The sequence below is a fragment of the Euprymna scolopes genome, chromosome 23, assembly GCF_053919585.1.
Source record: "Euprymna scolopes isolate OS-2025 chromosome 23, ASM5391958v1, whole genome shotgun sequence".
Lineage (NCBI taxonomy): Eukaryota > Metazoa > Mollusca > Cephalopoda > Sepiida > Sepiolidae > Euprymna > Euprymna scolopes.
This window is the reverse complement of record NC_136504.1, coordinates 119,278,302-119,350,390: the sequence shown is the minus strand read 5'-3', so window position 1 is coordinate 119,350,390 and position 72,089 is coordinate 119,278,302.

The window sequence follows — 72,089 nt, the reverse complement described above, 5'->3', positions numbered from 1 at the left end:
ATTAATATAAATAATATAACATATAAAAAGTATATAAATAAAGTATAATGATCAATAGAAAAAATATAAAATGTAATAATTATTATACTTAATATAACTAATATAATAATTAATATAAATAATATGAAATATAATGATTAATATTAATAATAGAAAATATAATAATAAATATAAATAATATCAAATATAACAATTATTATAAATAATATAATGATTAATATAAATAATATGAAATATAATAATTAATATAAATAAGGTAATAATTAATATGAATAATATAATAATTAATATAAATAATATAAAATAAAAATTAATATAATAATATAAATTATAACCATTAATATTAATAATATAAAATATAATAATTAATACAAATATTATAAAATATAATAATAATTATAAATAATATAAAATATAATAATAAATATAAATAATATTAAATATAACAATTAATATAAATAATATAATAATTAATATAAATAATATAATATATAATATTTAATATAAATGAGATAATAATTAATATGAATAATAAAATAATTAATATAAATAATATAAAATAGATAATTAATATAATAATATAAACTAAAACAATTAATATAAATAATATAATAATTAATATAAATAATATAAAATAGATAATTAATATAATAATATAAACTAAAACAATTAATATAAATGATATAATAATTAATATAAATAATATAAAATATAATAATTAATATAAATTATATAAATATAATAATTAATATAAATAATATATATATAATAAATAATATAAATAATATAATAATTAATATAAATAATATAAAATATAATAAGGTATATAAACAATATACAATATAATAATTAATATAAATAATATAATACTTAATAGATATAATATAAAATATAATAATTATATATAAATAATATAATAATTAATATAAATAATATAAAATATAAAAATTAATATAAATAATATAAAATATAAAAATTTATATAAAATATAAAATATAGTAATTAATATGAATAATATAAAATTTATATAATTCATATAAATAATATAAACTATAAATAATTAATATAAATTATATAAAATATGATGCTTAATATAAATAATATAAAATATAATAAATAATATAAAATCTATATAATTGATATAAATAATGTAAAATATAAATAATTGATATAAATATATAAAATATAAATAATTGATGCAAATAATATAAAAATTATAAATAATGTCAATAATATAAAATATAATAATTTATATGAATAATATAAAATATAATAATTTATATAAATAATATAAAATATAATAATTTATATAAATAATATAAAATATTATAATTTTAATAAATAATATACATTATATAAAAATTTATATAAATAATATAAAATATAAATATTTATATAAATGAAATAAAATATAATAATTAATATTAATAATAGAAATTTAATCATTCATATGAATAATATAAAATCTATATAATCAATATAAATATTATAAAATCTATATAATTTATATAAATAATGTAAAATTTAAATAATTAATATAAATAATATAAAATCTTAATAATTAATATATATATATATATATATATATATATATTATTTTAGGCGACTTTCTATTAAAAAAAGCGGTTCTCCGAGACGGAGACATAAACCTTAATATCGTTTAGAAAACATCAGCAAAACCACGTAAACAGGTGAACGATAAAACTAAGCAGTAAAATCGTTTAAGGAATCATAGCGTAGGCGATTAGGCCGCTGGAATTAAATACATAAGGTCCAATGTTTTAATCCTACTAACAGTCAAGCTGCGCTGATGAGGAATAGGGTTCCGAAGAACGCGTGGAAGAGTGAATGAGGTCAGGAGGGGGGGTTTCTCCTCGCACCACCCCCCTGACCTCATTCACTCTTCCACTCTTTCATCCCATCTTCATCTCTTTCATTAAATAAAATAAATATATTTTTTTAACCGTTAGTGCGAATCTGTTCTGTTGATAAAACTGAACTTCCGGTTCGATTTTTCACAGCCACGAATTGACGAAAGATTTCATTTTCTCGATAAGTAAAAAACAACAACAAAAAAAACATAATTCATTTATTTGTTTATCTTCCAAATTTTTTAATTTACACATTTTTCTTTATTATATAAGGCAAAAAAAAAGTTTGTCGCTTGCTTTTTGAGTTTTTTTCTTTTTTTTTTTTCGATATAAGATTGGTTGGTAAAGTACAGTTTTTTTTTTGTCCGCGCTATTTTTTAAATCGTATTTCCAGGTTTAATTACAGTTTAATAATATGTTTTTTTATTCAATTGTAAGGTTAAAATACACCCTCCCCTCCCCATGTTAAGAATGGTTTTTTAAATAATAACGTTATTATAATATAATAATAGAATAATAACGTTATTTAGAAAGCCATTCTTAACATAAATATATATATAAATATATATATATATATATATATATATATATATATATATATATATATATATATATATACATCAATAACTGCGACGGGATCCCCAGTAATTACTGCCTTCCATAGTTGTCGTCTTACCACATTTTCGCCAACTAATTTTCTGACTGGTTTTGGGTAGGATTGAAACCGCTATCTTTAAACAATGCTCACCTAGGACTGTACAGATACAACGTCTCTATCCACTGTGCCACGAGCACTGAAGGGCGATCAAGGTGGGATTTTTGTGTCTTATAAATGCACGTTTATTTGTTATCTTATCTTCCATTGTCCGTACCGAATGGTATATATTGTTAAATTAATTGGAATTTAATATATTTTTTAATTAATTGGAATTTAATATATATTGTTCAATTAATTGGAATTTAATATATTCTTTAATTAATTGGAATTTAATATATTCTTTAATTAATTGGAATTTAATATATTCTTTAATTAATTGGAATTTAATATATTCTTTAATTAATTGGAATTTAATATATTCTTTAATTAATTGGAATTTAATATATTCTTTAATTAATTGGAATTTAATATATTCTTTAATTAATTGGAATTTAATATATTCTTTAATTAATTGGAATTTAATATATATTGTTTAATTAATTGGACTTTAATATATTGTTTAATTAATTGGAATTTAATATATTGTTTAATTAATTGGAATTTTTATTGAGATGAGTAAATTGTATTATTTATTCATTCATTTATTGCGGACTATTGTCTTTATCTTTTTTTAGTTGTTGTTTCATGACGTTTCGGCCAACTATTCCTCCAGCCTTCGTCAGGTGGTTAACCACGACGGGATAGGAATGTTAAGTCTCTTAACTGCACCTTCAGTTTATAGAAGAGGAAGATAACAGTATGCAAAGAAATAGATAATATCCAATATTTTATGTCACCGTATGAATAAAATGTTATGAAATATTTGAAAATTGATAGGGTCTCGGTTCACGTCGGATATCGATAGAATGAAATTATTTGGATTCTTCCGACTACTGTTCTCATGTTGAATGTGATTTTCACAACCTTTCACAATATATGTATCCTCCGAACCTTCTTCAGGTATATCATGTCGAACTCGGGAATCCTTCTGCCTAACACGTGAACCCTTTATTAAATTTATGGAAATAGCATGTTTTCGGTCCATAAATCATGATTGAATAAATATCCTAAGTAATTTTTGCTCGAAGCAGAAAATTTTTAATAAATTGGAAGAAATGAGGTAGGTTTTAATTATGCACATATTAAAGCAGTCCAACCCTAACCCTAAAAAATGTCAACAGTTTTCCTGAAATTTCTTTTTAACTTTTCTTGTAAAAAAAAATGGAACAAAAACATTCAAAAGTTTTCCTTAGAATAAACATAAAAAAATTACAACAACAAAAAAAGTTATTTTTGTTTCCTAGCATTTTTAAATTTAGTCTGTGTTGGACATATTCCAGCGATTTACGTCAGATGGCAGTCGAGACCGAGCCGATCACAAAAAAAAAAAATCCAGGGTGCAAGGTGTAAGAATATAGCAATAGTGTACAATAAGAGGGGAGGGGCGAATGAACTGGAATTGGATGACCTGGTCCTATGACGCAAGTCGGTTTATGGGTCAGACGTTGAATGGAGCAAAGTTTGGATGAACTTAAAACCTGACCGACAAAAATGAAACCCGGGAATAAGATGACGTAATTCGGCCGCAAGTAAGACCAAATGCAAACATCAACAGGGTCAGAATGTGGGTCGATTACGTAAATTGATTAACGGGAAAATTCATAAAAAGCGATCATAAACAAGTCAAGACAGTCAGAGAGAGAGAGAGGAGCAGAGAGAAGGACAGACGACGCTCAACTGCCTGTCACGGTCGCAACCACACCCTTCCCGCCACACTCTCCTTCACCGCCGTATTGATGTGTATATGTTGTTATTAAATAAATCAAATTGTTTTATAACAAAGCGTCTCGTTATTCATAGATAAATGAACAGTGGTGAATCCATTCACTAGACGAGTTACAACAACATATGCATATATACACAAACGAACTATCTCTCTATCTATCGAGATATTCAAAAATCTCGGATAGTTAGAATATATACGGTGCTAACAAAATAGACGTCACGGCCATATCACCCAGTATATAACAATAGGCATCAATTAATACATATTCCCAAAATTTCCATTTTTTTAGTATTTAAGAGTTTCAATAATAATAAAACTGACAAAACTTTCCATTTTAAGATTCAAATATTTCAGATTTGCATTCAATTTGATCACTGGATTCAATTCATTAAAAGTCCCTGAATTTTACTTTCTTCTTAAAACCCTTCAGTTTAAGCCTTGCATTAGAATAAGGATTCAAGATATAACGTTTAATATTGTAAGATCTTTATCTCAGATTACATAAAGTATTCTCTCTTAGAAATTAATTTTACCCGTCCTGGAACGGATATTCAGCTAGTTTTTTATGTAAAAATCTAAATGAAAATACTTACAATGTTGACATTTTTTACCAATGTAAATTTCAGGGCATTCACATTGCAAAGCTCCTTCGACCATCTTGCATTTGCCACCGTTTTGGCAAAAATTTGGAGGGCATACTGAAAGAGTCAGAATTCCGAGTTGAAAGTTTATTTTAATGTTTTCTTAAGTTTACAAAAATACTGAAATAGTACGAAAAGATTCATTATCATATTTGTCTTAATATTGAAAATTCGATTGTTCAAAATATTTACTATTAATAGGTGTACCCGGCATTGCCCGGTATTAAACGTAACATTAAATTCCTCTAAAAAATCAAGTACAAAAACGAATACTAAGACACGTGCATGTGAGTATTATGGGTTTTTTTTCCAAATAATTCATTTCTTATATATATTATTCCTTAATTGGAATTCATTTTTTGAGATGAGCATTATATATATATTAATTTATTTTTATTTCGGACTACTAGTCTCATCTTTATTAGTTGTTGTTTTCCATTTTTTTTTTATTGGATTGTTTATTCACAACGTTTCGGCCAACAAATTCCTCTGGCCAGAGGAATTGTTAGCCTAAACGTTGTCAATAAACAATCCAATAAAAAAAAAGGAAAACAACAACGACGAAACACGTGTCAGTGGATAATTAGATTTTAAGAATAATATATATATATATATATATATATATATATATATACAACGAATAAAAGATACTTACCGAACTGACACTTGTCGCCATAATAATTAGCAGCACATTTGCACAGTACTTTCTTCCGACCATTTTCTTTAACAACGCTGCATTCAGCATCGTTTCGACAATGATTTGGAGTGCATCCTAAAAATGGAATCAGCATAACGGGTTTATTGTTTAATATTAATGTTAAAAGTATTTTACATCTTGAATCTAAAAAATATATAGTCTACTGTGTATTTGCACTTTCACCAATTTTTACAAATACAAAGGTCGTATAGCTATCTATTTATCTATCTATATACATACATATATATATAATTTGTTCAAAATGGTGTTTTCAACATGTTTATAAGGTAAACATCTGATAGGTATGTGACTACAAATGCAGCAAAGATATAATTTTGCAGAATTGTTAGTCGCAATATGAAACAATATTGTAATGGCTACTTTTTGAAAAGTAATAAATTACCAACTGGGAAAACTTGATATTTGAAACTTGAAGAATTATTCTGTATATGTATATATATATATATATATATATATATATAGAGAGAGAGAGAGAGAGAGAAAGAGAGAGAGAGAGAGAGAGAGAGGGGGGGGGTGAGAGAGAAAGAGAGACTTATCGGGACAATATAAAGCTCAACAAGTATACTTGGAGTTTAAATAAGAGATCAATAGGAATAAATCCCACGCTAGACACCGCATCCCCACTATGTTACCAAGCATCTTCTCTACTCTTCTGACGGAAAGCATTAGGCTTTGAAATGCCTTGGCATAAAAAGTACTTCTATCCCCCAACTAATTCTCTGTATTCCCTAATTGAATAAATGAACCGATTTATATCCACCAATATATAGTTTTGTGACTTCATTCCCCATTCTTATTGTTCTCATACACACACACACACACACACACACATACACACACACACACACACACACATATATATATATATATATATATATATATATATATATCTTATTTTATATTTTGTTGTCCTGATTTTCGCAAAAATATTATACGCATGCTTGATTATAAAAACCGATACCGATCTAACTAATGACTAAATTCAGTTAATATGTGAATTTGTCTAGGTAAATAGCGACAAATATTTAATACCACACGCTTCAATGGGTTCTCTAAAAACCTCAACAATCCACGAATGGTAAATGGTGCCAGAAATCTGCTTCCGTAAGAAAAGGTTTAATTAAATATCAGATACATGGAAAAACATCAACCAATAAAAATGCACTAATTACTGCCAAAAGTAGAACTTATTTTGCAACTCAACAAGTGGAAGACTTGCGAATATGAGAGTGGTACCATATAAAAATGCACGCGTCCGTGTGTGTTTATCTGTGTGTCTGTGTGTCCGTGTACATTTCCCTTTGCAATAACTCTGTCAATTTTATGTCTACAGACTCGAAATTTGATATACAGGGTACTGAAACTTGGGAAAATCTTTGTAATCCGTTTTCGGACAGAAATTTGGCTGTTAAGGGGTGAAAGTTCAACGATTTGACCTTTGAGAACTCTACCAAACTCCTCCGACAATTTGGGGTCTAAACACTTGAAATTTTAGATATAGGGTCCTTGGACATGGATCTAACTTAATAACTTGATTTGAGCCCAAAGCAATAAATTTTAAGGGGTCACAGTAGGGGTCAAATTTACTAATATTGACCGCTTTTCTTTTTTTTTTTTGCTCAACATACACCTACAAACACCCGGGCTGAAATGCTAGTATATGTGTATGTGCATGTGCACATTCATACCAATTTCTAATTCTAGTAACTCTGATACATTTGACCCCTGATATGAAGTACCCTGGCTAGACAAGTGTTTTTCGTGAAAGTTTAGTGAGTGAAATCATAGATTGGAGCTCAGCCGAACACTTGCCATGAAAATAATGATAAAGCAAGGACAGGCTTGCAACGTCTCTTTTATGGGAAAGAGGTTGCAGGAAAGAGAAAAGAGCATCTCCTACTAAGTACGAAGTCTATTTTGAACTCTGTCAAGGAAGGATGTTGAGTCTAGCAGCTCCTGTCCAGATGTTCAACAGTACTCCATCATTGGCCGTACCTGGCTTTTATATAGGTAGAGAATTGCATCAGGTGTGAGATATCTTCTTGAGCGGTAGAAGGATCCTACCATTTTTCCAGCGACCTTGGCAACAGATTTGATGTACGTGTTCCATTCCAGATCAGGATAAAGGTCAAGCCCAAAAGCTTACCAAAACAAGGAGCCTCCCCAAGACGAGAACCATTCATTTCAACTGATGCCAGATGGGGATCAGACCGATGATGGTATAAATATAGGACCTTGGTTTTAGATGCATTAAAAGTAACCAGCCACCGCTTTCCCCATTGTACCACATGCTCAAGATCAGAGGAGAGAGTTTGAGAGAGCTTGGTAATTTACGGCTTTTGATGTGTTGCCATAGATGGTAGTGTCGTCATCATAAATGTCAATGTAATATATAGGAAGCGGATTGCTAATGTATATTAAATATATAGGGAACAGATTGCTAATTAATATAAATGAAATACATAGAGAACGGATTGCTAATATAAAGAGTGGATATAATGAGGTCAAATGGGGTTTTAAAAATATGAAAATTAGAATGAGAGTAACAACTAGTCCTTTACTTTTCCATGTTTAAGTTTAACCATATTAATTTTCATGCTCGCATTTTTCTATGTAATCCATGATTTTTCCAGGCTTCCAATAAATTCACTTGTTCTTTGTTCAATTTCCGTCTTTTTTCCCCCCATAAATACATATGTAATAGCAATGTACGGTACTCATCTGCTTTCAATAAAACTCTCCGAATTATCTCCCTTTAATGCTTTCATTAGTGAATTAGTAGCAACATTTGTCGCTGATGCTACGTGGTTGCTTTGGAAACCAGTTATAAAAAACATCGCTCAAATCCTTATATTTTTTTACAATTTTGAATATCAGAAAATTGATCATAACTTTGGTTTTACTGAACGAGAATTGAATTTTTTTTTTTCATAATATAGCTGAGAAGGTGGACTGTTATAATTGTTCAAATTTGGTTGAAAAATGAGTGAGCGGTGAAGCTTTAAAGCAGTTCTATATGATTAAAACTGCCACTTAACCATATATTCAAACACTACCGTGTTTGAATGATTAGCTGAGGCATTTACATTTCAGAGATAAAATACTTACTCCGTCGACAGTGTCGGCCAAAGAAATTTTTCGTACATTCGCATTCTTTTCGTGTTTTGCCTCCATTTTCAACCACCGTGCAGTTGCCATTATTCTTGCAAAAATGTTTAGGGCAATCTAAAATATCAAATATGCACAATTGTTTTAATTTGAGTTGAGAAACAAAGAAAATCATTTATTGTAATTCTTGACTGCTTGAATAAACATTTTTCGTAAAATTTATTCATAAATATAAAGAAACGAGCAAACCGCCCGGCATTGCCCAGTCGTAAAATACGCTTAAATATGATATTTTGATTAATGAAGATTTCGTATTTATTATTTTATATTGGACCCAATCTATAATAATGATTTCAAAAAACATGACTCGTGCGTCACCATCAAGAATCAAAACCAAAACGTTTAGCTTACAATTTACTTTTTCCTTTAACGTTAATGCATGAGCTATGAAAAGATTTTTGCTACAAGGCTAAAAATTAAAGCATGAACCAATAGCTATTACGTTACGCATGCATATTCGTAATACTGTCATTCGACTTTCAAAAATATCAAATATACACAATTAATTGTTTTAATTTGTGCTGAGAAATACTACTTGCAAAAACTTTTACTTTGAGTTAAAAAATGAAGAAAATCATTTATTGTAATCTTAAAAAGGATCCCTTGACTGCTCGAATAAACATTTTCGTAAAGTTTATTCATAAATATAAAGGAACTAGCAAACCGCCCGGCATTGCCCGGTCTTAAAATACGCTTAAATATGATACATGAACCAATAGCTATTACGTTACGCATGCGTATTCGTAGTGCTGTCATTCGACTTTCACCTGGCAAACCTCATTTCTTTAATTTTCAAACTTTTGCACAGATTTTTCCCGGCTAAAACTCAAATATAAAGTTTTCCATTGGTTCGAATATCGTATATATTAAGTTTTATGTCTGTAGACCAAAAACTGATAAAGAAGTTTGGTAGGCAACATTCTTTAAACAAATATATATATATATATATATATATATATATATATATATATATATATATACGCATACATAAATATATATAGAAAAAGGTTTGTGTTTACTATAACCTTTTTATACAAATATTATGCAAGTATAAATCATGTAGAATATCTGCATGAATATAATTACACGTAATAGTTAACTAAAGATGATCATTCCATAAGAAAACCGAAAAAACTAATAGGGAATTAATTAAAATGAATGTTTAAAAGAATATGCAAATTAGCTAGATCTTTTGCAGATGAATGAAATTCCATGACCCATATATAACAAAGTTGTGTTTTCTTTTTAAATAAAATGAAAAAAGGGTTTATCATTGTGAATATCAATACGCCAAAACAATTATAGGGGTATAGATGAGCTAGCGATGTCAATGCAATTTTGGGTGTAAATTAGTGATTTTTTTAAACCAACGCATTTCAGGTGCAATCCTTATTACGTACTTACATGTCATGTCGAAATTAGCATACATTCTAAAAGTTACGAAAACTGTTCCAATAAAAAGTTCTGGATTTATTTTTCACAAAAAAAAAAAGTCCACAATTACATTATAAGATTATGTTTTTAAAAATGGCAGACCCTTAATTTAAGTCAATTCAAGTCAAGGGAAACAATTCAGTTTGTCATACTTATCATCATATCATATGAATCCGAAGATTCTATTGTTGACATTGGTTTCCCCGATATTTTTCTTGAAAGAATTCTTTTTATAAAGAAATCAGATACTTATAGGACGGACACAAGAAAGTTGCCAACATTCGAAGTGAAATTGATTTTTGTGGAACGGACTGGATTCGAACTTGGGACATTCAGATCGTCAGTACTTGACGACTCGATTACCGTCACCTCCCAGTTTTTCATACTGAATTGGTTGCATAACTCTTGCGCATTAAAGCAAACGATAAAACTTGATCATTTGAAAGATTCTATTTTTACTTGATCCTTTTTGGTGTGTTTTTCTGGAATTTATACTAATTAAGTATTTATACTAATTAAGAATTTATACTAATTAAGTATTTATACTAATTAAGAATTTATACTAATTAAGTATTTATACTAATTAAGTATTTATACTAATTAAGAATTTATACTAATTAAGTATTTATACTAATTAAGAATTTATACTAATTAAGTATTTATACTAATTAAGAATTTATACTAATTAAGTATTTATACTAATTAAGTATTTATACTAATTAAGAATTTATACTAATTAAGTATTTATACTAATTAAGAATTTATACTAATTAAGAATTTATACTAATTAAGAATTTATACTAATTAAGAATTAATACTAATTAAGTATTTATACTAATTAAGAATTTATACTAATTAAGTATTTATACTAATTAAGATTTTATACTAATTAAGTATTTATACTAATTAAGTATTTATACTAATTAAGTATTTATACTAATTAAGAATTTATACTAATTAAGTATTTATACTAATTAAGAATTTATACTAATTAAGTATTTATACTAATTAAGAATTTATACTAATTAAGTATTTATACTAATTAAGAATTTATACTAATTAAGTATTTATACTAATTAAGTATTTATACTAATTAAGAATTTATACTAATTATTTATACTAATTAAGAATTTATACTAATTAAGAATTTATACTAATTAAGTATTTATACTAATTAAGAATTTATACTTATTAAGTATTTATACTAATTAAGAATTTACACTAATTAAGAATTTATACTAATTAAGTATTTATACTAATTAAGAATTTATACTAATTAAGAATTTATACTAATTAAGTATTTATACTAATTAAGTATTTATACTAATGAGGAATTTATACTAATTAAGTATTTATACTAATTAAGAATTTATACTAATTAAGAATTTATACTAATTAAGTATTTATACTAATTAAGTATTTATACTCATTAAATATTTATACTAATTAAGAATTTATACTAATTAAGTATTTATACTAATTAAGAATTTATACTAATTAAGTATTTATACTAATTAAGAATTTATACTAATTAAGAATTTATACTAATTAAGTATTTATACTAATTAAGAATTTATACTAATTAAGTATTTATACTAATTAAGAATTTATACTAATTAAGTATTTATACTAATTAAGTATTTATACTAATTAAGAAGTTATACTAATTAAGAATTTATACTAATCAAGTATACTAATTAAGAATTTATACTAATTAAGTATACTAATTAAGAATTTATACTAATTAAGTATTTATACTAATTAAGAATTTATACTAAATAAGTATTTATACTAATTAAGAATTTATACTAATTAAGTATTTATACTAATTAAGAATTTATACTAATTAAGTATTTATACTAATTAAGTATTTATACTAATTAAGTATTTATACTAATTAAGAATTTATACTAATAAGAATTTATACTAATTAAGTATTTATACTAATTAAGAATTTATACTAATTAAGTATTTATACTAATTAAGAATTTATACTAATTAAGTATTTATACTAATTAAGAATTTATACTAATTAAGTATTTATACTAATTAAGAATTTATACTAATTAAGTATTTATACTAATTAAGAATTTATACTAATTAAGAATTTATACTAATTAAGTATTTATACTAATTAAGTATTTATACTAATTAATTACGTAATCATGTTTTTCCATGAAATATATACGCCATAATTCACGTTGACACACTGGTTCAAGAAAAAACCACCGAAGTTAAGCAACGTTGAGCCTAGTCAGTACTCAAATGGGTGACTATTTGAGAATTCCAGGTGCTGTATGTGCTCTCCGCTTATATCGGCATTGCTTGCAGTCGTTCCTGTACCTCTCCTTACGTCTGGACTCAAGCAGTACCGATTCAGAAGAGGTGTGTTTGGAGATTGTGCAATCCTTGCGTCACAAATATACGTGCAGCTAGCCTTACAGGGGTGTCCATTGTCTCTTGAGACTGGAAAGAGGCATCAATTCTTCTTCTTCTTATTATTATTATTATTATTATTATTATTATCATTAGTATTAGTAGTAGTATTAGTAGTAGTAGTAGTAGTAGTAGGAGGAGGAGGAGGAGGAGGGGGAGGAGGGGGGAGGAGGAGCATTGTTATATTATTATTACTATTTTTCTTCTTATTATTTTTGATTCAATAAAAAATATCGTTCGATCGAGCCTCCGAACTTAGGAGATGAAAATATGAACGAATCTTTTAATAAAAGAGTTGTAGTAACACCCTACGAGGGGGGGAGTGGGCGCATGCTTCCACCGGGCAAAGACGGTTAACGGGTCCTGCTAGTTATTATAATATGTATGCGTGTATTTTACTGACAAAGTTTACTCATCAAACACGAGGGAAATACTGCCTCCTTTCCCTTGGAGTTTGGCCAGTAACACAATTACACGCACAGTTACCCTTACAGGGGGTATCCATTGTCTCTCGAGACTGAACAGAGGTATTACAGATAAGGGTTGTGTTTATCTGGTTCAGCATGAAAAGCATCACTATTTACTTGCAATCAAAAATATATTCAGGTCAGGCTGCGCGTTGTAAATGCGCCTTCAGGAATTTCCTGTTCTTTTTGATGAAGATCAAAGTGTAGTAGATTTTCTGACACTACGCTACATCGATTCAATCTTCAGTCAGTGAATGAGAAATCCTTCTGGACTGAGGCGAATTAATTTTTCGTCCTAATACAGAATGCCCTATAGGGAAAAACTGGATTTTCCCTATATTAGACACTGACCTTTCTGTTTAACATTTCTCATCGGGTTGGTTGGTTGGTTTTGTTTTACGGCATATCAACCTTTTTCAGGTTATTTAATGCCGAATCTAGTTATTTTGAGGAACGATTTTAATGGAGTATATATATATATATATATATATATATTTTTTTTTTTTTTTTTTTTTTTTTTTACAAAGGCATCACCACATTATCAAGGCCCAGAGGCCACTCAAGGATAAGGGTTAAAGAGTGTACAGTAGAAGTTGGTCAATATAGTAATCATTAGTAATGAAAATTTGGTAAATTTAATAACTTATATGGAACGGCTCATCAAGAACTTATTTACTTTAGACTTGAACAAAACCATATTGTAGTCAGCCGGAAAGCAGGAAAACGGAAGACAATTCCACAGGCGTGCAGTTCTAAGAAAGAAGCTTTGTTCATGGAATCTACGTTTAGGTTTAGGCACAGATAAAGAGTGGGGGAAATTATTGATAGTGTTTACAGCTAGACGAGTGTTTCTTGTGAAAGTTTGGCGAGGGGGGACCATAGATTGAAGCTCAGTTGAACACTTTCCATGAAAATAACGATACATCAGAGACAAACTCGCAACATCTCTTCTGTGAGATAGAGGTTGCAAGGAGGAGAAAAGGACATCTCCTACGAGGCTACGAAGTCTATTTTGAACTCTATCAAGGCAGGACAAGTTCTTTCTAGCAGCTCCTGCCCAGATGTGGCAACAGTATTCCATCCTTGGACGTACCTGGCTCTTATATAGATAGAGAATAGCATCAGCAGTGAGATATCTACTGGATCGATAGAAAGATCCCACCATTTTTCCAGCGGCCTTGGCAACAGATTTGATATACGTGTTCCATTTAAGATCAGGAGTAATGGTCAAGCCCAGAAGCTTGTCAAAACTTGAGGCCTCCTGAAGACGAGAGCCATTCATTTCAATTGATGACAAATGTGGATTAGAATGTTGATGATGTAAAGAGAGAAGCTTGGTTTTAGATGCATTAAAAGTAACCAGCCACTCCTTTCCCCATTGTACTACGTGCTCAAGATCAGAGGAGAGAGAATTGGAGAGAACTTGCTCGTTATATATATATATATATATATATATATATATATATATATATATATATATATATCATTCAACCACGGTAGTGGTTGAATATATGCTTAAGTCCGAAATTGAATAAATCGAGACACATTCAAACCCCTACCACTAATTCCGTTCGCAACCAAATTTCAAACAGCTTATATAGTTGGATAGAACACCTCATTAGCTACATTTTGAAACAAATTTTCGAAAATTGGTTCAGTAGAAAAAAAGTTACAACAAAATATGTGGGTTCACAAACAGGAGAGTAAGTACATAAGTGACTAACGCTTTTTTTTTTTTGCATAACTTTTTTTGTATATAAATATTTTTTACTGCGATTTTGCCAATATGACATGTTAGCGTAACGGTTAGAGTACCGGGGGTTGGTGGAAAGATTTTAGGTTCAATCCCGTGTATCGTTTTTTTTTTTTTTATAATTTAAACCGAACTTTTTTTTTAATAACTAATTTTTTTTTATTCTCCTTATGATTTTATAGCAAAAAATGGTGAATTTATCGATTAAAAATATTAGTGAATTCTATGATATACATATTCTTTGAATGAACTCAAATTTTTCGTTATCACATTTGATGAAAAATGTAGTCCCATTTTAGCAATGCGTCTGACCAATGATGCTTTTGAACCCGCGACCAGCACTGCAATGTCATCAGCAGCAGCCTGGGCATAAATATTCCTATTTTTAAACTCCTTTAAAAGAGGATTCAGCATACAGTTCCATAGTAAAGGTGATCAAATCCCACTTTAGGGGTTTCATTTAACTACTTCCCTTTTAACAGTTGCCCTCAGCAGTTCTACTTGAACTGTTCTGTGCCTCACCATATACTCAATCCATCGGATGAGTACTGGTGGCACATTGAGTTCTCGTAGCGACTTGAACATACTGCTGAAGGGTATGTTGTCAAAAGCTCCAACGATATCTAAAAAGACACCGAGTGCCATCTTCTTTTTTGTTAGTTTACGCTCTATACAGATCACGAATTCATGAACCGCAGTCTCGGTAGAGACCCTGACTCGGAACTACTGTAATTGAATGCTAAATATTGCATAAATGTGTGTTTGAGAGCTAATTTTTTTTTTGACAATCATTAATAAATATTATAAATTTATATATTAATACAATAGCAATGCCTGGAAAAATCATGGATTATATGGAAAAATGCGCGCATGAAAAGTAATATTCTTAAGATTTTATTAAACCTGGAAAAGTAAAGGACAAGAAATTCAACCTGGAAAAGTAAAGAACAAGATATTCTAGTAAAGTAAAAAATAAGAATTTTTTAGACTTAAAATATTGCAGCTAAAAATAAAATTTGAATATTGATAAATATTTTATTTATTATTTGCATATTTTGTTGTTTATTGTTGAGTTAGAAAGAATTAAATGATCCTAATTATGATATAATAAAATTATTAATTTTTATTTAAATTATAAAATTATTAATTCCATCTACTAACTAACTAACTAATGAATTAATTTTATTCAAACAATTTTCACTACATAAATATATGCAAATAATAGGGGGGAAATAAGTTCAATCCAGCGACTGACACCCTTTCTAACTCAACAATAAACAACAACATATGCAAATAATAAATAAAATATTTATCAATATTCAAATTATATTTTTAGCTGCAATATTTTAAGTCTAAAAAATTCTTATTTTTTACTTTACTAGAATATCTTGTTCTTTGCTTTTCCAGGTTGAATTTCTTGTCCTTTACTTTTCCAGGTTTAATAAAATCTTAAGAATATTACTTTTCATGCGCGCATTTTTCCATATAATGTATATATATATATATATATATATATATATATATATATATATATATATATATATATATATATATATATATATATTTTAAGTCAGATTCTATTTAACCCATAGTTGGGACCCTAATAGGTACTACCAGTCTGGGTCACAGTGGACTTGGGAGCAATGGCAATTAAAGGGTGGTTCCACACTCCCCAAGGCCCGCAAACTGGGGCCTCACCATCGGATATAGTTTAAGATCATATCCAGGACCTTTCATCGGGAGGCATCGTAATGTGTCATTTGAAAGTTAATCTAGCAATCATAAATGACTTATTTTTTTCTCTCAGAGAAATGTCATAATTACGCAGTTTGGTTACACATCAAGTCAGTCTTAAAATTGGGGGTGGGATTGCAACTACTCTGTAACAATAAGATATCGCGAAACTTCATTTAACTTGAAAATACTATTTAAAAAAATAGCACGGTAACATACGTATATAAGTACAAAAATAGCCGTGTGTTTTTAAAACACAACACAAAAACAAACAACAATATTATATTTTCATAATGTTTTTCTTAATTAAAAAAAGAACTTATGTTACCGTGCTTATGAACTTATGTTACCGTGCTTATGAACTTATGTTACCATGCTTATGAACTTATGTTACCATGCTTATGAACTTATGTTACCATGCTTATGAACTTATGTTACCGTGCTTATGAACTTATGTTACTGTGCTTATGAACTTATGTTACTGTGCTTATGAACTTATGTTACCGTGCTTATGAACTTATGTTACCGTGCTTATGAACTTATGTTACCGTGCTTATGAACTTATGTTACCGTGCTTATGAACTTATGTTACCGTGCTATTTTTAAATAGTATTTTCAAGTTAAATTAAAGTTTCACGATATCTTTTTTTATTAAATTGTTGGGTGAATGTACAGAATAGTAAATCCCCTCTCCCATCTTAAGAATGGCTTTCTAAATAATAACGTTATTGTTTCCGCACGGTAACATAAGTGCATAAGTACCTTATTTTAAAGTTCTTGTTTTATAAAGAAAAAAAATATGAAAAATATAAGTTCCTTGTTTGACGACTGAATGTTGCCTGTTTTATGTTGGTTTAAATAAACGCGATCAGAACGTTTTAATGTTTATATCAACTTAATCGTTTTTCAAGGAAAAAATATGTTTTTTAAAAACTCTTTTTAGTTAATTATTTTATTATTAATTTTCTTATAAATTAAAACCTTAAATATTTTAAAGTTTTTTTTTATTAAAAAAAGAAAACAAAATGAAAATAGGATCTCATTGCTGACTATTGACTATGTTTTTCTTTTTGTTTTTGTTGTTGTTGTTGTTTTTTTTTTGCCCTTTTGGAGTTTAGATAAATCAAAATATGAGGAATATACGGGGACATAGTTGACGGTACATCGCCTGTAAGAATGTAATTTGTTTGGCTATTGAAAATGACCCAATTCTTGTAAAACGAATTTTTAATAAAATTAAATTATTGTTAAAGCATTTAATTATTTTTTTTTATTATTAATTACTTAAATAATTATTTTTATAGAAAATATAATTATTTTTATAGTTTAATTTAAAAAAAGTTACGCAGTGTTTCCGTTCACAATTTTACTTCAATTCAAAAAAAGTTGCGGAAAAAAAATCCAATGTGCTTTTCTTCGGAAAAATGTTTCATTAAAATTATTATTTTGTTGTTGACCCTTCAAAGTGGCTTTAATACGAAAAATGTTTAATTTTAATTATTTATTTGTTTGAAAAAAAAAACCCAAAGAAAAACAACAATTTTACTTTATAGAAATCCAACGTTTCTTTCCTTAAAACCTTTTTTTATTAAAATTATATTTTCTTACGCAGGCTTTTAAATAAATGGCTTTACTATTATATATGGACATATTTTTATATAATAAATGTTTTGGTTTTCAAATATTTTTTCTGTTCGGAAAAAAATCGAGTCAGGTATTTCCTCGTATATTCTTATGTATCCGAGAACAGTATATTTCTATTATATTGTTTTTATATTTAGTATATCATTTCTATTATATTGTTTTTATATTTAATATATCATTTCTATTATATTGTTTTATTTTTTAATAAAATTCACGTAATAAAAAATCTGTATTTAATAAAAATCATTTAATAAAATTATTTTGGTTTTCTAATATTGTTTCAATTTAATTTTATGTTAATTTCAATATTGTTGCATTTTAATTTTTAAATCCTTTTATAATAATTACGTCTTTTTCAATAGCCAAACTAATGACATTTTTACAGGCGGTGTACAGTCAACTATGTCCCCATATATTCCTCATATTTTGGTTTATCTAAACAAGGAGGCCGTTGTCTTAGTGTTGTGTTTTAAGGCAGAAATACTAATTTGACGCCGATTCATCTCTTCGCCGAATCGGCCACACAGTAAACCGGTTACACTGGAGCGACCAAGCCAAAGCGGCGATGTCAAACTGGCTTTGCTAAAACGTACAAAACCCATAATAGCAGGGTGCTGAATTGGCGTGACGTATAAACAAAAATAGACGAATGAACGAAGGTTATATCTCTACTTATATATAAAAGACACTTTGTCTGTGTGAGTTTGTTTCCTATTTGTTGCCCATCATTCAATCCCTGGCAACGTCGGGTCTCCCTGCTAGTTAAAATTACGCCTTTGTATATCTAAAACAAACTTTTGAAAATCCATTCACACATAAAAATCAGTAAATATGGACTTTATAAAACCGATGGTCTATGTCTTTAATACTTTCGAGAATTTATATCTCTTTTTCAAAAAGGAGACAAACCAAAAAAAAAAAGATAATGAAATAAATAAATATAGAATGCCGCAACAATGTCGCTCGTTTGCCTGATTTTATTCCTAAGTCACGTCAATTCAACACCACGGTATTCTACATTGCTAACAATCTTCTTATAAAACTACACATTTTTTAATATATATTTGTACTTAAGAAGGACAAATAAATGAGAATCCTTACGAAATTTGCAATGTTTTCCAATGTAATGTCGATAACATTTGCATAATCGTCGCCTTAACTTTCCTTTAAATACCATAGTACAATCACCATGGTTGTGGCAATATTCCGGGGGACAGTCTAAAATAGTCAGTGTAATGAGTTGATATTTGAAATAATACTTTTAAAAAAATCTCTAAAATATATCAAGTATTTCTGTCCGTTTAAAAGTGAAATAATAAATATTGTCTCTATATAAATAGGGTTTGTGTATACGTTTACATATATAGATAAAAAAATGCGGTTACATCAGCCAGTTTTTGTCAGAAACAAGAAAACTAATAAAAAAAGCTAGAATGAATCAGACTAAAATATGTAGACAGGAATTCTCTCTCTCTCTCTTTCTCTCTCTCTCTCTCTCTCTCTCTTTCTGTGTGTGTCTCTCTCTGTCCGTCTCTCTCTGTGTATCTCTCTTTCTCTCTCTCTCTCTGTGTCTCTCTCTGTCTCTCTCTCTGTGTCTCTCTCTTTTTCTCTCTCTCTCTATCTCTTTCTCTCTCTTTCTCTCTCTCTCTCTCTTTACATTTTGTGTTTATTTTTACATTTTTTATACAACGCTTTTTAGACTATATATTGGGTTTTTAGACATGTATGGCTAAGTTCCCTCCCTCTTTTATAGTTGTCTATCTGGTACCAAAGGTACTTAAGTTTTTATGCATTTTTATTCTCATAGCATCTATATGCTAGTTAACATGTCGGGGGTTAGATCTTGTAATCTTATTATTAAATTTACTTATATATATTATTAATATTTAATATTATTTTATTATTTATATGTTTGATATATTCGTATAAACAGTAACCGTATTGTTCTACATTTTGCTATTGTGGAAGTGGTATTTCCATTTGAGAGCCATATATTTTACAGCTATCCTGTTTGTAAATCTCCGAAACAGCTACATGGTAAGCAGCTGAGGATCCCCGTTTTCTATCCCCCCCCCCCCAAAAAAAATAGTTAAGTTATTTTTTCATCCTTATATTGCTTTTTGTTTTATTTTGTTTTCGTGGTTTGGTTGTTTTTGTTTCACGGCATATCAACCCTTTTCAAGTTATTTAATGCCGAATCCCGTGACTTTGAAGGACAATTTTTTTATAGAGTATATTTGTGTGTTTGTAAGTCGGTTTCTATTTAACCCATAGTTGGGACCGTAACAGGTACTACCAGTCTGGGTCAGAGTGGACCTGGGAGCAATGGCAATTAAAGAGTGGTTCCACACTCTCCAAAGCCCGCAAGCTTGGGCCTCACCATCGAATATAGTTTAAGGTCATATCCAGAACCCTTATATGGTTGAATTCTCTATTATAATTGTAGACTTCTGGGAAGTCGGTTTATGCAAGTCATGAGTCTATTTCTATTAAACAATTTTAGTTAAGGCTTTCTTTATCCTTATATAGTTTTTTTTTTTTTTTGCAATTATAAACTTTCAGAAGTCGGATTATATAGGTGCTAAGTCTGCGATAGGTTAAATTTATTTTTTCCGGGAATTTGAACTGCATTTTTTTAAAATCATTTTTTATGCAAAGCTTCTTTAGACACTATAATATATATATATATATATATATATATATATATATATATATATATATATATATATATATATATGTGTGTGTGTGTGTGTGTGTGTGTGTGTGTGTGTGTGGTTACCTTTAATGCATCTAAAACCAAACTGCTATCTTTACATCATCAACGCTCTGATCTCCATCTGGCATCAATTGATATGGATGGCTCTAGGAGAAGCCCCATGCTTTGACAAACTTCTGGGTTTGTCCTTTACTCCTGATCTGAAATGGAACACCTACATGAAGTCTGTTGCCAAAGACGCTGGAAAGATGGTGGGATTCTTCTACCGCTCCAGAAGATATCTCACTACTGATGCAATTCTCTATCTATATAAAAGCCAAGTACGTCCAAGGATGGGATACTGCTGTCATATCTGGGCAGGAGCTGCCAAAAACAGCCTATCCTGCCTTGACAGAGTACAAAATAGACTTCGTGGCTTAGTGGAGGATGCCCTTTTCTCTACCCTGTAACCTCTCTCCCACAGAAGAGACGTTGCGAGCCTATCCTTGTTTTATCATTATTTCCATGGCAGATGCTCGTCTGAATTTCAATCTCTGGTCCCCCCCTCGCCAATCTTTCACGAAAAACACCCGTCTAGCTGAATCCACTGTGAAAAATTTCCACCACCCTTTATATGTGCCTAAATCAAGACGAAGATTCCATGAACAAAGTTTCTTTCTTAGAACTGCACGCCTGTGGAACTCTGTTCCGTCTGCCTGACTCCCACCTGACTACAACTTGGATATCTTTGTCCAACGTTAACAAATTCCTAATGAACCGCCCTCTTAAGTAAACACTTCATTAAATCTCCACACTAACGTACTGTACTTGCAATAACCCTTATCCCTGAGTGGCTCCCGGGCCTTCATAAGTGGTAACCACCGTGTAAAAAAAAGTAATATATATATATATATATATATATATATATATATATATATATATGCCTGTGTGTGTCTGGTCACGAATAGGCTCCTATATGGTTGACTATTTTAAAAAACTGATTACATATAATGATAGAAGATGTATCGAGACACAGGAATGGGTATGTTTGATCTGGCAGAATGGTGGTTCATTAAAATTGTGGGGTTGGCGTTCGCGCCTGGTCCACAAAGTATGGAAATAAATTTAAAAATTAAAAAAAAAAAACGTTTACAAGTGTTTTTGATATAGATGTACATAATAATACTTTGATAAGTATGTTTTAACTTAAATAGGGATGGTATAATAAAATTCTGGGGTCTGCGTTCGCGCCTGGCCTCCATAGAATGGAAATAGACGCAAACTTTAATAAAGACTTTTCATATCTATCTGCATAAGTATACTTTGATAATTATGTTTCAGTTTGAAAAAATATGCTATAATAAAATTATGGTGTGTTCGTTCGCGCCTGACCTCCATAGAATGGAAATATGTCACAAAGTTTAACAAGGTTTTTTAATATAGATCCATAGAATATTGTGATAAGTGTTTCAGTGTGAACAGGTATGGTATAATAAATTATGGGCTTTATCTATTTTATTTTTACTTTCATCATACGTTGCTTTGGGTTTTATACCCCCACATTCGAAGCTATCTCTTTACAACCCTTCCTTTTCATAACATATCATACTTTCATAAATCAGTCCACTTTCTGTAGGCTGTTTTTGAACCCAATCAACGATGAGTACTTTTTCTAATATATAGATATAGTTTTGTTGTTGATTTTTTTAAGGATATCATCTCCACCTTGGAGATCCGGTGTTTCTTAGAAAGTCGTCCTCATTTTATATGGACGTATTTATTTATTATTTTTTTAAAAAACAGTAATCTACGTACACGCGTATTTAAATAATAATAATAATAATAATAATAATAATAATAATAATAGTAATAATAATAATAAATAAATAAATAAATAAATAAATAAATGCGCCCAAATAAAAAGAGGGCGACTTTCTAAAAAACACCGGATCTTCAAGGTGGAAATGATAACCTTAACATCGTTTTAAAAAAATCAACAACAAAACTACGTAAATAGATAAACGATAAAAGCTAAGCAGTAAATTGTCTATGGCATCATAGCATGATGGATTAAGACGCTGGACTGAAAGACATCAGGTCCGGGGTTTGAGTCCTAACAACAGTCAAGCTACGCTGAAGAGGAGTAGAGCCCCGAAACACGCGTGTAAGTAGATTACTGTTTTTAATATATATATATATATATATATATATATGTGTGTGTGTGTGTGTGTGTGTGTGTGTGTGTGTGTGTGTGTGTGTGTGATAAAATTAAATAGTTATATATACATATATATATGAATCATAAAATTCTTCCCTTCCTAATAGTAATATTTAAATTTTGTATCCATAAAAACATTATGAAATATATATATATTTATATATATATATATATATATATATATATATATATAGAGAGAGAGAGAGAGAGAGAGAGAGACAGACAGACAGACAGACAGACAGACAGACAGAGGGGCGGTGAAGTGTATTGAAAAAAAATTGCTCGATCACAAATATTGCCCGGTCATACAATACGTTTAAACATGATATTTTAATTTATGCCCTATTTTTATTGTAGAGTCAATCCTCTATTGATTATTATATATTATGAGGGATAATTTGTCCGGTGGATTACTTCGAAAAGAAAAGAAAGAAAATATTCATAATGATATTGTCGGTCATCAAATTCGGTCTATGTTTGTTTACAATATAACGTCAATATAACGGCTTGACAATCTTAAAAATAGTCTTTTTTCTCTTATAGATAAAAAAACAGAATTTTACAGGGAAATATTTTATGTTACACCGGCCAAGGTTACGCCAGTGTAATGCAAAATATTCCCCTGCAAAATCCTTTTTATCTATAAGAGAAGAAAGACTATTTTAAAGATCGAGTTTTCGATTTTCGATACTTATCAGATACATTTATGTACGAAAAATGTCTAAGAACACTACCAGATATAGAAATTACCTTTGTGTGAAATTTGAAAAAGATAGGCTCAGCCGTTTCGGAACCTGTGAGAAAGTGACTGTTATATAATAGTATGTATATATATATACACACACACACATATATATACATATATATACACTATATATATATATAAAGAGATATGTGTTAAAATAAACAAGGATAAAGTGTGCTCAATACGTTAGTAGAACCAAATATGTTTTTATTATTATAACTTCAAGTGTATTAACCTTATGCATAACAAATTGTTTCATGGACAGGGTAAAATTATCCGTTCATATCATCAGATGATTCAAATTTAAATAAAAATAAAACAGAAATATATGTTTTTTTCGTGATTACATATGGATATTAAAACCAAAAGAATAGAAGTAAGAGAGAGAAAGGGGAGAAGGAAAAGGGATGAAAAGAGGTGGGAAAAAGCAGTAAAAAATTAAACTGAATTAAAAATTTGTAAAGAGGGGAAGAAAAGAAGAGAAATAGATAAATGAGCGTGTCAAAATCTTTGTTGTCTTCTGGATGATGTCTCAAGGCCGAAATGCAGTTAAAGAGTCAGCAATCATCTATGACGACGGTGGTGGTGGTGGGTGGGGAGAGCTAAAATACATCTAGTGTAATTGGGTAGACAGATGCGTCCAATATAGTTTATAACATCTCTTTGGGTGGGAAATCAGTTATAGATCCTGTTCGGTAAATTTAAGAATTGGGGGCAAGTTTAGGGAGAAGGGAAATAAATAAAAATAAATAAAAATGATTAAATGAGTTGTTTGGAAAAATATAATAAATTTGGTGCTACAACACGGTGTTGAGATTGTCTAGGATTATCGGGTTGTGAAAATGCTTGGTAATAAGGTGTTAGATTACAGGGCAGTATTAAGAAAAGAATTCAGGGGATTGGGGTTAGGGTTAGGGTTAGGGTTAGGTTAGGGTTAGGGTTAGATTAGTGTTAGGGTTAGGGTTAGGGTTAGGTTAGGGTTAGGGTTAGGGTTAGGTTAGGGTTAGGGTTAGGGTTAGGTTAGGGTTAGGGTTCGGTTAGGGTTAGGGTTAGGGTTAGGGTTAGGTTAGGGTTAGGGTAAGGTTAGGGTTAGGGTTAAGTTAGGGTTAGGGTTAGGGTTAGGGTTATTGTTAGGGTTAGGGTTAGGGTTAGGTTAGGGTTAGGGTTAGGGTTAGGTTAGGGTTAGGGTTAGGGTTAGGTTAGGGTTAGGGTTAGGTTAGGGTTAAGGTTAGGGTTAGAGTTTGTTAAGAAAAGAAGTCAGGGGATGAATTTTGAAGGGTGTGGAATTTCCAGGAAAGTGGGATTTTCTAGTGGTTTTGGATATTTAAAGTTTTAACAACATAGGTTTAGTAATTTTATTTTTAAAAGTGTGGAGTTATTAATGGAGAATATTACGCATATATATAAGAGAAGATGGGGAATTATAATGTTGACTGTAATTACATTTCTAAAAAATTTTCGGTTAATAAAATGTATGGTAATGAAAGTATAAAGAGGATGAGATCAAAGGAGTAAAAAAATAATCAAAAATTAAGAATCAAGTAAAATAGTGTTTAATGTAATAGTTGTGATGTTTGATGGATAATATAATAGTGTTAAGAGTGCGCAATTTTTTAGGTTGGGGTTTGTATCACATGAACTTCAGTACGGTGTGAAGTTGCTAAGAAGGTGGGATTTGTAATGTCTACAAACAATTGACGTTTCATTAATGTTTAATAATTTATCTCCATCTTTAAAGTTAGTATAGTAATTGTCTGTAAAAATAATAAACAGAGAGACCCACTGGAAAGTGATAAAACTTAAAGAAAGTTTACAGTTATCCAAAGGTGCTGAGTTCAATCTTGAACGAAGGTAGTGAAAAGTAACATTCAAAAAAAACCCAGAGCATCAGCAACTATGTCCCAAAGCCTAGCCGGAGTCCAAACACGGTACCCCCGTAATAATAATAATAATAAAGGGTTGGGTTCGAGACTCCTACGAAACGGTCCCCCAGTTCGATACAAAACACCTGATGAAGGCCGGAGGGCAAAACGGCCGAAACGTTGTGATTATAACAACCAAGATGAGGAAGTCAGTCCGACAATCTCAATCAATTTAAAGTTAATAATAAAAATGTTTTATGTAAACAAAGAAGCAGAGAGGATATAAAGGTTTACAGGTGTTAGATTTTTTGAGTTCCCCATTTAATAGTTGGTGTGAGATTATTTTGAATCAGTTTTTAGTGGTAGGTTTTGTAGAGGTGATTATGGTTGTTGAAGTGGTAGGTTTTGTAGAGGTGATTATGGTTATTGAAGTGGTAGGTTTTGTAGAGGTGATTATGGTTATTGAAGTGGTAGGTTTTGTAGAGGTGATTATGGTTATTGAAGCAGCATCTGTGGACTCTAAAACGGTCTTTAAAAGAGATTTCAGCAAGTCCGATGTGGTATGTTTTATCATTTAGGTTTTCTATTGGGGCAATAATGGCTTTGTATACAACTTCAGTCTGTAGGCATTGTTGTTCAAGTGGACAATCTGATTCATTTGTGAAGTTGTAGTTTTTTGTGTTATTGTAATTATTGTTGTCGTTATTAAGTATTCTATTATTCTTTTTAGTTACTCTTTCTAGGTTATGCAGTTTTTAAGTATTTTTATTAAAGATTTTATGTTATATGTCATTTGGGGGAAGTTGCTGTTACCTAACTAAAAAAATTTTTCCCAATTTATTTTTGATCATTAAACTAAACGGCGGGTTAAACCAAATAGTTTTTCTATATCTGTTTTTTATTGTTGGGGAGATTGGTTCAATATAGTTGATGGTGGTATTAATATATCCACTATTTTTACAGCTGCTTCAAAAAAGGGTTTGTGTTTATTGAATATTTTCCGTTTTGATGAGTTTGTACTAATTCTGTTTTCGATGGATTTGGGGATGTGGAAAATGATATGTCTCGGGTAGTTGGATAAAGGGTGTATATATAAAGGGTGTATATATAAATGGTGTATATATAAAGAGTGTACATATAAAGGATTAGCACTGTTTTTAGTATAAAGTTCATATGTATTGTTTGCTAGGTTGAAAGTAATATCAAGGAAATTTAATTTCAATTTTTATATAAATTCTTTTCATTTCTTTTATTAAGGCTTTTTTCAGCATTTGGAGCCGTCTGAATTCTCGACAATTAGCAGTTTGTCGTCCTTTAGAGTCCTATATTTTTTGTATGGATTATTCTTGCTAAGTTGTATAGAATAAAAAGGCCTACTAGGTGAGTTGCCTGATTTCTTTTAGTCCATAGCTGGCCCTGGCTACTGAGAACAGTTTTCCTACATTTTTTTTTTTTGATAATTGCTATTTCATTTTGCTGTATATCAGAGAAGAGGGATGCGAATTCTAGGGCTCAATGGAGCCCTCGATATCAAATTGAATGAGTGCAGCTTTCTTTTTGTTCAGGATATCTGTCAACCATTCAATAGTGTCCTTAGTATTAATCTTCTGATTTAAGTTAGAAGTGTTTTTGATTTTCGAATCCATTCTCTCTACGATAATTTTATTAATTTTGCCTATTTCGGGTTTTTCATTTGTCTTATCTTCACAATTTTGCAAGTTTTTAATTCAATTTATATATATATATATATATATATATATATATATATATATATATATATACTTGTTTATTGTTATATAAACATGCTCACATCCCGCTGCTACAAATAGCCACTTGTTTCAATCAAACAACAAATATCATCAGGCAGCGACTTGACTATTCAAAAGTTCAATGAATAATCAATTATTCATTGAACTTTTGAATAGTCAAGTCGCTGCCTGATGATATTTGTTGTTTGATTGAAACAAGTGGCTATTTGTAGCAGCGGGATGTGAGCATGTTTATATAACAATAAACAAGTATTATCAGCTCTTTTTATTGAGCACTATCTAACAACCTCGTTGAATTCATTAGTCCATTACTTTTGAATATAAAAAAACCCAGTATATATATATACTAGCTGTACCCTGCCACGCGTTGCTGTGGCTCAAATTGGCGCAATGGAAAAAGTTCCAAAATGAGAAAAAGCATGTTTCTTATAGGTTTAATTTTCCATTTTGCATGGGTACACAGTTTTTGTTGTTCCATTTTCTTAGCTGATATAGAGATTTTCCGGTTTGGTGACTCTTGAATACGTAATATAAATTGTCCATGTGAAAAAACAGTCAGTGTGTAACTGTAAGGCCCACAATTGTAAAGATTGTTCCCTGTGCTTTGTTGATGGTTATTGCAAATGACAATAAAATTGGAAAGTTCAATTTCCTAAAGTGTAATGATGTATCCGGTGGAATCATAGGAATGCATGGAATGAAGATACATTCATCTGTGAAAGGTCCTGTTAAGATTGTTGTTTCTATGATATTGTTTGTTAATTTTTTTTACTGCAAGCTATGTGCCATTGCAAAGCTTGGATTGGTTTATATTTCACAACATGATAATTAGTACATCAAATTTCAGTTGCAATACATGCGGTGGCATCCCTGGCAAATATAGCTGTTGGATAATTAACCACTTTATCTGCTTTCACAACAGTGTCGATGGATTTGTATTTGACTACTTCACTTGGAATTTTACATTGAATAATAGCGTTAAGTTCATGGGCATCTTTGTATTGACCTGCAAGAATAGCTCATTCACTCAGTCAAATAGAATTCTTATAATTTGAATATCTGCAAAACCCTTTTAAACTAACTATTCTTTTGATGAAATACATATTACAGAAATTACAGAAGTTAAAAGTCAAAGAATTTTGCCCTTAACTGATCAGCTGGCACTTTTTCGTACCCAATTTCCCACAAGTGATGCAAAAGTTTTTGTGTGGATCGAACAGTTGGCAACAGGACATGCATATTTTGAATTAAGTTTAATGTCTTCACATGGAACAAAAAAGTAGAGTATTTGAGGCAAGCATTTATTTCATCTGCTGGTGTTGATTGAAGAATAACAGGTAACATTTGTCTGAAATCTCCTGCAAGCAATATTACTGCATTCCCAAATGGTCTGACATTGCACGCAAATCTTGCAAGTGATTTTTTGCGTACCATTGTGCATTCATCCTAAACAATAAGTTTGCATTTCTGCAATATTTTTCCCCATAGTGGATGTTTTGGAGATGTCGAACATGAGATTTTTGAAAAATTGAATGTTTTAAAGTAGAATAAATAATTCTTCTACTTGGCAGCAAGGTCGCAGGTATTCCTCATGCAGCAAGGGCTAAGGCTATGTCATTTTATTACCAAATGGCTGCCAAAATCAATTTAATAAGAAAGGTTTTACCAGTTACTTCTGGTGCTATTCAAGGTAGCAGTAATTTCCAAATAACTTCTATTCTCACAGTCAGTAAATTAGGTGACTAAAATAGGATTTATCCATGTTTTGACAATGCCTTATTCACTGTAATTAATTTAGGAGACTAAAATAGGATAAGGGATTAGAGATGGACAGATAGAGAGGAAGATATATACATAGGAAAGAGAAAGTGAGAGGAAAATAGAGAAAGAGGAGATAGAGAGATAAAGGGATTGATAGATAAAGAGAGAGAGGGGGAGAATTAGAAACAGAAAGGGTTGAGACAGAGGAAAGGAGAGAGATAGAGGGAGTTAGAAAGAGAAAGGGGCTCAAAGAGAGATGGAGAGGGTGATATAGAGAGAAAGATAGATTGAGAGAGGGAAAGGGAGAGATGGATAGAGAGAGATATTGAGAGAGGGGGAGAGAAACAGAAGGTGAACTACACTTCACCGTTTTTTTCCTCGTTCAGTAGAGAAGAAATCTTTCGAGACTGAGGCAATTTTAATGTTTTGTTATTATCCAGAGTACCCCTTTTTTTGGGGGGGGTGATTTTCCTCGCATTAGAAACCGACCAGGTTATCTGTACTTTCACTTAACAAATTAATAAAAGAAAAACATATTATAAAATTTGAATTTAACAGGAAAATACTATTTTAAAAAATAGCACGGTAACATAAGTGCATAAGTGCCACTTTAGGTACTCCTTGGGCGTTGAGTTCCATGGCGACCAGCATAATTATTTAATGGTCGCTCCCTGAGCCCCCCCCCAAGTCAAGGCTAATGCATGCGCACGTAACATTTTTTTATTTACTGACTTTGGCTTAGTAACTAAACGATTTATTGATAATTTCGTAACCCTTAAACGCATGCCGGAAGATTTAAATTGGTTCATTATTGTTGTAATGAAAAAAAAAGTTTCATTCAACACAAAACCAAAAACACATATTAATGATAAATGATTTATTATTCTATTCATTGAAATTTATTAATTTTTAAATAAAAAAGTTAAAAAAAAAGTTAATCAAAAAATAGTTGCTTATGTGCGCATAAACAACTTGTTTTATTTTAGATTAGGTCCACCTTATAATCACCCCCCACCTCCTCATCTTAAGAACAGCTTCCGGAATAAACACCACTTTTGAAAGGGGGGCTATTTGCAAAATTTAACTGATATTTGTTGTCAGCATACCCACCCGAAAATACTATTAAAAAAAAGGAGGTGTTCAGTGCCCGTGGCAGAGAAGTAGATTTATTTATCAATAAAAGTCGTTATTTAAAAAAGAAACTTGTGGCGGTGGACCTAAATGTTTTGTTTTCGCACTATTCAACAATTTGTTCATCCGCGCATGTAAATTAAAAAGTATTTGTAAAAGTGAGAAGTTATCAGTAAATGATTTACTTTTTTTTTTTAATTTATTTATTTTTTTTTTTTTACATTAGGTCCACCTCCACAAATGTTAAGAACGGCTTGCAGAATAAACACCCCCAACCTCTCCATGTTAACAACGGATTTCGGAATATACACCATTGGGGAGGGGGAGATATTTAAAAAAAATGTCGATAAAAGTCGTCATTTAAAAACAAATTTAAAATCAAATGTTTGTAAAAGTGAGAAATTATTAATAAATGTTTAGTAACATTTTTCGATGCTAATGCAGAGAGTGACCCGCGCTATTTTTTAAATCGTGTTTTTTTTTTAATCAATTGCAAGGTTAAAGTACAGAATAGGTACAAAACACCCTCCCCTCCCCATGTTAAGAATGGCTTTTTAAATAATAACGTTATTATTTCAGCATGGATCACTCTCTGCATGAGTACCCATTTTTCTTTTAATATTCATAAAAAGTAAAACTTTTTTCAAAATAAATAAATAAATAAATAAATGTTTGTAAATATGACAAATAATCGTTTAGTTACGGCAACGCCAGTAAATAAAATATGTTACGTGCGGGGTGAGGTGGGAGACTAAGGGAGCGACTATTATTTTTTTTCTACTGGTCGCCATGGAACTCAACGCCCAAGGAGTACCAAAATGTAATTTTATTTTGTCAAATAAATAAACTTCAAGCAATTTTTGCAATAAATAATAGATAGCAACTTCGTTAATTTTACGACTCGCCCCAGCATATTATAAACACCCTAACTTCCCCATGTTAAGAACGGCTTTCGAGGTTTATGGAAGGGCGTTTTTTTTTTTGTTTTGTTTTTTAACATGGGGGGTTGTTAGGGTGTTTATAATACGTTGAGGCAAGTCGTAAAAATGAAACAGTTTAGAAAAAGTTAAAACAAACTTTTTTATGTAAACAATGCCGTGAAAATAAACTAAATTAAAACTTAATGTTTCATGAGTGAAAAGCCTTAACATAAATAAAATTTAAAAATTGGTAAGTACATAAATGAATTTAAATTTTTAAAATATGGGATTATTATTATTTGTGTGTGTGTGTGTGTGTGTGTGTGTGTGTGTGTGTGTGTGTGTGTGTGTGTGTGCTAATGCAGAGAGTGATCCGCGCTATTTTTTAAAATCGTTTTCCACGTTTAATTAAAGTTTTATGATATGTTTTTATTCAATTGTAAGGTTAAAGTACAGAATAGGTACAAAACACCCTCCCTTCCCCATGTTAAGAATGGCTTTTTAAATAATAACATTATTATTTCAGCACGGATCACTCTCTGCATGAGTAAGTTTTTTTTTTTGTTTTTTTTACTTATCGAGTTAACAGAAAATGAAATCTTTCGTCAATTCGTGGCTGTGAAATGAATCGAACCGGAAGTTCAGTTTTACAACAGAACAGATTCGCAGTAACGGTTAAAAAAATATATTTATTTTATTTAATATTTTAATAATTCGCGAGGTAAATTTATTTCAATAACATAAAAACATACCTCGACTCTAAAGATGGGTTGTCTGAAAATTTCAAATAAATTGGTAACGTAGAAATAGGGTTTTATTATTTTAGAACGAACCAACATTTACATTTTTATATATATAGATTATTGTTTTACCCTCTCTTTTCTTTTCCCCTATTTTCCTTCTCTCCTTTCTCTTTCTTACTTCTATTTGAATATATATATATTCTCTCCTTTTTCTTTCTTACTTCTATTTGAATATATATATATATATATATATATATATATATATATATATATATATATATATATATATCCATATGTAATTACAAAAAATATCTTTCCTTTTTATTTTTATTTTTATTTTTATTTTAATTTTAATCACCTGACAATATGGGAGGATAATTTTTATTCTGTCTATTGAAACAATTTGTAATCAATTAAATTAACACACTTAAGGTTGTAATAATTAAAAACACACATATATATATATACATATATATATACATATATATATATATATATATATAGTTGAAAAGGCGTTTAGTTGTTGAAAAGATATGAATAAATTAATCAAATATGAAACATAAAGTCCAACTTAATTATTTAAACACTGTGTGTAATACATATTTAAGAGACGTATCATGGTTTCATTTAGGTGGATTGGCCTTTTAAGGACTGGTAAGATTCAATTAAATCATCAGCGCCTCACGAAATGAAAACAATTGAAAAATATATAACATAATTAATTTATATATACATATATATAGGTGTGAGTATACATACACATATATATGGACAGACAGATATATAGATTAAGATAATGAAAGGGAATAATTTAAACAACTTACAGATTTGGCAGTTGGTGCCAATAAAATTTTTAGGACATTTGCATTCTTTTCTTGTTTTGTTCCCTTTTTCAACCATGGTGCATTCACCATTATTTTCGCAATAACTCCGGGGACACACTTAAAAACACAAACATACGCAATTGTGTAAAAATTCGGTTAAAAACAAATTTACCAATCAGGTTGCATAATTTGAAAATCTATTAAAATCTCATATAAAAAAAATCAATTAATCTTTTTTTTTGCATAAATCTGCACATTTGACTTATTTTAAAAATTTTAAATCGTTGCAAAATTTTTTTAATGTATTAAAAAGAAAAAATGTAGACTTTTCATTTTTGATAAAATAACGTCTTACAATGAATGCAAACAAACGTTTGTCCGACAATAATTCTAATAACATAAGTTAGGTTACGTTTAGCTGATCTAAGTGATAAGTAATAACAGAAAATTTCCTGTTCCTCTGTCTAATAACACTGTCTAACCAATTTTATTTTCCTCTGTCTAATAGCACTGCCTAACCAATTTTATTTTCCTCTGTCTAATAGCACTGCCTAACCAATTTTATTTTCCTCTTTCAAATAACATTGTCTAACCAATTTTATTTTCCTCTGTCTAATAGCACTGCCTAACCAATTTTATTTTCCTCTGTCTAATAGCACTGCCTAACCAATTTTATTTTCCTCTGTCTAATAGCACTGCCTAACCAATTTTATTTTCCTCTTTCAAATAACACTGTCTAACCAATTTTATTTTCCTCTGTCTAATAGCACTGCCTAACCAATTTTATTTTCCTCTTTCAAATAACATTGTCTAACCAATTTTATTTTCCTCTGTCTAATAGCACTGCCTAACCAATTTTATTTTCCTCTGTCTAATAGCACTGCCTAACCAATTTTATTTTCCTCTGTCTAATAACACTGTCTAACCAATTTTATTTTCCTCTGTCTAATAGCACTGCCTAACCAATTTTATTTTCCTCTGTCTAATAACACTGTCAACCAATTTTATTTTCCTCTGTCTAATAGCACTGCCTAACCAATTTTATTTTCCTCTGTCTAATAACACTGTCTAACCAATTTTATTTTCCTCTGTCTAATAACACAGTGCAAAACAATATCGTTTTTTCACATATGTTATTTTATATATAATTTCTCAAGTAATTCATTGCTATATACAGCCATGTTCTATATCATTTTGAATCGCGTTTATCGCTTTATTGAATCGTGATAATTGTTACCGTTCTCAATCTCTTCATTCATTTTTTTTTTCTTTTTGCAGGCTTTTCGACAGCATGGAAAAATTCAAATTCGCATGATTTTCTTGTTCCAGTTAAAACTAGGTCGAAAAAGCAGCCGAAACAGCTTGCGATAACAACAATGCGTTTGGCCAAGGAATCACGAACGGACGTGTAACACGATGGTGGTTCAAAATATTTCGCACTGATGACGAGAGCCTCGAAGATGAAAACGGTCGTTGATAACGAACATTTGAAAGCCTTAATTGAATAATCGTCGTTTTGAGGTGTCTTGTGTGCTCCTTCTGTCCAACAAAAAACGACCCATTCTTCGAGCGGATTGTGACGTGTGATGAGAAGTGGATCCTGTACGATAACCGGTGACGTTCAGCAAAGTGGTTGGATGTCGGAGAAGCTCCACAATACTTCCCGAGACCGAAATTTACCCCCCAAAAAGTTACGATGCTGTTTGCTGACCTGTAGCCGGTCTCATCTATCATAGCTTCTTAAATCCGAGCGAAACAATTGCAACGGAAAAGCACTGCCAACAAATTGACGAAATGCAACAGAAGCTCCAACGTATGGGCTCGTGATTGGTCAATATGAAGGGACCAATTCTCCTTAATGACAACGCTCGCCCGCATGTTGCTCAACTGACCCTACAGAAACTGAACGGATTGAGCTACGAGACTGCCTCATCCGCCATATTCACCGGACCTCTCACCCACCGATTATCACTTTTTCAAGCATCTCAACAACTTCCTGCGCGAAAAATGCTTCAAAAGCCGAGATGATGCCGAATCAGCCTTCAATGACTTAATCGCTTCCAGAACTCCGGATTTCTATGCTAATGGAATAAATAAACTTGTTTCTCGTTGGCAAAAATGTGTCGATTTTAATTATTATTTCGATTAATTAAAGTTTGTTTATGAAAGGAGTTATTACCTTTTGAAGTTGAACTTTAAAATACAACATTATTTTCGCGCCAACCTAATAACACTGAGTAACATTTTAAAAAAAAACACTTTTTAAAGGTTGTCTAGATTTCGACAACTGATTTAAAGTATTTTTATGCTGCAGAATCGAAAAATGGCGCCCGTTTCTCTTCATCAGGTCAGGTTTATATGCTAAGTGGATTTGAAAAAAAAAACACATCTTGTGACAAAATTGATTATATTTTTGTGGAATTTTCAGCTGATTTTGTCAACACATATCATCCTAAATGTGTTTTGAAGAGAAAAAATATTTTGCCAACAACATTTATTAATTACCTGATAGAAACATCAATTACTATAAACTGAATGATAAGTACACGTAAAGTGTATGTTATTTCACCATTGTTCAAACTTCACGGCTTGAACTTCTGTTTCTTTGAACTCCTGGAATGCTCAGCGGTAATGGGGGGAGGGGATGTCTCTTTTCGGATTTCAACAGTAATCAGCTATGGTGACCGCGTCCGAGAAACCCCGATACCCAGCTTCCATCTCTTTTAGGTTCTGATGAAATACCTCCCTCGCTCGTCACTTATTGAACGCAGGTTCTCAGGAAAACGGTCCATATGTTGCATCCCAGGTTTCTGATAGCAGTTACCATGTTGTTGACAATTTTTGTGTAGTTTCTGGCCTTATTGTTACCAAGGAAGTTCGTCACTATCCTGGTTGTCCTGGCTATGACCTTAAACTATATCCAATGGTGAAGCCCCAGTTTTTAGGCTTTGGGGGAGTGTGGAGCAACCCTTTAATTGTCATTGCTCCCAGGTCCACTCTGACCCGGACTGGTAGTATCTGTTAGGGTCCCAGCTATGGGTTAAATAGAAACCAACTTTGGAAACAACAAATATATTCTATTAAAAACTTTTTCTTCAAACTCTTTGGATTCGGCATTAAATAACCCGGAAAGGGTTGATATGCCGTAAAACAAAAACAACCAACAACCAAATCACTATCCTGGGACTACCAGATCAGGCTGTCTGAAGATATTGGCTTCCCGAGACGAAATGCACCTAACATTGTTGCTTTTTTTTTTTTTGTTTTCTACTTCCTTTTACAAAACTTTGTTCTGCAAAACCAAAAACCAAAACAGCAATCCACTTTTTCTCCCCTTCTTCCCATTTCCCCTTTCTCTTTCTACCCCCCCCCCCACTTCCTGACTGGTTTCCCAAGTTGAAATATACTAAACATTAATACTATAACCCTTTTCCCTCACCCAGTGCAAAACTCATTCATGTTCTGCAGGGCAGGGAACAAAAACGATAAAATCCACTACAAAAACAAAACACTGCAAACTATCGATTGAAGATAGAAAGGGCCTGAAGAATAAAACTCTTCTACAAAATAGCTGGATGTAACATGAATATTATTTCCAAAATAACCTGAAAACGGTTGATACGCCGTAAAACAAAACAACCAAACCAAACTCTACAAATAAATAATAGAAAATATAAAAAACTATTTCCAAAACAACTGGATTCGGCATTAAATAATCCGAAAAGGGTTGATATGCCGTAAAACAAAATATTTTTTCTTCACTACCAGAACAAATACTTTCACGCTTCCAGTTCCACTTCGTACATTGATTTTTCGAACTTTGGGTTTTTGATGAGCTGCCGGATCTGAGAAATGTCAAAGATGCCAGCTTTCAACTTCTCCTTGGTCAATCCGGGAAAAACCTGGCACAAGTAGATGAAGCAGTAAGATGTGTAATAGTGAGAAGAGTATGTTGATGACGGTCCTTTCTTTGCACAGTACAATTCCTCCCGCACAGACCAGTCCTTCTTCGTGTATGCTGAGTCCAATTTTTTTATTCTTCAAACTGATCCGTTTTCGACATACTCATCCAGAACAATCCAACTTGAATACTTCTTGCCATTAAAAAAATCATTTTCAATTAAAATATGACAATCTTTCACGAAAAACACCCGTCTAGCCGAATCCACTGTGAAAAATTTCCCCCACTCTTTATCTGTGCCTAGATCAAAACGTGGATTCCATGAACAAAGCTTCTTTCTTAGAACTGCACGCCTGTGGAACTCTGTTCCGTCTGCCTGCTTCCCACCGGACTACAACTTGGATGTGTTCAAGTCCAATGTTAACAAATTCGTAATGCAAATATTTATATAATACATGTGCAAATATTTATATAATACATGTGCAAATATTTATATAATACATGTGCAAGTATTTATATAATACATTTGCAAATATTTATATAATACATGTTACAATATTTATATAATACATGTGCAAATATTTATATAATACATGTGCAAATATTTATATAATACATGTGCAAATATTTATATAATACATTTGCAAATATTTATATAATACATGTGCAAATATTTATATAATACATGTGCAAATATTTATATAATACATTTGCAAATATTTATATAATACATGTGGCAATATTTATATAATACATGGGCAAATATTTATATAATACATGTGCAAATATTTATATAATACATGTGGCAATATTTATATAATACATGTGCAAATATTTATATAATACATTTGCAAGTATTTATATAATACATTTGCAAATATTTTTATAATACATTTGCAAATATTTATATAATACATGTTACAATATTTATATAATACATTTGCAAATATTTATATAATACATGTGGCAATATTTATATAATACATGTGGCAATATTTATATAATACATGTGAAAATATTTATATAATACATGCGCAAATATTTATATAATACATGTGACAATATTTCTGTAATACATTTGTAAATATTTATATAATACATGTTACAATATTTATATAATACATGTGCAAGTATTTATATAATACATGTGCAAGTATTTATATAATACATGTTACAATATTTATATAATACCTGTTACAATATTTATATAATACATGTGACAATATTTATATATTACATGTGACAATATTTATATATTACATGCTAACATTTTTTATATAATACTGTGCAAATATTTATACAATACATGTGCAAATATTTTTATAATACATTTATAAATATTTATATAATACATGTGCGAATATTTATATAATACATGTTACAATATTTATATAATACATGTGCAAATATTTATGTAATACATGTGCAAATATTTTTATAATACATGTTAAAATATTTTTATAATACATTTGTAAATATTTATATAATACATGTGAAAACATTTAATACATTTGCAAGTAATTATATAATACATGTGCAAATATTTATATAATGCATCTCCAAATACTTACACAATACATGTGCAAAAACATATAACACATGTGGAAATACTTATATAATACATGTGGAAATACTTATATAATACATGTGGAAATACTTATATAACACATGTGGAAATACTTATATAACACATGTGGAAATACGTACACAATACATGTGCAAAAACATATAACGTATGTGGAAATACTTATATAACACATTTGGAAATACTTATATAACACATGTGGAAATACTTATAAAATACATGTGGAAATACTTATATAATACATGTGGAAATACTTATATAACACATGTGAAAATACTTATAAAATACATGTGGAAATACTTATATAATACATGTGGAAATACTTATAAAATACATGTGGAAATACTTATATAATACATGTGGAAATACTTATATAATACATGTGGAAATACTTATATAATACATGTGGAAATACTTATAAAATACATGTGGAAATACTTATATAACACATGTGGAAATACTTATATAATACATGTGGAAATACTTATATAACACATGTGGAAATACTTATAAAATACATGTGGAAATACTTATAAAATACATGTGGAAATACTTATATAACACATGTGGAAATACTTATAAAATACATGTGGAAATACTTATATAACACATGTGGAAATACTTATAAAATACATGTGGAAATACTTATATAATACATGTGGAAATACTTATAAAATACATGTGGAAATACTTATATAACACATTTGGAAATACTTATATAATACATGTGGAAATACTTATATAACACATGTGGAAATACTTATAAAATACATGTGGAAATACTTATATAACACATGTGGAAATACTTATATAACACATGTGGAAATACTTATATAACACATGTGGAAATATTTATATAATACATGCGCAAATTTATCCAAAGCTGGCAAAAGGGAGCAGATAAACAGACAATTTTGTAAGTACCCACGCCATAATCTCTTTATAAAAGTGAAAATGTGAGTGTTAGGAGAATTCTCAACCTATTTACGCGTAGAATTTTGGATCCACAGACTTGAATGTTAGTATATAAGGTATTCAGGCATATTGAAACCTTTTTAATTGGTTGTTATCTAGAGAAAAGTGCTGCATACAGGTTAAAATTGAAAAAGTTGGTACTTGGGGTCATCGGATTTTTACTTGTTTTTCAACGGTTTCACGACTGCGCATGCACAAATCGTTCACATTATGTTAAGAATAAATAGGTCTGTAAACCCTATTTAAAGGTCGTGTCAAGCCAGCCTAGTGGTTATCATACTTGAGTCACTGTCTTTAATTTTTTTTTCGATTTCTGCCCAAGTATTTTTTTTTTACTTTCAAGAAGTGAGCTGTTGAAAAAAAAAACATACTACTCGCATATGTATCAGTTCCTTTCCGTTTTTTTTTCTTCATGTTTATTTAAATAGAATTTAGCATTGCGGTTAATACCAGGCAGCGCCGGATACGTCTGCTAGTCTATATATCTATTAAAGTGAGCATGTGTATGTGTGCGAGGACACTCCTTAACCTATATACTCAACGAATTTTTTATCTACAGATATAAAATTTAGCATATAGGGTATTTAGACATGTGTAAAACTTTTTAATAGGTTTTCATCCGGAAAAAAGGACAAGGGATACAAAATTGATAAATTCGTACGTGGAGGAGGGGGAGGTCATCAGATTTTTATCTGCTTATCAACCGTTTCGCGAATGCGCATGCGTGAATCGTTCACATGACAGATTCCTTAAGATTAAGAATAAGTAGGTGTTGAAAACATATTTTAAAGATTGTGTCCAGCATGCCTGGTAGTTATCGTACTTAACTCACTCTCTTTAGGTTTTAGCTTTAACCTCAGTTCGAGTATATTTTTTTTACTTACAAAAAATGAATTGTTTAGGAAAAACATAATACATATCTCAGTTTCTGTATAAATTTAAATATAATATTTATGCGTATTTTACGACTGGGCAATGTAAGGCAGCCTGCTAGTATATCTATAAAAGTGAGAATGTGTATGTGTGTTAGAACACTTCTCAACCTATATACTCAATTAATTTTTAGATCTATAGACTTGGATTTGGTATGTAGGGTATTCAGACACGTCGAAAACTTTTTAATCGGTTTTTATCCAGATATAAAGGTGGTTAATGGGTCAAAATTGAAAATTGGTACTTGGGGTTATCGGATTTTTATCTGCTTGTCAACCGTTTCACAAGGTTCGAAAACACTTAAAGATGTTTGCAAGCCGGTCTAATGGTTATCGTATTTGACTCACTGTTTTTAGGTTTCGGCTCCATTTAGAAAAAAACATAATACTCGCATGCGCATGCCTCAGTTTCTTTCGATTTTACTTCATTTTCTTTGAAGAATTTAACATTGCAGTTAATACCGAGCAACACTGACTACATCTTTTGATACTTTTATAATGAATGTGCAAATAATAATGAATGTACAAATAATAATGAATGTACAAATAATAATGAACGTGCAAATACTTACAGTGTTCACAACGGTCGCCGATATAATCAAGCGGACATTTGCAATGTCTTTTCTTTCCATTTCCGTTTGGCACGATCGTGCATTCTCCGTTGTTTTCACAATAGCTTTTGGGACAGACTGAAATCATCCGTACATCGAATTAATATTTACGAAAAAAAAAGTATTATTCGAATCTCATGGAAAAAATCATCTAAATTGATATTAGACTAGCCTAGGTGCTCGGCGTTGTCCGGGTGGTTGGTAGTGTGTGTTTAGCAAAAACAAAATGGTAGTAGGCAGGCAGGCTAGAACCCGTACGGGAAAGTAGGAAAAGAACGTGGAAAAAAAAGTTACGTCTCTGCTGTTGCGCCCATCGCTAAACAAGAAGCGACGAAAGTTTAAATTAAGGCTAGTTAATCAAAAAGAGGAGACGACTTTCGAAAATATCGACGAAAAAAAAACGACCCATCCTTGTAGAAAAGTACCGAGTTGAGTGTGAAAGAATTAAGTTTTTTAGCCAATATTTCGATATTTGTCGTCCGAAGGATCAAGCTTCAAAACGATTTCGATCTCATGAAAATCCGTTGCCTCTGTCGATAGTTTTAGGCAGACATACAAACATACATACATACATGCATTTAAGCAGACAGTTGCGATTTATATTATAGATTTTCTCACTCTATCTGTCTGTCTGTCTAACTTTTTCTCGGAAACTACTGGGTCGATCTGGCCAAATTTTTAAATAAGGTGCAGCAAACGATGTATAATGGTATCTGTGTTTGAAGCACGGTTGGTAATTAATAGGAAATAGTATCAAATGCAAAAACGAGCACAAATCTAACCATATTCAACCATCGATTTAGCATAAAACATACATTATATGCACACAGGCAATAACTTTTTCCGTTTTAACGGGCTAAAAAGGTACTACATATTCTTGTTAGAACGAGTCTCAAGTGGTGTTTATTCTAAAAATGTTGTTGTTTTTATGGCCGAGATAAGATTCATCCTGTTATTTTCCCAGATTTAGAGAGCTTTTTAGAAAGTTGTCAGAAAGTATTTTGAAAATTTTTTGAAAGTTTTTAGAAAATTTTTTAGAATTTTTTTGGAAAATTTTTAGACAATTTTTAGAATTTTTTTTTTTTAATTTTTAGAAAATTTTTAGAAAGTTTTTAGAAAAATTTTAGAAATTTTTTAGAAATTTTTTTGGAAATTTTTAGAACGTTTTTAAAAATTTTTTTGAAAATTCTTAGAAAGTTTTTTTAAAAAAATTTTTTAAGTTTCTGGAAAGTTTACATTAAGCTTATTGATTTTATGAATAATATAATTTCTACAGTAAAAAAACGATAATATTTAAATAATTGTTGTGGCGGACTACCTGTGTTACCTACGAATGAACTGATCTATACACAATAAATAGCGGGAGACACACTCCCATGGAAGGCAGCTGATATCCGGTGGATCAAGCAAGATCGTTCCTCGTCACTTTTGTGTGTTCCTTTCATTTTGCTACTCTATTTCCGTGTTCCATTTTCATTGTGATCATAACAGGAATTAATTTGCTATATCTATAATATAAATCTCAAATATATGTATGTATGTATGTATTTATGTATGTATGTATGTATGTATAAAACTTTCGAGAGAGGCAACGCATTTTCACGAGATTGGTATCGTTTTGAAGCGTGACTCCTCGGACGACAAATATCGAAAATTCTTTATCTGTGACTAAATCAAAACGTAGATTCCATGAACTAAGCTTCTTTCTTAGAAGTGCACGCCTGTGGAACACTCTTCCGTTTGCCTGTTTCCCACCTGACTACGACTTGAATGCCTTCAAGTCAAACATAAACAAATTCCTAATAAACCGCCCCATTAAGTTAGACACTTTATCAAATCTCCATTATTAACGATTACTACGATAGTGTCCCATTGATTACTGTGCATTCAATAACCCATATCCCCGAATTGCTTCCGGGCCTTGATAAGTAGTGACTCCCATGTAAAAAAAAAATTTGCCAAAAACATTAATTCCTTCACTCTCAACTGGGCACTTTTCTACAAGGAGGGGTCGCTTTTTTCGCTGATATTTTCGAAGGTCATCGCCTCTTTTCGATTATCTAGCTTTTATTTAAACCTATGTCACTTCCGGTTTGGTGATGGCCGCAACAGCTAACGCGTGACGTTTTTTTTTTTCACTTTCTTTTCCTCATTCACGTCACGAGTTTGAGCCTGCCAGCCTAATTCTACTTCTTTTTTTTCTTTTTGCTCAATACACACATCCAAACTCCCGGGCAACGCCGGGCACCCAGACTAGTATTTAAATAAAGAAAAGAAATTTGTCATCGTGTATTTAAAGAACTAGCAGGGAGATCCTACCTTGCCCGTGATTGAATGAGGATCAACGAATATTCAACACTTTCAATACTTTTATTGTCTTTTAATTCCGTGAAATTCCCCACTTTTCAACCAAATCGATTGATTACCTACTCTAGTCGGGGATCAACTATGGTGCACCGAGAGGAAGCTTCACATGCCTCCCTGCAGTGATTTCGTCCACAATACATTGTAGTCTACATTGCACTGTAGACAACCTACTCTTGATTTTTATCAAATCAATGTCTATATAATGGCTTCAGTTTAAGTTTAAAATGTAAAAAATTGTTACCAAAAAAAACATAATACTCGCATATAATATTTATGCATATTTTACGACTGGGCAACGTAAGGCAGCCTCCTAGTATATCTGTAAAAGTGAAAATGTGTATGTGTGTTAGAACAATTCTCAATCTTTATACTCAATTCATTTTTAGATCTATAGACTTGGAATTTGGTATGTAGGGTATTCAGAGACATTGAAAACTTATCAATCGGTTTTTATCCAGATACAAGGGTTGTTAATGGGTCAAAATTGAAAATTGTTATTCGGTGTCATCGGATTTTTATCTGTTTGTCAACCGTTTCACAAGGTTTGAAAACACTTAAAGATGGTTGCAAGCCGGTCTAATGGCTATCGTATTTGATTCACTGTTCTTTAGTTTTGGTTTCGATCTCGGCTCAAGTATTTTTTTACTTACAAGACGTGAACTGTATAGAAAAACATAATACTCGCATGCGCATACCTAAGTTTAGGTCCGTCATTGTTTTTTTTTACTTCATTTTGTTTAAGGAATTTTACATTGCAGTTAATACCGAGCAACGTTTTAGTCCTTTTATAATCAATGTACAAATAACAATGAATGTACAAATAATAATAGATGTACAAATAATAATAAATGTACAAATAATAATGAATGTACAAATAATAATGAATTTACAAATAATAATAATGAGTGTACAAATAATAATGAATGTACGAATAATAATGAGTGTACAAATAATAATGAATGTACAAATAATAATAAATGTACAAATAATAATGAATGTACAAATAATAATGAGTGTACAAATAATAATGAATGTACAAATAATAATGGATGTACAAATAATAATGAATATGTAAATAATTATGAATCTACAAATAATAATGAACGTGCAAATAATAATGAATGTACAAATAATGATTAATGTGCAACTAATAATAAATTTAAAAATAATAATGAATGTGCAAATAATAATAAATGTGCAAATAATAATGAATGTACAAATAATAATGAATGTACAAATAATAATGAATGTGCAAATAAAAATGAATGTACAAATAATAATGATTGTACAAATAATAATAAACGTACAAATAATAATGAATGTACAAATAATAATGAATGTTCAAATAATAACGAATGTGCAAATAATAATGAATGTACAAATAATAATGAATGTACAAATAATAATAAATGTGTAAATAATAGTGAATGTCCAAATAATAATGAATGTACAAATGATAATCAATGTGTAAATAATAATGAATGTACAAATAATAATGAATGTACAAATAATAATGAACGTGCAAATACTTACAGTGTTCACAACGGTCGCCGATATAACCAGGTGGACATTTGCAATGTCTTTTCTTTCCATTTCCGCTTGGCACGATCGTGCATTCTCCGTTGTTTTCACAATAGCTTTTGGGACAGACTGAAATCATCCATAAATCGAATTAATATTTACAAAAAAAAAACGTCTTATTCGAATCTCAGGGAAAAATCATCTATATCTATATTATACTAGCCTAGGTGCTCGGCGTTGCTCGGGTGTTTGAAGGTGTGTGTTTAGCAAAAAAAAAAAAATGGTAGTAGGCAGGCAGGGTAGAAGCTGTACCGGAAAGTAGGAAAAGAACGTGAAAAGAAAATGTGATGTCTTTGCTGTTGCGCTTATCGCTAAACCGGAAGCGACGAAAGTTTAAATTAAGGCTAGTTAATCGAAAAGAAGAAATGACTTTTGAAAATATCGGCGAAAAAAAAATCCGACCCATCCCTGTAGAAAAGTGCCCAGTTGCGGGTGAAGGAATTAATGTTTTTAGCCAATTTTTCGATATTTGTCGTCCGAAGGATAAACTTTTTTTTCTTGTTTTACAAGGTAGTCACTACTTATTAAGGCCCAGAAGCCACTTGAGGATAAGAGTCATTGCGTGTACAGTACGTTAGTATTGAAGATCTTACAAAGTGTCTCACCCAAGGGGGCAATCCATCTGGAATCTATCCACGCCGGACCTAAAGAAATCCAGATTGCAGTCAGGTGGGAAACAAACGATTTCGATCTTATGAAAATCCGTTGCCTCTGTCGAAAGTTTTAGGCAGACATACAAACATACATACATGCATGCATTTAAACAGACAGTTGAGATTTATATTACATATTTTCTCAGTCTATCTATCTGTCTCTCTAACTTTTTCTCGGAAACTACTGGGTCGATCTGGCCGAATTTTATCTATGTATGATGGTATCTGCGTTTGAAGCACAGTTGGTAATTAGTAGGGATCATTTTTGTTACATAGGTGTCACCACTTATCAAAGCCAAAAGGCCACTCGAGGATCAGGGTTAAAGAGTGTACAGTAGAAATTGGACAATATAGTAATCGTTAATAATGGAAATTCGGTAAATTTGTTAATTTATATGGAACGGCTCATCAAAAACTTGTCTACATTAGACTTGAACACAACCATATCGTCCTCAGCTGGAAAGCAGGAAACGGAAGACAATTCCATAGGCGTGCAGTTCTAAGAAAGAAGCTTTGTTCATGGAATCTACGTTTAGGTTTAGGCACAGATAAAGAGTGGGGGAAATTTGTGATAGTATTTTCTGCTAGACCGGTGTTTCTTGTGAAAGTTTGGCGAGGGGCAGGCATAGATTAGAGCTCAGCCGAGCACTTGCCATGAAAATAACGATAAAACAGAGACAAACTCGCAAGATCTCTTCTGTGAGAAAGAGTTTGCAGGGAAGAGAAAAGGACATCCCCTACGAGGCTACGAAGTCTATTTTGAACTCTATCAAGGGAGGATAAGTCCTTTATAGCAGTTCCTGCCCAAATGTGACAACAGTACTCCATCCTTTGACGTACCTGGCTCTTAGGGATTAGTATCAAATGCAAAAACGAACACAAATTTTACCATATTCAACCATCGATTTGGCATAAAACATACATTATATGTACACAGGCACTACCTTTTTCCATTTTGAACGGGCTAAATAGTCTGGGTTAGGGTTAGGGTTAGGGTTAGGGTTAGGGTTACATATTCTTGTTGAAACGAGTCTCATATTGTTACTTATTTTCCTAGTTTTTAGATGCTTTTTAGAAAGTTTTAGAAAATTTTGGAAAGTCTTTTTTTTTAATTTTGAAAGTTTTTGGAAAGTTTACATTAAGCTTATTGATTTTATGAATAATATAATTTCTACATTAAAAAGACGATAATATTTAAATAATTGTTGTGGCGGACTACCTGTGTTACCTACGAATGAACTGATCTATACACAATAAATAGCGGGAGACACACTCCCATGGAAGGCAGCTGATATCCGGTGGATCAAGCAAGATCGTTCCTCGTCACTTTTGTGTGTTCCTTTCATTTTGCTACTCTATTTCCGTGTTCCGTTTTCATTGTGATCATAACAGGAATTAATTTGCTATATCTATAATATAAATCTCAAATGTATGTATGTATGTATGTATGTATGTATGTATGTATGTATGTATAAAACTTTCGAGAGAGGCAACGCATTTTCACGAGATTGGTATCGTTTTGAAGCGCGACCCCTCGGTCGACAAATATCGAAAATTCTTTATCTGTAGTAATTGTCTGTATTTTTTAGATGAGTTGTTTTCATTGATTGAGATTGTCGGACTGACTTCCTCATCTTGGTTGTTATTGTCACAACGTTTCGGCCGTTTTGCCCTCCGGCCTTTGTCAGGTGAACGGTTTGTTAGGAGTCTCGAACCCAACCCTTTAAAAGCGGTAACTAAAGGGAAGACGGAAAAATCGGGTATAGCCAACCATGTCTGGATGGAGAGGGGGGATCATCGCCCCCTATGGGATGAAGTAAAAATAATAAACAGAGAGACCCACTGGAAAGTGAGAAAACTTAAAGAAACAGCTCACATGCTCGGACATAACAACCTACTGAGCAAACCAAGCATAGAGCTGAATGCAATTTGGACACCTCTGATAGAGAGAGAAAACCTTGAATAACAACATAGGTTTAAAATTAACAAAAACCAACTAAGAATTGTGACATATGGCCGAGTGGTCCTAGACGTTGTATCAAAGTTTACAGTTACCCAAAGGTGCTGAGTTCAATCCTGAACGAAGGCAGTGAAAAAGTAACATTGAAAAACAGAGAATCAGCAACTATGTCCCAAAGCCTAGCTGGAGTCCGAACACGATAACCCCGTAATAATAATAAAGGGTTGGGTTCGAGACTCCTAACAAACCGTTCACCTAACAAAGGCCGGAGGGCAAAACGGCCGAAACGTTGTGACGTTGTGACAATAACAACCAAGATGAGGAAGTCAGTCCGACAATCTCAATCAATTCTTTATCTGTGTTCCGTTTTCATTGTGATCATAACAGGAATTAATTTGCTATATCTATAATATAAATCTCAAATGTATGTATGTATGCACGTATGTATGTATGTATGTATAAAACTTTCGAGAGAGGCAACGCATTTTCACGAAATTGGTATCGTTTTGAAGCGTGACCCCTCGGACGACAAATATCGAAAATTCTTTATCTGTGCCTAAATCAAAACGTAGATTCCATGAACAAATATTCTTTCTTAGAAGTGCACTCCTGTGGAACACTTTTCTGTTTGCCTGTTTCCCACCTGACTACAACTTGAATGCCTTCAAGTCCAACGTAAACAAATTCCTAATAAACCGCCCCCATAAGTAAGACACTTTATCAAATCTCCATTACTAACGATTACTACGATATTATCCCATTGATTAGTGTACACACAATAAACCATATCCCCGAATGGTTTCCGGGCCTTGATAAGTGGTGACTCCCATGTAAAAAAATGCCAACAAACATTAATTCCTTCACTCTTAATTGGACACTTTTCTACAAGGAGGGGTCGATTTTTCGCCAATATTTTCGAAAGTCATCGCTTTTTTTGATTGTCTAGCCTTAACTTAAACTTACGTCACTTCCGGTTTGGTGAAAAGTGCAACAGCTAACGCATGTTTTTTTTTTTTTTTTTTCACTTTTTATCTTCTTTCGCGTCACGGGTTCGAGCCTGCCTGTCTGCCTACTACAACTTCTTTTTTTATATCATTTTGCTTTGCTCAATACACACCTCCAAATACCCGGGCAACGCCGGGCACCTAGGTTCGTATTTAAAAAGAAATTTCTTTTCATGTATTTTAAGAACAAGCAGGGAGATCCTGCGTTGCCCGGGATTGAATGAGGACCAATGAATGTTCAACATTTTCAAAACTTTTATTGACATTTAAATCGGTGAAATTGCCTATTTTTCAACCAAATCGATTGATTACCTACTCTAGTCGGGGACACACTGTGGTGCACTGGTAGGAAGATTCACCTGCCTCCCTGCAGTGATTTCGTCCACAATACATTGTCGTCCACATTGCACTGTAGAGAAACTACTGATGATTTTTATTAAATCAATTGTTATATAATGGCTTTAGTTAAAGTTTAACGTGTAAAATTCAAGTATCATGGTTCAGTTGTGCTCTAAACAGAAACGTTCATTTCAAACGTGCTCCTGTTTTATCAAAGAACCTATTGTTGATTTTATAAGCTGTACCCTTCTGCTGGTGTGGTGATAAAACTTCTCTAATGCACTTGTTGTGTTAGGCTGTATAATGATGTTAACTTTGATCAAAATCAGACTGTTTATTTTTTAATCAGATATTTTCGTTTACCGAGTTTTGATAGTAATCGGAGACATTCCGATACAAAATTGGCCTAAGAACACTCCCAGACACATAAAGTACATTTATGTGAAATTTCACAAAAATCAGCCCAGAAGTTTCGAAGGCCATAGAGATGAATCTCATGCACAGACAGACATACATATAAATGCACAGACAGACATACATAGAAATTTCACTTTATATATAACTAGCTGTATCCGGTCACGCGTTGCTGTGGCTCGGTTTATTAAAATGGAACACATTCCTCAAGAAAAATAGCATTTTTATTGTTTTTTTACTTTTAATATTTTCTGCATTTTTTTTCCTCTAAAAAAGATTCCTTTTTTACCATAAATTGTTAGGGGAACGTTTTTTTTTTTTTTGTTTTTATTTTTCAGGAAAGGTTGCATTTTTTTAAAAAAACGTATCTAAAAAATTATTTTTAAGAAAAAGAAAGAAAAAAAGTATTTTATGAAAATCCGATGTTGCTTGTATAACGAAATTCTTGTTTTAAAATTATAATTTATCTACGCATTTTACGGCGAGCTTACCAATGCAGTTTAATGTAGAAGTTCACTAAATCCAATGTAAAAACACAGCTAGTGATAAGTCTAAGTTTTCTTGGTATAATTCAAAGATAATTAGTAATGTCCTAAGGTAATGTAGTAAATATTACAAAAAAGAAAACACCTTGTTTGTGCTAAAAATAGCATCGGTAATGAAATTCATTTTGCTAGGACTTATATCGTAACGATGTTAACAATCGTAATGAAATCGGAAAAATGGGAACATGAAAGAAACGGTACGAACGCATACGAAACGCAGTAAAACGACACAGGTTTTTCGAGATGCATATAGAAATGCATTGGTTACATTTTTTAATGTAGTATTTCTCGATCCGAGTTGGTAAATATTTTAAAGCACTCATAAATTGATTTGTTAGTAATCGAGATTGATATGTTCATAATCGCTTTACATGGAAATTTGACATTTTACATTTTGTACTGCGATAACGGGAAAAATAATATTTAGCTCTGTAATTGGGAAAATGGAAACAGACAAAGTAGGCATTGAGCGAAACGAAACGAAAGTAAATGTAAAGGAAATGATATATTATATGTTAATGAAAAAAAGGAAAAGAAAAGGAAAAGCAAAAGAAAAGGAATCACTCAGAAAAGGAGAGAACCTTTTTTTTCTTAGTGTAATATTTTTTCGAAATAAAGTGTATAATTAGGCGCGGTACGTTTTCCGTTATGTTTTTGTATGCAAATGCAAAACCCGAAATCGGTGTGCGTTCGTTTTTTTGGTTCCTTGTGAAAGATAAAGCGGCAGTGTAAATGGGGAGCAGGCAAAGGAGGAATTAAATAGAGGGAAAAGATTTTACAACTTCCATTGAGTCTTACAGGTTTGGGCAGTGAACTCTCACCAGAAAAAATATAGGAATGTACGAGTATCGAGCAAGTGTAGAGGTAAATATACTATAGCAAACCTCATGAAATGTGCTGTAGTTTGTGCATATTACATTTGCATGAAATGTCTTCAGTTTTAATCCTATTAAGGTCAAACTCAGAGGGGAAAAATGATTTCATTTTATTTATATAAAGCAGAAGAGATAAGAAGAGATGTACGATTATCTAGCAAGTGTAGATGTAATAGGCCTATAATGAAATGTCTTGAGTTTTAAGCCTATTAAGGTCAAACTCAGAGGGGAAAAATGATTTCATTTTATTTATATAAAGCAGAAGAGATAAGAAGAGATGTACGATTATCTAGCAAGTGTAGATGTAATAGGCCTATAATGAAATGTCTTGAGTTTTAAGCCTATTAAGGTCAAACTCAGAGGGGAAAAATGATTTCATTTTATTTATATAAAGCAGAAGAGATAAGAAGAGATGTACGATTATCTAGCAAGTGTAGATGTAATAGGCCTATAATGAAATGTCTTGAGTTTTAAGCCTATTAAGGTCAAACTCAGAGGGGGGAAAATTACTTCATTTTATTTATATAGAATTCAATCCCAGGCAACGCCAGGTCTCCCAGCTAGTATTTATATAAGCTGATGTATGTGATATTATTAGAAACTAGCACGACCTGTGGAAATTCCATGGAATGAGAAATATATTGAATCAACAAATATGTTTTCATAAAGCTGATAGATTTCTAGATAGTGCAAAATTTAGGGGGGGAGGGTTGACAGAAAAACCAATGACACGCAGCAAATAGGAGTTCATGTACATTTCTATGAAAATAGCGTTCATTGTATTTTAAGTATAAAACTGAGCTAAATGATATAACTTAAAAAGTACTACTACATACTCAGAAAGTAATATTGTGCTACATAGTTCAATACAAATAATAAAATCAAATTATAAGAGAGTACCTTTAAATTTACTTTTTCATTCCAGCAGATAATATTCTTGCCAGACAATATTCTTTTTGTAGTTTCCCTATTTCTTTTGAAAGTTCCCTTTTTATGTAATGTTTCACTAACTTCTTGCTTCGGTGAAGAACTGCTACATATCAAAATTACTACGAGTTCCTTTCTCACACCAATACAAAAAGGATTGTCTATTATTATAATGCTATTTAAAAACGAGGCTACATCAAAGGGAGGTAACTCTCTTATTCTTGTCCATGTTGCCAGATAGATTTTGTTGTTGTTGTTGTTGTTGTTGTTGTTGTTGTTGTTGTCTGCTTACCTACCCACGAGAGCAGAGTTAGTCAAAAGGTCGGTTTTTAATGTATAGGGATAAGCCAGCTCCCCAAGAAGGGGCACTCTGGTTAGTAACAAAAATAAAAAATGTATCAGTCATGAAGGATTTCTCCTCCATTAACCGAAAAACTGAAGTGAAAAAAGTGAAGTCAAACATCAGATGGATGCTACACTTTGATCCTGACTTGAAGGCCAAGAACCTTTTTTTTCTATTTAGGTATTTTTTTCTTTTTTGTTTTTTAAGGCCAAATTTCACAAATTTTGTCTTCAAAAATTGTATTTGGCCTTTTTTTAACCGTAAGGAAAAAGAATCAGAATGTTATATAGATATTTAAATATTATATGTACGTTTGATAATTGTAATCATTGAAGTATATTTTGTTTCAATTTTTTGATGAAATTTTAATGTAAATTATTATTTTTTTTTTTTTTTTACCTGGAGTTCACCACTTATCAAGGCCCAATGGCCACTCAGGGATAAGGGTTATTGTGTGTAGAGTAATCAAAGGGATAGTGTAGCAATAGTATTGGAGATATTGTGAGGTGTCATTACTTGGGGGACGGTACATCAGAAATTTGTTTGTGTTGGACTTGAAGACATCCAGGTTGAAGTCGGGAGGGAAACAGGCAAGCGAAACAGAGTTCCACAGGCGTGCAGTTCTAAGAAAGAAGCTGTGTTCATGGTATCTACGTTTTTATTTAGGCACAGATAGGGAGTGGGGAAAATCATTGACAGTGGTTTCAGCTAGTCGGGTGTTTTTTGAAAAAGATTGGCGAAGGGGGACCAGATAATGGAGCTCAGACGAGCACCTGCCATGGAAATAACGATAGAACAATGACAGGCTCGCTACGTCTCTTCTGTGGGAAAGAGGTTGCAGGGTAGAGAAAAGGGCATCCCCCACCAAGCCACGGAGTCTATTTTGTACTCTGTCAAGGCAAGATAGGCTGTTTTTAGCAGCCCCCGCCCAGATGTGGCAGCAGTACTCCATCTTTGGATGTACTTGGCTCTTATATAGATAGAGAATTGCATCATTAGTGAGATATCTTCTGGAGTGGTAGAAGGATCCCACCATTTTCCCAGCAACCTTGGCCACAGACTTGATGTATGTGTTCCATTTAAGATCAGGTGTAAAGGTCAAACCCAGGAGCTTATTAAAGCCTGTGGCCTCCCTTAGACGAGAGCTTTCCATTTCAATTGATGCCAGATGGGGATCAGAGCGTTTATGATGTAGAGATAGGAGCTTGATCTTAGATGCATTAAAGGTAACCAGCCACCTCTTTCCCCACTGTACCACGCGCTCAAGATCAGAGGAGAGTGAATCAGAGAGAACATCATCATTTACAGCCTTTGATGTGTTGCCATAGATGGTCGTGTCATCAGCATAGATGTTAACAAAAGATTTTAGTATGTTTTTAGGGAGATCATTGATGTAGATCAGGAAGAGAGTTGGGCCTAGTATCGATCCCTGTGGGACTCCAGCATTAATACTGTGGGCCTCTGAGTTCTGCCCATCAACCACTACTCTTATGAACCTATCTGAGAGAAATGACTTAATGATAGAGAAAACATTCCAGTTATACCGTAGCTGGAAATCTTGTGTAGTAGGCCTTTATGCCAAACCTTATCGAAGGCCTTTGATATGTCGAGAGCAATTGCCCTAGAAATTAAGCCTTTGTCGAGAGATTCACTAATCCTATGAGATATAACCGTTAGCACATCTGCGGTAGATCTAGCAGAGCGGAAAACATATTGCGTGTCGCTAAGAAGGTTATTTCTGTTGAGGTGGTTGACTACTTCTCTATTTATTGTGGATTCCAGCAACTTACTCATGACACACAGGAGACTTATTGGTCTGTACTGAGAGGGGGATGACTTATCTCCTTAATTCTTAAATACAGGGCATACTGATGAGGTTTTCCAGGGTGTTGGGAAGCACTTTTCCTTAAGGCAACGCTTAAACAGTTTGGAAAGTATGGGGGCAAGTTCTGGTTGTAATTTTTTTAACACTATAATTGGAATACCGTCGGGACCAGTTGCTTTACTGGAGTCAAGGTTCTTGATTAGCTTGGCGACCTCACACACAGATATTTGTATGTTGCATAGCGTGTTGTCTGTTATAGAAGGGAATATGGGGAGTTGATGGCCTTCGTCACACAGGGTAGAATTTGCCGCAAATTTTTTGGCAAATAGCTTGGCCATGTCGGATGCTGTCGAGATGACCTTTGGTCCGTTTCTGTTCAGGATCCTATTTGCTATTTGCCAGAACTGGTGGGAACCAAGCCGCTGCTAAGCTACTTTGGACTAAACGGATTGCGCATATAGTTCTCTTGCATTTTTTATTACTCTTTTACAGTGATTGCTGACGGTTCTGAAAGCAGCTTTAGTTTCAGTTTACGTTGGTAGCTATGGAAAAAGTGATTTCTGTGTGCGATGGCAGCAGCACATTCGGGGGAGAACCATGGCTGGCTGTTAGGTTTTTGTTGGAATTTTTTGGATGGTATGAATGCCTACAAGTAACCATTCAGTCAGGTCTGATACTATAGAGGACACATCCTTTTTAAACATGGAATGGAGAGGGAGATCAGATATGAATGTACGGAAGCTATCCCAGTCTGCCATAGAGTATCGGTATACAGTACGGTGGAGGGGTACGTCTGTAGATTTATTATATTTTTATCTTAACTGATACGACGCAGTGGTCGGATGATCCCAGAGGAGATAGAACGGAACACGAGCATAGCTCAGGGGATGTGGATAGAAAAAGGTCTAGGAGGCTTGCAAACTGACCGGTACTATCGGGCACACGGGTGGGCTCGCGGACAATCTGAGTGAGGTCATAGGCAATGGCAAAATCATGACAGAACCTCCCCTCATCATCAGTCTTATTTGTGCGGGTCAGCCATTCCACATTATGAACATTGAAGTCACCGCAAATGTGAATGTTAGCCGAGGGATGAGCAGACAGGATGTGGTCAATTTTTTCTGATATACTCTTAAAGACAGTAACTCCACTGTTGTGGGGGCGATAGAGGGCAAATATAAATGCGGTGGTGTAAGCAAGTGCAACCCAGAAGCACATATAAGGTAGATTAGGGTCTTCTCTGGAGATATCCCTGCCACATGGAAGCCATCTTTAATGTAGGCACATATTCCATGCCCGTGGCGATCTTGGGAGTCAAATTTAGATGTTAGGTTAGAGTATCCGTTAATTATGAACTCATCTAGGGAGGTGGTCGGCCCTATTCCAGTTTCGCTTTTGATAAAGATTAAACTGTATTGCTTCATGAATATGAAACGAAAGAATTCCGCATAATTTCAGGAATTAAATAGTTTTTGTTCTCAGCTTCAGACTTTTTTTTTAAGAAATTTCGATTATTTGGATTATTTGAACTAAAGCTAGAAATGTCTGCAAATGATATTGGTTTTTACATCAATGCGGATAAGACAAAGTTTATGACTTTCAATGCGGAGGGGGAAATTAAAGCTATATATATATATATATATATATATATACAACACTGAGTTTATGTACCTGGGCAGCAACATTGGTTCCATGGAGAGAGATATCGAAATTCGCATCTTAAAAGCATCGGCTGTATTGAATAAATTGTGGTCAGTATTGACTTCAAGACTAACTGACAAACCAAAAAGGTAGTTGTAAGAGTCTGTCCTTATTTACGGTGCTACGACCTGGACACTCACCAAAACATTTACTAGAATGCTAGATGGCACGTACACCCGTATGTTACTAACAGTGTTAAATATATCTTGGCAAGATCATCCCATGAAGCAGCAACTTTATGGCAACCTACCTGCCATATCTACTACGATCAGAGAGCAACGTCTATGATTTACCAGTCACTGCCTGAGGAGCAAGCAAGAACTTGTGGGAAATGCATTGCTGTGAACTCCATGGCATGGTCGCACAAGCATAGGATAACCTAGATCCACGTATATGCAGCAAATTGTACTTAACACCAACTGTGATGCTGTAGATCTGACGCAGCTGATGGAGGATAGGGAAATCTGGAGAGAGAGAGAGAGAGTCACATCGATCTCGGCAAGAAGCACGACCAGATCGATAGACAATCTCCTCATTTTGGATATTCTAGACAACTCGACAAGCAGCAAAATTCCACCTATTCACTATTGAGGACATTGGAATTCCATCCCTGTTTCCTGCTTCTATGATTGCACTAATTTGCTGGTTTAAATGTTATGTCAATGGACATTTGCTTCTGAACTCTCCACATCCCACTGTTAGATATGATTTCACATTATAGCCTGTTACGTTCTTAGCGGTTTTGTTTGTGATAAAAATGAGTGGGGGGGGAGAGGCAGATGTATAGTGATGAATTTGGTGATTTTTACAAGATGAGAAAACGTCTAATAGTTCAACAGACTCGTCCAATGTGAGAAAAAGTCATTGATTGCCTTTTATCAGTGTGACTGATTGGGCGTTACAATCACTCAGGATTATCCCCCCCTTGATTTTTTTCTTTGCGTCATCCCAACAATAATCTATATTAAAACAAGACTATGTTTATGCATAGTATCATTCATCAGACTACTGTTCTCATCTTGAGTGTGATTTTCACAACATTTAGGTTAATGTAACCTCCGACCTTCTTCCGGTGTATCTTATCGAACTCGGGAATGCTTCTGTTGAACTCGGGAATTTGAACGGAATTTCGAGTAATATTCTTCTGAAGGTTGAAGGTTCAATCCTCAGTGTGGGCGACCGAAAAAATACATTTGCGAATTACTTAGGACCTCTACCCAATCGTGGCTGATGGAACAAGAGCATGCTACCTCCGTGAAGTAAATAAAGGGTTCCGCTCGAGATTTCGTCCTAATTCCCAAGTTCGAATAGAAACATTCCCGAGTTCGACAAGACGCACCTGAAGAAGTTCGGGGGTTACATCGACCGAAACGTTGTGAAAATCACACACAAGATGAGAAGAGCAGTCCGATGATTAAGAATACAAATAACCAATCCTCATCTCAAAAATTCAGAAAAGACTGATGTTTCTCGTGTTTTTGTTTTAATAAACTATGATCCTATGCATTATTTAGATTCTTCCGGCTACTGTTTTCATCTTGAGTATTATTCTTAAAACGTTTCAGCCGATATAACCTGCGACCTTCTTCAGGTGTAGCTTGACAAACTCAGAAATCTTTCTGCCAAAATTGGGTATCTTTTTTTTTTTCTTTTTTTTACAGTGGTCACCACTTATCAAGGCCCGGAAGCCACTCAGGGATAAGGGTTATTGCAAGTACATTACGTTAGTGTGGAGATTTGATGAAGTGTTTACTTAAGGAGGCGGTTCATTAGGAATTTGTTAACGTTGGACTTGAAGGCATCCAAGTTGTAGTCCGGTGGGAAGCAGGCAGACGAAAGAGAGTTCCACAGGCGTGCAGTTCTAAGAAAGAAGCTTTGTTCATGGAATCCACGTTTTGATTTAGGCAGAAATAAAGATTGGGGGAAATTTTTCACAGTGGATTCGGCTAGACGTGAAAGATTGGCGATAGGGGGGGGACTAGAGATTGGAGTTCAGACGAGCACCTGCCATGGAAATAACGATAGAAATAATATGTTCGGTTTCATCTCCTGTAATTGGGTTTCAACTTCTGGAAGGTTGGAACGTAGACCCCTGATGTTGGAGAAGGAGACCTGATAGTAGGGGTCTACGTTGGAAGATGGGGTTCTAAAAGTTTCGAATTAAACTCTTTCTTTAGTTCACGTCAGGCATCGACTGAAGTTTATCTGTTCTTCGCGTAGCATTTTTAAGGATGCAACGCTATATTTCAGCATGGATTTCCTTATTTTTAAACGGAATCTAATGTTTTATAGGATTCTAAATAAGATATACAGAATTTGAAGAAAGATTACTTTTATTCACAAAATCACAGGTTTCGGCATTAAAAAAGCGAGAAGGGCTGATATGCCGTAAAAACAAAACAACAATGATCGATGCAACCTCCGACCTTCTTCAAGTGCATCTTGTTGAACACGAAAATCTATATATCAAACTTGGGAATCTGTGTTGTTTTTCGAACAGAAACATTTGTTTAATCACGGGCATAGCATGACCTCGTTCTGTAATCCTTGCCTGTGCAAAAGTATTAAATAATTCTAAATTGTATTCTGATTACCACCTGTGTTGATGTTGAAACCTTAAACTTCGACAAGACAATCATTTAGAACTTATTGTAACTTAGCACTATATCCGTTGCGCTACGGGTTCTTACATAATAATCAGTTACAGTGAGCAAAAAAAAATAGGCCAAACAAATGTTATACATTTTATTGCACTAAAAGCTATATTGAACAAAGAACAATTGAACAAGGAAACTTAAACGAGACTAATAACACAGAACAAGACATTTACTTTTAATAAATGTTTAGGATGGCGACGAGGATGAGATTCGTTTTTTTTATGACAAACTCTTACCAAATGAGACAAAACAGATGCAATCACTTGCGTACCCAGTAAATGTTTCACTCCCTAGAGAGAGAGAGAGAGAGAGAGAGAGAGTTAACTTCAAGAGTTACAAAAACAACACCTAATTCTGGAATGTGGGTACGATCACTAAGAGAGTCCAGGACATGGTATTTATCGCGAAAAGACCTAGACATACACATAAACGCCAGATTCCCAAGTTTGAGATGCAGATTATATCAGCCGAAAAGTTTTGAAAAAAATAACTCAAGATGCGAATAATAGTCCGAAGAATCCAAATAATACAAATAGCTAATCCTCATCTAAAACATTTAGAAACGTGATGTAAATTAATGAATGATGGTTTCGTTGTTTTTTGTTTTTTTTTGTTTGGGTTTTGGTTTTTTTTTTTTTTTTTTTTTTTTTGCTTTTTTTACGGCATATCAACCCTCTTCGGTTTTATAATGCCGAAACAAGTAATTTTAGTGAAAAAATAATTCATGTTTTAAATTCTGCACATTTTATTTGGAATCCCATAAAACATTCAACATTAAACATTCAATTTTAAAATAAGGAGGTTCATGTTAAAATATAAGGTGGTGCCCCTGAAAATGCCAACCCAACAATCCTATATTTGTTACAGATAAACTTCAGTCTGTGGCTGACGTTAATGGAGATCCCTTTTGTTAAAGCTGTAAAAGTATTTGTCTACGTAATCTGGTTAATGTCGTGTCAGAATATATCTACTTATTACGGTTTATCTTTAAAGGACTCTATGACATATTTCCATTCTACAAATGCCCGCCACGAACGGAAACCCCACGATATCATTATACCATCTTTAGACAGAACAGATACTATCCTTGGATCTTAGCCAGGAGACCAAAAAGGTATATTTTAGTTTCCCAAAACGACATATTTTTTTTTAATTTTAATTTTTTTTTTTTACATTGGGTCTTCGGTGATCAGGAGATCCTATTTATTAAAAAAAGGAGGATTGAAGGTGATAAAATACTACGAACATTAAATTAACGTATCTATATACTAATTTAATGCTCGTTGTGTGTGACTACCTACTACCGTCCCTTTAATAAATAGGATCTCCCACTAAAATATTATATCATCTGGAAACCATGATACATGTACGTACGTAAAACCTACTACGATATTAATTTTATAACCCAAAGAAAAAAATGAGGGTAGGTAATCCTGAGTGATTGAAAATCCCATTCAGCCACACTGATGAGGTAATCAAAGAATTTTTCCCACAGCTGTTGAACGAGTTCGTTGAACTATTAGGAGTTTCCTCATCTATATATAAAAGGCAAAATGTGTGTATATGTGTGTGTTCTCGCACGAGCGTGTGTGTGTCGCAAAAAATTCCGGCGGACGCGTCGGAACGTGACGAAATCAGTATTGTTTTGAAGTTCGGTTTTCTGGACGACAAATATCAAAAAATTGGTAAAAGCATTAATTCCTTCGCCCTCAACTGGGCAGTTTTTTTTTATTAAGAGGAGCCGGTTTTTTTGTCAACATTTTTACAAGTCATCATCTCCATTTGATTGACTATGTCTAATGCTCGCGACTTCCGGTTTCGCGATGGACGCATCAGCTAAGACATTACGTTTATTTCACCTTCTTTTTCTCCATCGCATTACAGGTTCAAGTTTGTCATTTTTTTAACACCGCTCTCCACCTGGGATGCCTATTGTTGTTTTGATCCCCCGGAGTTTCTTACTACACCAGCTCTCCACGCGTACCCACGTTAGTCTAATATATAAAAGGTAAAATGTGTGTGTCTGTGTTTGTATGTCTACCAAAATCTTCCGACAGACGCGTCGGAACCTGACTAAACTGGTATCGTTTTCAAGCTCAATCTTTCGGACGACAAATATCGAAAAATTGGCTGAAAAAATTAATTTCTTTACTCTCAACTAGCCAGTTTTGCATCGCCATTTTTACAAGTCATCATTCTCTTTTTGAATGACTGCGCTTAATTTCGACGTCCACAACTTACGGTTGCACAATGGAGACATCGGCTATGGTTTTTGGGGTTTTTTTTCTTTGCGTTATGGGTTTGAACCTGACTGCATACCTTTTTTTAACACCTCTCTCCACTCTGTTTTTTGATTTTTGATTTTTACTCGACACAGCCGGGCAACGCCGGACGCCCCCGCTAGTCTTGTATAAAACACTATACATTCCTCACAATACACCTGCGTCTTTTCCCCCTCATTTTCACCTTAAACGAAGCATATCGCCGCTTAGAACGTTACTGGTTACAATGTGAGGTCGTGTCTAATAGTGGGTTGAGGGGAGTTGAAAATGATGCATGCAACTAATTCGTGATCTGATGTCTGTTCACATTATACTTTTGCAGGTTAGTTCGGTCAAGGAAGCAGGAAACGGGGAGGAAATTCCAAAGTCATCAACACTGTGTGGATGGTATTTTAATCTTTGTCTAGAGTTAGTCTAGTGTCTGTACGTTTTTTTTTGTTGTTTTTTTTACAAAAGAGTCACCACTTATCAAGGCCCGGAGGCCACTCGGGGATAAAGGTTAATGAGTGTACAGTAGTCAATGGGACAATATCCTAGTAATCATTAGTAATGGAAATTTGGTAAATTGGATTACTTAAGTGGAATGGCTCATCAAGAACTTGTTTACATTAAACTTGAAGACGAGCACATTATAGTCAGCCGGAAAGCAAGCAAACGGAAGAGAGTTCAACAGGCGTGCAGTTATAAGAAAGAAACTTTGTTCATGGAATCTACGTTTAGGTTTGGGTACAGATAAAGAGTGGAGGAAATTATTGATAGTGGTTTCAACTAGACGCGTGTTTTCTGTGAAGGTCAGCCCAGGGGGGACCATAAATTGAAGCTCAGACGAGCACTTGCCATGAAAATAACGATAAAGCAGAGATAGTCTCGCAACGTTTCTTCTGTGGGAAAGAGGTTGTAGGGAAGAGAAAAGGGCATTCCCCACTAGACTACAAAGTCTATTATTAACTCTCTCGAGGCAAGATAAGACGCTTCTAGCGGTTCCTGCTCAGATGTGGCAACAGTACTCCATCCTTGGACGTACTTGGTTGTTATCGAGGAGGGCTTAGTTCATGGATTGATTTATATTTGAAAATAAGATGTCTAATATATATGTACGATCTTTGTGAAATTCCAGAGAAAAACTGATACTCTGTTTACTTGGGGTTCCGCCTCCCTCCCAAATCAACCGTCGGCACGGTACAATAGCACTGTCTTCTATGAATCGATTTAAACATTTTTTGTTTCCTTTCACAAAATTAGTAATCAGAAAAAACATTTTTTTGTTTATCCCTATATATATATAACATGAACTCATTTTTCCCTCTAATTTTGACCTTAATAGGATTGAAAATCAAGACATTTCATGTAAATGTAATATGCACAAACTGCAGCACATTATCTGAGGAGTGTTGTAGGCCTATTACCTATTACTCACTTTCTCGATAATCGTAGATTCCTACATTTTTCTGCTGAGAGTTCACTGCCAAAATCGGTTAGAATCAATGGAAGTTGTACAATCTTTTCTCTCTAATAAATTCCTTCTACCTCCGCTACCACTTACATCGTTACGTGATCGTTCACAAGCGACAGTACAGAGAAACACCGGTGTGAGTTTTCTTTATTTCGTAGTTGCTTAAAAAACTGGAATGGATTTTTTACCTTTTCGTTCTATGTTTTCTACTGGGTGAAACGCACCATGGACTTAACCGATTCGATTAAATTTGAGCCCTACTTGTGAATTGAGAATAAGATCGCGAATTAGTTGCGTGCATCATTCACAAACGTTTTGTTTGTTTGAATACTCTCATCGCTGTCTGAATTATGACAAGCCTGCTGACATGAATCCATAAGTAACATAATTCACTTCTATTTAAATGTAAATTCCTGATGGCTGAGTGAAATAACACCAGTCTGCAAAGCCAAGGTTGTTGACTGGGTTCGAGTTCCACAACCAGCAGTAATTATCATTCATACACTGATGATTGTTTAAGCATAAAACACTAGTGCCTGTAAGTATAAAAATGTATAAACTTTAATTATAAAAAATGATGTATATATAGCTGTATAACGCTATGGGGAGAAGCATTGACCGTCGTTCGGGCGGTTCGGTTTCGATCCTGGTTTGAGGCAGTTGCCTGTTTAGTCGCATGGATGAGCTGTGAAACAGCGAAACAGTACTGTATGTGGATGACTATATATATATATATATATATATATATATATATATATATATATATATATATTAGTGTTGAACGATTAAACGATTAATCGGGAACTGAAAATAGGAACGTTTTGAAGTATCGGAATCGGAAAAATGTGTGCCTATTTTCCGATGCTAAAAACGATTCTTTTAATTATCTTTCTTTATTTAATTTTGTTTAAAGCAAAATCTTCCACTGATTATAGTGATAATAAAGTAATAAATATTCATTGATTTTTAAACTAATAGTAAAACAAATCTATAGATCACCCCCTCACAAGTATTTTTTTTGTTTGTTTTTTTTTGCGTTTGAGAAAATATAAACACATTTGATTTTTTTTTACGGTAAACCGTAAAAAAACTAACAATTTTACAGCAATTTGTTTTTAGATTTATAAAGAATAGGAATTGAAATCGGTAATTGTATCGGAGTCGTCTCATCACTAATAGATATATTACATAGGAAAATGCGAGCATGAAAAGTAATATGGTTAAGATTAAACTTAGAAAAATAAAAGGACCAGTTGTTAAAATTGGAAAAGAAAAAGACAAGATATTCTTGTAAAAAAATATAATAAATTCATATCTTAAAATATTGTAGCATCAAGTTGTTGTTTTTTAGTTCAATTTAACATTATATTATCAATTCTTAATTAATACTTGCGTCTGAAGTTAAGAAAAAGAAAAAAGGTTGAGAAGAAACAAAGTTGGCGCCAAAAGAGATGGACATGTAATGTGAAGGCGAGAATTGGCTGGCTGTGGCCAGCATGAGATCGGAAGAAAAAGAAACCCTGCCTGTTAGATGGACATGTGGTAACGAGTGACTTTTTAAGAGGTTTCGAGACGGCAACTATCGGTAATAAATGCTGTTGCTAATTTGTTTTTAAATACTGACCCAGATTTATTTTTGTTTGTTTGTTCTTTTTTGACGGTGCTGGACGGAATGGAAGTTCGAGAGAAGATTGAACTGAAACGACCACGGTTTGAGCGTAACAATTAAATTACAAATAGAACCCAGTTTCTTTGCAACAGCCTTGGCAATATCTTCAATGTATTTGTTCCAACTCCTGATGCCTGTGAATGCATTAATACATTTAAGGATAACATGGCGTAAACAGAAAGAAGTACATACAGGCATGTTACGTGATTTAAAATGCAGACAGGAGGGTGCAACACTGCAGCGATAAAGCACAAGTTGTAGCTTGGCTGATAATGCTAATCTCTGTTAGAGACTTTGTTTAAGAACGTGATATCAGCCCAGATGTTGCACCAATACTCCATGTATGGGCGAATGGTGAACTATAGATTACTCTCACAAGCGAATAATTTTCCAGCACGGCAAATAGAACCTACTTTCTTTGCAGCAGCCTTAGCAATGTCCTCGGTGTATTTGTTTCAACTCATGTTGCCTGCGAAGCTAAGCCGACGAGTCTGAACAATGAATTCTCGGATCAATCGGTGATTGAGAATATTTTTTGCAATTCTTAATCTATTATATAAAAAGCTATATATCTGTCTGTCTCCATATTTTCAAACTCTATCTCCTCCGAAACCAAAAGTTGCAGAGCGACGCTAGAGGCCTCAAATGATTGAATTTTTACGGACCATTCTTTTATGGGTCGTTAGCCGATTAAAATCGTTTTAAAGGGTCAAAAATCGGTGAAAATTTAATTTTTGTACATTAATCTTAGTTTATTTTTAATTTTTAATCAGCCCATATGCATGTTACGTTGGTACAATAGTAACGTCGCAAGCTTTGAATGCTACAGTTTCGAGTTCGATTCTAGCTGGTGGCATCTAATTGCGTTTTTTTTTTGTTTTTGTTTTTACTTTTGAAATCACGACTCTAAAATAATATACACGAAATCTGGACAAATTAAAACATCATATTTAAGCGTAGTTTACGCCCGGGCAACACTGGGATTCATCCTCCCGCTAGTGTAAAAAAAGGTTGGTCTTAGATTAAATGTTACCATCCATTTACAATCCCATTTTATAACAGGCTCTTAAACTATTAGCGAGGATTTTTATGTCCAAAAGACCCTTATAAATTATTATCTGTCGATCGTGATCCATCCACCGCGGCCGTAGCCGAGATTGAACTCACTACACGAGTTTTTGTAGTGTAATTCGAATCTTGTCAATAGCTGAATACTTGATGCTTCGCCAAGGCTATCATGGATATTTTTACCGTGACACCATCACTAGATGGGGTGCCTACCACAGCTTAAGAGAGTCCCATCTACCCTCGAGAGAAGGATAGACCGCGCCAGTTTCTTAACCTGGTATTTTACTTATTAGTTAGCATATTGTTAGTCTAGCCGTTCGGAATTTTTGAAAAAAAAAATGGTAAATACTTACAATATTGACAACGTTTGCCAATATAATCTTTAATGCATTTGCATATTCTTCGCGTGAAAGGTCCTCTTCGAACAAGAAGGCATTTGCCTTTGTTGTTGCAAAACCTGGGTTGGCATTCTAAAAGAATCAATTGATATTTCATTTTCGTTTTTATACACATAACAAAGCGAAAATTATATATATATATATATATATATATATATATATATATATATATATATGACTGACGTAAAAAAAAACATATAAAAATAAAATGTTAAAATTTCAACTTCATTTCACGCGGTTAACGGTAGCCGAATGAATACAGGCTTCGCTAATGAAGACAGAGATTGTTTCTGTCGGCGGGTTCGAATCCGTCGACTTGTGTTAATAGTGACACTCTGCACTGAAGATTCCCGAAAGGATGAAACATTAGTGTCTGTAAGTATTTAATAATTATTATAGTATATATATATATATATATATATATATATATATATATATATATATATATATATATTCAAGCAAATAATATTAAATGCAACGGAGACACTTTGCTTTATGATTCTTTTATTATAATTTTTCGATTTTCTGTATAATCTTTTTTGTATCAAAATCAAAAATATTAATAAAAGTTCCATAATTGTTGCTGTCACGAGCGCTTTCGATTCGTTCACGAATCATCTTCAGGTGTTGAAGTAAAAGTCAGAAGGAGTGAAAATGAGAATTAAAAGTGAAAATAAAATATACAGTAAACGGTGATAAGTTAAAATATATAGTCGATGAAAAGTCGATTAAAAATATAGGTCGATTAAAAACTCGAGTACTAAAATCAACAGGTTCGTGGACGCTGTTAACAAAGTCAGTCCAATACGAACTACGCAAGACATTTTAGAACGTTACTGCTTTTCCCGATTGCAATAGCATTTATAGTGGGTTGAAGGGGTCTATGACGCTTCAAGAATTGCTTGAATGAAAAATGCTGTCTAAATATACCAATATATATATATATATATATATATATATACATATATATATTTATATATATATATATATATATATATATATATATATATATATATATATGAGATAAAATGGAGGTGAAAGGGCCTGAATACTCAACGTTTCGCCCGATTTATGTGGGCTTTTTCAAGAGGGATGGTCATCGATGAGAGAGTCAGAAGATTTGGGGCTATACATAATAATGGGGGAGAGCAGCGTGTTTTTCTTATGTAAATTAGATGTCTATATACATATATACATTTTATGAGAGAAAATAAATTAGAGTAAACTAGCGTAGTGGATTACGTCTAAAAGTTAAAATATCGTAGAGATTTAAAATATTGCGTCTGGAAATATAACGGTGATAGATTAAATAAATAAAATGAAACGAGATTACGAAGGGAGTTTTTACAAATTAGTGATAATTTAATTGGGATAAAATAGCGTAGTAACTTAAAAGATGGTGTCTAAAAATAAGAATAGGTGTTGATAAAATGGGGTCTAAAAATAGACGGTGATAAAATAAAATACAGTAAATAAGTGAAATAAAAATAATAAAATGAAGTGAAATTACGAATGGATTTTTTCTTTTAATATATATATATATAATTTCGAGTTTAATCTGTGTCTAAATTGTTCTCTTTAATAATTATTTTCGACATATAGGGATCAATGTGGAAAAAAACTTTTCTTTGTTTAATTATGTTGCTGTAATGGGAGATTATAGCCGACTCAATTAAACGTCGTGTGGATCTGTTATTTATGTGTTTAGAGTACAGAAAGCAGGCTCACATGAATTTGAAGCAAAAGCTTCGCAAAAATTTAGTTAATGGTCTTTACTATGACACAGAGAGCTGGAATTGTGATACTTGTGAATGAGTGCTTCTGTCAAGAGCTGGTTACATCAACCAACTTTTCACACAAAACTGTTCAGATCAACTTTGCGCCTATTAATCCGAATATACCTTTTAGCCTCCAGAGGAATAAATTCAGCGGAAATTGCTCAAGTTGTATGCTACATCTGCTTCAATATGTGCAAATCTGCACCGGGACTGCAGATTCATCCAAAATGAAATGGACGACGAGATGGGGAGGACTCAATGTGATGGCGATCATCTGGAACGATGCAGCAATCATCATATGTGTATATATATGTATATATATGTATACATATATGTATATCTATATATGTATACACATATATACGTGTACACCCTGTACCAGAATTATATGCAAATTGATATTTTTGTTCTAACTCCGATAGTTTTCAATGAAAATTCGTGAAACTTCGCATGTTTACGGCAACACTAACACATGCATAGATATAAAATTTTAAGCTAATCTACGCAATACCGAGCAAACGGCAGCCATTTTGATGACTTGTATTTTTTCAGCGTGCCAAATTTATATGCAAGATGAGATGTAAAGGTGCTTTAAGTCAAGCTGAGAAGTTTAAAATTGTTCAAAGGCTCCATAATAAGATTTTCACCTTAGAAATTGCCAAAGAATTACATCGTGATCATCGTACAATCAAAAAATAATGTACTAACCCACAACTTTGCAACGGATGTTCTGACAAAGGTAAAATTCGTAAGAAATCATTTTTGTCACGTCGAACAATGAGCAAGATCCAGAGAGAGTTCGCCATAACCCACTTGAAAGTAGCAAACAAGGTTTTGAAAAAGCTGGCGTTTCTGATATATGCCCAAATCAACTCGTTGCCGTATCCTGAGGACGATTGCAAAATTTGGAAAGCCAGAAGTCCACCCTCAATTAAAAGCTATCCACAAGAAAACGGGGATGGAGTGGGAAAGAAATCACATGATGGTGAATTTTCAAACTGTTTTGTTCACCGATGAGTGTCGAGCGACCCTTGATGGACCCATTGGATGAAGGGGAATATGGTACTGTAATGAGGGTTTATGTCCTCAAAGGATCAGGCGTCAACATGGAGGTGGTGGTGTGATGTTCTGGACTGCAATTATTGGCAATGAGCTGGTAGGACCATTCAGAGTGGCAGATGGAGTGAAAATGACCGCCAAACTCTACATTGACTTCATTAAGGAACACTCAGAACCCTGGCACAAGGAGAAGAATTTGGCATTCCGGAAAAAGATGGTATTCATGCATGATAATGCACCGTTTCATTCTGCTAGGATAACTACTGAATATTTGGAGAGAGTTTTTGCCAGACATGGGAAAATAATGCGATGGGCAGCCTGTTCTCCAGATTTAAATCCCATCGAAAATCTGTGGAGCATCTTGAAACAAAATATTTACTCCGGAGGAAGGCAGTACAACTCAAAGGATGGCATTTGGAATGCTGTTTCATAGTCTTATCATTGAAGTTATCACTAGGGTTATCATAGAGGGGCACCAACATAACATAAAAGAATTCCGTGTGCGTATGATCGTCTAGTTTCATATGCGGTTGTGTGTGTTCATCTCTAATTGTTCATATGCTTTTGTGTGTGTGTTACATGCATTTTCTTCGACATACCTTACTTCATATGTCGTCGATGTGATTCATCTGGAATTCATCTTCTCTTGAGCGGGAGACTGGTACCTGTTAGACGAAGATGTATCACTCCAAGACGATGAATGGGTTTTATAGTTTTTTATTTACCTTCCAGTTGTCGACACAGAATATGGAAGTAAATCTTGCTTGCTTTGAACACGTCAGCGTCCCCCACCCCCAGTGAAGGGGGGAAACAGCTATTAAGCCGTCCGTCTTCTTCAAAGCCCAAATCCAGTCTCACAGATCTAGCCAACCTGACCACGTCACTCATACGTAATCTGGTCAGCTGACCCTCGGTTCTGGTAAACGTGTCTACACTCCACGTTTACTCATCTCTCTCTCTCTCTCTCTCTCTGACTCTCTCTCTCTCTCTCTCTCTCTCTCTCTCTCTCAATCCATCCTGTAACAATGCTATTCTGACTGCTGCCAAAGATATTTCATGAGGTGAAATCGAAAGTTTGACATCTTCAATGGACTAAAGGCTTTTTGCTCTTGACAATAAAAATGGCAATTATATAAAATGATTGTACTATGAAACCATATTGAAGTTGTTTGTTCTTTATTATTGTTGTTTTCAATTGAAATATTCCTAGAATAATGAATGTTTCCATGATCTTTTAGCACTTCACCATATTTTAACATTGGTTTGCATATAAAGTTGACATGCTGAAAAAAATACAAATCACCAAAATGGCTACCAATTGTTTATTACTGCGCAGATTAGCTTAAAATTTTAGATCTGCGCTTGTATTAGTGTTGCCATATAACGTGCTAAATTTCACAAATTTTCTTTGAAAACTATCGGAATTAGAACAAAAATATCGATTTACATATAATTCTAGCACCGGGTGTATATATGTATACACATATATACACGTATATATGTGCATACATATATACATGTATATATGTGTATACATATATACATATATGCATCTATGTGTACTTCTCATAAGGTATACCTTCTCCTCCTTCCTCTTCTTTACCCCCCTCACTCGTGCATGCGCATCACTTTCACTACACTGATGAAGACCGAAGGATCGGTCCAAAATAATGTACTTGTAAAAAAGTTTTAAAAAAGTTTTCATAATAATATTTTCTATTCCTGCACGTCACCAATTGAAAACGAATAAAGAAAAGTTATAAGCTTTTATACTTTTCGTATTCTTTTTTTTATATATTTTTACATAATATATATATATATATATATATATATATATATATATATATATATATATATATATATATAATTTATATAATCAGAAAAACAACACCTTTTATTTATTAGTACACAATTTTTGTTTTTATTATTTTTTAAGACATGTTATTATATATTTTTTTCCTCCTTAGTCTGACAGCTGTTTCGAAGGGTAAAAAGACAAACGGTTGTTTTAATTATAGCATACCGAATCTTCATTATTTACCGTTCTCTTCAGAGACAATTAAAATCAAATTAATTACAGTCAAAATTTGTTTTTAAAGACTCACATGGGGATGGAATTTTTTTATCGAGGTTGCCATCTTTAAAAATTTTTCCATGGGATTTTTATATATCTATATTTTCTTTTTGTTAGCCTTATTTTCGTATTTTTTTGGTTTTTTAATTTCTTTCCAATTTATGTATCTAATATCCATTATGTTAATTCTGCATTCTTATTTTGTTTCTTCTTTTATTACGTTTGATTTATTATTTACGAAATTATTTAATTAATTTTTTTAACTTCTTCTTAAGCTAGTAATTTTTTCTTATTTTTAATTACGTTTGATTTATTATTTACGAAATTATTTAATTAATTTTTTAACTTCTTCTTAAGCTAGTAATTTTTCCTTTTTTTTCGTATCTCTTGGGTGTTTACGTTTCATTTTATTTTTTTGGCCGTCTATACATATTTTTTCCTGTTATTGTTTTTTTTCTCGTATTTATTTTATTATTAGGCTAAAATGGTTATCATTATGTACATATTTATTATTTCTTATTCTTATATTATGTTTTTTGTTAATTATTTTCGTTGTTTCCAATTTATAATTTTTAGTGTCAAGTTTACGGTCTTTTCTGATTTTGCGATTAAAGGGAATTAACTCTATCAATTCTTTGTTTCTTATTTATTCAGTCATTAACTTACATCTTTTAGAATTTGTGCATTTACCTTATAATTTAGTAGTCAAAGGGAAATAACTTATTTATTTTTTGTTATTAATCTTTGTCATTTTTGCTAATTTTAATTTTTTTATTAATCATATTATTATTTATTGATCATGTGTATTTATGTTGTGTTCAGGTTTGTTATTTATAAGTTTATTTGCTATTCTAATATTTTTTATTCATTTATCTTAAAACTCGGTTTTTTTGGTGAAAAGAAAATATTTTTGTTCAGTTTTTTGTCTATCTATTTGTTTGCTTATTATCTATATCTTGATATTAGGAACTTATTTTTATGCAGACATATTTGTATGTTGTCTGTACGGTGATTTAACAATGAGCTTTTATCAGATGTTAGTATTTTGTAGGATTCTAGTAAACATAAGGAACATTTGCCTGATTTTGATGGATGATAACTTTTTGCCCTACCTATCACGGACCATTTCAAAGTGTACTCTATGTTTTTGCTTTTTAACTCACGTATCCATTCCCCAAGTGCAGTGTCATTATTATTTTTCTTTCTATTTGTTTCCCTCCCACTATGGTTATTATTAGTATTATTAGTGTTTGCTGTGTTATTTATTATATTTTTGCTACTATTATTGTTTTTGTTAAATGATGAAATATGATTGTTTAGCCGGGTTTTAAACTGAGTGCTCGTACTACCAATGTATGCTTTTATACCTCTATTAGTTTTAACTTCACATTTATATACAACATCTGATACGAGGCAATTTCCTTCTAACGGGCATTCTATAGCTACACGGCAGTTGCATCCACGGTTTTCATTCCTATTATTTTCTAAGTTATTATTATTTGCTTTTTCTATTTTGGCTCTGTTCGTTCCTATTATATTTCTAATTAAATTTGGTGAGGTTGAGTAAGAAATTTTTACAGTGTTTTTGTTTATGATTTTACTTAATTTATTGCTTGGTGGAAAGTTATTATCTATTATTTCATAGAATTCTTTTGGAATATTATTTTTAATATGTATAGAGTATGGGATGTTGAACCATGTTTGTTGCTTCCTCCTATTCTTTCTATTTGTGTTAGTGTTGTTCTCCATTCTTATTGTTTTTTCACGAGTGCTGGTACTTATGTTGTTATCAGTTCTGTTATTTGTTTCTATTTTATTTCTATTTCTATTCATTACTCTATTATATGATATTATATTTACATTTGTCCTAAAGTTAGTGTGTTCAACATTATGGTTCTTTATGTACTGTATTTTTTTATTGTAACCTGATTTTTTTATTGCTTCGTTATAATACTCCCTATTTTTGTTAAATTTGTCTTCATTAATTGATATTTTAGATAGTCTTTTAGATATGTTTGGTATTATTGCAGCTTTCATGGATGGTGGGTGATTAGATCTATTATCAATGTAGTACAATGTCTGGTTAGGTTTGTGGT